Source organism: Gymnoscopelus braueri (assembly GCF_963280865.1).
Source record: "Gymnoscopelus braueri genome assembly, chromosome: 10".
NCBI classification, from domain to species: Eukaryota; Metazoa; Chordata; class Actinopteri; order Myctophiformes; family Myctophidae; genus Gymnoscopelus; species Gymnoscopelus braueri.
Genome location: NC_137611.1, coordinates 651456 through 715000, shown reverse-complemented (window position 1 = coordinate 715000; position 63545 = coordinate 651456). Strand labels below are relative to the sequence as shown.

The window sequence follows — 63545 nt, the reverse complement described above, 5'->3', positions numbered from 1 at the left end:
AACAGTCACACTCTATCTGTAGCTGGGGGTCCATAATAACAGTCACACTCTATCTGTAGCTGGGGGTCCATAATAACAGTCACACTCTATCTGTAGCTGGGGGTCCATAATAACAGTCACACTCTATCTGTAGCTGGGGGTCCATAATAACAGTCACACTCTATCTGTAGCTGGGGGTCCATAATAACAGTCACACTCTATCTGTAGCTGGGGGTCCATAATAACAGTCACACTCTATCTGTAGCTGGGGGTCCATAATAACAGTCACACTCTATCTGTAGCTGGGGGTCCGTAATAACAGTCACACTCTATCTGTAGCTGGGGGTCCGTAATAACAGTCACACACTATCTGTAGCTGGGGGTCCGTAATAACAGTCACACTCTATCTGTAGCTGGGGGTCCGTAATAACAGTCACACTCTATCTGTAGCTGGGGGTCCATAATAACAGTCACACACTATCTGTAGCTGGGGGTCCGTAATAACAGTCACACTCTATCTGTAGCTGGGGGTCCATAATAACAGTCACACTCTATCTGTAGCTGGGGGTCCATAATAACAGTCACACTCTATCTGTAGCTGGGGGTCCATAATAACAGTCACACTCTATCTGTAGCTGGGGGTCCATAATAACAGTCACACTCTATCTGTAGCTGGGGGTCCGTATTAACAGTCACACTCTATCTGTAGATGGGGGTCCATAATAACAGTCACACTCTATCTGTAGCTGGGGGTCCATAATAACAGTCACACTCTATCTGTAGCTGGGGGTCCATAATAACAGTCACACTCTATCTGTAGCTGGGGGTCCATAATAACAGTCACACTCTATCTGTAGCTGGGGGTCCGTATTAACAGTCCATGGAACTGTGAAGTAGGACATAAAATAAACTCTGAGGAGCGGGTCACCGGATGTGGAGTTAGTGGCAGACCTTACTGGAGAGTGAGTCCTACAGTGTTAATTATAATTACACTAATGGGACATGAACCCACACAACCACACTACCTCGGTTTGTCTGATTGGCTTGAAATTTCACCCAGAACAGTATTTTATTATGTTGACCAAAGCTGGTGTAATGTTAGACACCACATTACTCAAAACATGAATGTTTATTGTTCATTCCTAGTGAGCAATACTGTTTTCTATCCCTTATAAACACTCAGGAAATACTGCAGTTATTTTAGGTTACAGTAAACATCTTTATTCCTCCATAGGCCCTCCAGAAAAACCCTCAGTATCAGTGAATCCACCAGGAGAAGTTGTTGAGGGCAGCAAAGTGACTCTGACCTGCAGCAGTGATGCCAACCCACCAGTAGACATCTACACCTGGTACAGAGACATCAGATCTATCTCCACTGGTCCTCAGCTGGTGAAGGACAATGTGTCTCCTGCAGACTCTGGACAGTACGTCTGTCAGGTGACAAACACACATGGATCACAGAGATCATCACCATACCATCTAGATGTTCAGTGTAAGTGAACTAAACTTTCTTTTTCTCATTTATTTTTACAGACAGCAAAACAACAGCATCATTTGTTGAAGCGTGTTTAGTTTTTGTTGGGAGGGATTTGTGAACACATTATTGATTGTTTGTAAAATAAAATTAAAAAAGTTTGTTAGGGAAATAAGCAGAGACGGTATTTCAATCCCGAAGTGTATTATTTATTTACCATTTACTTTATCAATTATTCAGCTGCTGAATATAAAGTCATTCAGCTGAAAACGTATCCTTTAGTTAACTTTTCCCCTTGCAAAGTTAAAGGGTGATTGTTACAACACTCCCAGTAGGCGAAGGAAGAACTACCACTCCAAATGTTCACAATCAGCCTCATGGTGGCGCTATAGCAGGTCACTTCACGCTTTGGCCTATAATTCTTGAACCGTGTGTCGGACCATCAAAATGTTGTCCTTTTTTCCCCTCTGGATTGCATGGGACATGGTGCAACTCCCCAAATACATCTGTGCCTGATTAGATGTTTTCAGTATTATGTATCAGTAAGATTTTTCGTATTCCATTCCGATTGGCTTGTGATTGGTTCTACTGAGTGAAGACCCACCCCTCGCTCCCCTTCACACTGGGTGTGGTTTCACTCATAGATATAGAAACCTATTTCCCTCATTGGCCTCTGCAGTTCGTTGGAGCGACTGGTATCGCGGTCGCCATTTTAGAGTAGGCAAGCTACCATTCAAAGTGACTACTGGCCAATCACAGCGCGTTCACTACTGGCCAATCACAGCGCGTAGACTACTGGCCAAACTGACTTTTGCTGTGCGGCTGCCTCTTACGAAAAGACCCGCCCCCACCTACCTCTGATTGGCCTACCGAACGCCCCCTTCTGTGACACACGTGGAAGCTTGCCTACTCTAAAATGGCGCCGAGATACCAATGCCTCAGAGCCGAAGGAGGATATACCTGTCTATGGTTTCACTCACTGAACTAGAGGCTTCAATACGTGTCTGTAGAAACCAATGGCTGACACCACGGCTCTTAGTCCATGTTGTTTACAGTCTATGAGCTGCTCCCTTGTTGGTGAAGGTTACCGTGTCAAATCACCATGGCAACCGTGTATGTTTGCTGCTGTACAGGTTCCATGTACTGATTACACTCATATTCATTAATTCGATATTTTTCTCTTCAGCTCTCCAGGTTCAACCAACAGTCCACACAGCAGGTAAACAAACATGAACAAACAACGAAATCTCAGGTTTTTCCTCTAATCAAAGTAATATTGCCTTGTACTGTTTATTCTATTGTCTCTGTATAGAGTCTGGTGATGTCAGGTTGATGGGAGGAACCAGTAAATGTTCTGGTATACTGGAGGTGAAACATCAGGAAGAATGGAGACCAGCGGCTGATTCTACGTCAGACTGGAACATGGAGTCGTCAACTGTAGTGTGTAAACAGTTAGACTGTGGCTCTGCTGTTTCAAGAGATTGGACTGGTTCTAAACGTGAACCCGTATGGGTTATTACATCTTCCTGTGTTGGGTCTGAATCTTCACTGAGGGAGTGTGTAACAATGCAGTCTGGTAGATCTAGGGACAGACTGGAGGTGATCTGTTCAGGTAACAAACAATGACTTACGCATTGACACAATTCTATACTGTCTCTTATTTTGTCTGTCTGTCTGTCGTGTGATGCGAGAGTACGTACTAGCCAACACCTACTTGGGACACATCTATCCATCTATATGTCCTTTTGATTGATTGATTGAGTTATTGACAATAAATAAATAAACATTGGTTTATGTTTACCAGTTCTGGTGACTGATATTGGCCTTCTAATGTGTGAGGAGACACATTTCAGTTATTTTTGTATAATTTTTTGGGAAAAAGAAAACAAAAACAAAAAATAATGATACATGAAAAAGGTCATCTGAATCTAACATGGTTAAAATGGAGTTTGATGTTACAATGGGTTTGTATTGGAAGGGGTCGTGTATCATAAAATGAATATCGAATATCTAAATACTGAATCAAGCAACTTAAAAACTGTCTGATGTGCTCACAAAAGCCTGATTAGACATTAAAATGACACTAAACATGTTTGAAAGTGAAATATCCCTGTAAAGGTTTATTTACACATACTCATTAAATACACGCACATGCACACACACACACGCACACACACACACACACACACACATACACACACACAGACTGTTCTCTCTAGCTCATGTTATGTCTCCATCTTGTCCAGCCCTGTTCTCCCAGTGTGGCAGACCTGAGTCTGGTGATACGACCAGGATCGTCGGAGGCAGCGGGTCTCTTCCTGGACATCATCCATGGCAGGTGTCTCTGCAGCGCAGAACCACTGGCTCATCAGAACCGTTCACCCATGTATGTGGAGGCGTCCTCATTGCATCCTGTTGGGTCCTCACTGCTGCTCACTGCATGTAAGCTGCACTGAATTACTATTTTATGGTATATTACATTACATTGCATTACATTACAGTCAATTTAGCAGACGCTTTTATCCAAAGCAACTTACAATAAGTGCATTCAACATAGGTAGGGAAGGAAACTACTAATCACCAGAAGTCTTAAGTGCATTCTCTTCTAAAACAAGCAGCTAAGAGTATACATAGCGCTAAAGTAAAAGTGCAATATATAAGCTACCTACTTTCTTAAACAAAATCCAATGAATCAATAAAACAAGAGCTTGTAAAACTAGTTAACAAGTAGGTAAGGCGAAGAGGAAGGGTAGTGTTTTTTTCAGCCTGCGGTGAAAGATGGGCAGTGACTCTGCTGTCCTGACATCAGTGACTCTGTTGTCCTGACATCAGTGGGGAGTTCATTCCACCACTGTGGGGCCAGAACAGAAAAAAGCTGTGACCGTGTAGATTGGACAGAAGGACCACTGAGCGACGAAGCAACCAGTCGCCCTGAGGCAGCAGACCCAAGTGGTCGGGCAGGGGTGTAAGCCTCGACCATAGCCCGGAGGTAAGAAGGAGCTGTTCCTTTCACTGCCCTATAGGCTAGCACCAGGGTTTTAAACTGGATGCGGGGGGGAATGACAGGATCAGCTGGGTGTCATCGGCATAGCAGTGGTAGGAAAAGCCATGGGAGTGGATGACAGCACCAAGAGATGTACCGAGCCTTGGGGAACCCCAGTAGTGAGCCTGTTCTGACACAGACCCTCTCAGCATCACCTGGTAGGAGCGACCCGTCAGGTACGATGCAAACAGGGAGAGTGCAGAGCCTGAGACACCCATCCCCTCGAGGGTGGAGAGGAGGATCTGATGGTTCACCGTGTCAAACACTGCGGACAGGTCCAGGAGTATCAGGACGGAGGAGAGAGAGAGAGAGAGAGTTCGCTCTAGCGGCATGGAGCGACTCCGTCACTGCCAGGAGAGCAGTCTCGGTCGAGTGACCCACATTGAACCCAGACTCGTTGGAGTCCAGGAGGTTGTTCTGGTGGAGGTACGAGGACAGTTGTTTGAAGACAGCACGTTCAAGAGTTTTGGATAGGAAGGATAGAAGGGAAACCCGTCTATAGTTCTTGATCTCAGAGGGGTCAAGTGTCGGTTTCTTCAGGAGGGGGGTGACTCTGGCAGTCTTGAAAGTAGAGGGAAAGTAGCCAGATGTCAGAGAGGTGTTAATAAGGTGGGTCAGGAAGGGAAGGAGTTCAGGTACAGTGGATTGCAGCAGACTGGATGGGACCGGGTCCAGGGAGCATGAGGTGGGGCGACTAGAGGTAACAAGGAGAAGGAAAGGGGAGAAAAGTGGGATGGAGAGGGGGGGGGGGGAGTAGATGAAGGTAGAGAGGGAGGGGTGGAAGGCAGACAGACGGGTGTGGGTACTGTGCAGGGCACCAGCCGGGGGGAGAGAAGATGGATTGGATATTGTTCACCTTCTTGTCAAAGAAGTTGGCAAAATCGTCAGGGAGGAGGGACGAGGAGAGAGGAGAAATTTTCAAAGGGTTTTTTTAGGGTTGGTGCAGAAGAAAGCAGTTTTAGCAGCAGATAGAGAGGAGGAAAAAGTAGAAAGGAGAGATTGGAAGGTAAGAAGATCCTCCGGCAGGTTGCCATTTCTCCATTTGCGCTCAGCCGCTCTCAGCTCCGTCTCTCAGTCCGCACTGAGTCCGACAACCAGGGGGCAGGTGGAGTTTGGCGTGCAGGCCTGGTGGTGAGGGAACAGATGGTCCAGAGAAGAGGATAGAGTAGAGAAAAGAAGATTTGTGGCGGTATCAGGGGATAGAAGAGCGAAGGATTCGGGGGCAGGCAAAACTAACCATACAGCACTGATACTTTTAAGCAAAGTACAGCTACCTGGTAATACAAGAAAATATACTCAGGCTGGCTAGATGAGTCAGGCAGTTTACAGAGTTCCTCCAGAAGTTGGATAACACACGCGGTAATATGCAATGACAGAAAACACCCTGCCTCTGGATTCTTTTAGACAAATATGTCCTGAAGCCATAATGACTTTGAGTTCATTCAGCATTTATCAACCAGTGGGATCTGGACGGAACAGTAGGTTGTCATTGAGCTGCAAACGATAATAACAAAGAAATGAGGAATGTCCAAGAGTAAAAGGTGTATTCCATATCCATTAGTTCCACGCTTTTTTATGCTCAAACATAAAATAAAGAGACTTTAATGTAACTCAGAATAGAAGCAGCAACAACAAAAAACAGACCTGGTCCTCTGTTGGCCAGGTTCTTATCCTCTCCTCTCCTCCAGTAGAGGGTGACAAAGCACAAGTACATTGGACATGATGACACGTATATAAAGGCCACTACAGGCTTATTAAGATGCACTGCAATTAACTTAATGGTACCAGCTTCTATGAAGCCTATAATGCATTGTGGACATATCATGGTCTCCGCCAGGCCTAAGGCGTGGCCGAGACTATGTTTTTGCCCCTGTCTGTGTGTCCATGCGTCCGTCCATGTCTGTGAACAGCTAATCTTTGACACCGTTGGCCCGATCGACGTGAAACTGTGCACACACTCCCTGGAGGCCAGAGGAGGTCCTTGTACTCATTTGTCCAACTAGCACATCCGACCAACAGCCCTGCAGTATATTCTGTGATCCATGCCAGCATGTCGTGGTCCTCCTGCAGCACTGCAAGCTTCTCCACAAGCAGGACGGTGTTGAAGGCACACACAGGGCCTTCAACACTACCGCTGGGTGGACAATAAACCATCACCAGGACAACGCACAAGAACTCACAGGATGACACCAATAGCTCTATGTCTGAGTTACACTGTAGCCCATATCCATTTATTACTCCATATCCTGAAGACCAGTCTTTGTTAATGTAGACTGCTATGCCCCCCCTCTCTTCTTCAGCCCATCACTCTTCTCTGTCTGTCTGTCTGCCCTTCGTCTTCTTCTTTCGTGTATCGTCGTCATATGTCCAGCTCGGTGTCACAAAGCCACGCGCTCGTCTCTGGTCCCACTTGGAAGAGGTCAGCCTCAGAAGGAGGTCTGTACAGAGGACAGGTGGTGATTATATGTTCGGCAGTCTGCTCAGGCTCGCCACACTCCCATAATGCGCTGTCTGCCAGGCCCCACTCCTTCATGGACGATTTGAAGCGACCAACCCCAGTACGGAGGCGGTTCAGCAGGGTCCAATGCCGGCGTGGTAGATGTTCTCCTTCAACTCCATCTCCCGGGTCTTGGATGTGATGGTGCCAGACGTGTGGGCTCAGCCGACTCCCATTCCTGCTTCCAGGAAGTTGCTAGCCATGCCCTTGTAGATGTAGACAGGTCCTCAGGGATGGAACCAAGCATCTCTGGTGCTGTCCTGTTGTAGGGGTGACCGGACTTGTGTCTGCTTGGGGACGCTGCCTTACGGTGCGTTTTAACAGCGGGCGATCAGCGGGCGATCAGGATAGTATTTTCCGGAAGTGCATTATATGTCTATGAGAGCCGGCGACTACTGGCGAAGTGGGCGGGGGGGGCGATGAAAGATGGATTTTCTTTATCTTTTGGACGATGTCGCCCGGGATCGCCCGAGAGTCGCCCGCTGTTAAAACGTACTGTTAGTTGTTGCTTCGTGCAGGATATGTCTGTCTTGTTCTTAGGCTTTCCTTGCAAGTGCGAGGGTAGCGGCCTCTCGTCGGACACCGGCCGGGGCAATTCCCGCTAGGACTGGCAGGTAGGACACGGGGTGGGCTTCAAGCAGCCAGTTATGATCCGAAGGGCATTGTTGATGATAGGATCAACCTTCTTCACATGTGGGCTTCTACTCCAGACTGGGGCGCAGTATTCGGCAGCAGAGAACACCAGGGCGGCAGATAAGCGAGACCCTTGCTGTAGAAAACTAGACTAAAACTAAAACTTTTCAGATGACTAAAATATGACTAAAACTAAATCAAAATGTATTTATTTTTCAAAAGACTATAACTAAACTAAATAAAAAATGTTAACACTGATTACGACCAACGAATGGTCACGAAGATAAATGTTTTCCCTCTGTTCTCGCTTCTCCCTCACGTGATTTAACTTCTACCACTCCTTTCAACCATCAGTTCAAGAATAACATCCTTGGGTGACACAGAATGTTGTCCCTTGAAAGAGAGAAGCTCTTCTCTTGTGTCCTGGACGCTCCCCGCGCATCACGTACCAATCCAGACAGTGTCCCCACGGCGCGTCCATCCGCTTCTACCAGAATCTCCTTTCCTGGAAAACCACTGAAAACCACTGAATACCACTGATGGTTCTCCCCACGTCCTGTGTCCCGTGACCAAATACAGGGGTTTGTTTTTCTCGCACAGTGCTGTGCATCCCAAGGTCGTGTCTCCAATGTTTACATCGGCCGACACCATCGTCCTATTGTTTTAACGACCCCCCGGCAGTTAGATCAGAAAAGGATACAAGAAACCCGAGCAAAAACAATCGGCTAAAACAGGCAATTACCGACCTAACGTAACCTCTGCTATCTATATATCTATCTGGTTTGAAAGAAGATTGACTTTTATTTAACAATGTTTGTTCAGTAGTCACAACAGGTCCAAGGACATGCAGGTGGTCTTGGGGGGAGTTTACATTACGAGAAATGAAGACTCTGACCAGGTCATCCCTGTGGGGAGAGCCATCGTTCACCGGGATTACAGGCAATCAAGGTTCTCTGATGGTCATCTTTACGCTTCTCATAGTGACATTGGTAAGGCCATGAATTGACATACGTGTGTGCGTGCGTGCGTGCGTGCGTGCGTGCGCGCGCGCCCGTCCGTCCGTCCGTCCGTCCGTCCGTCCGTCCATCCCTGCTTGATCGCAGCTAAACTGTGCACACACACACCCTGGATACCAATTCAGAACCTCTGCCCCAAATTGTTCTCAGCAGCCTTCTGGTGGGCCTGTGTGTGCGCGTGCCTGCCTTCTGGTCGCTTTTTTGCAGAACACATTTTTTGACAGTACTCCTACAGATGTTGTCTAAACGTCATACAAATCGGTACACAGTATCTCTATAGTCATTAATCGAAACGAGTCTTTCAGATTTTTCATATTCCATCTTGATTGGCTAAGAATGGCTTCCAAAGTTTGCAGGAGTGCTCTGTTTTGAACAAAATGCCATAGCGCGCAATTTCCGTACAAAATTGCACGTATATTCCCACTAGGCCAAGGAAGAAATGCCACTAGATTTGTTTTCGAATCAGCCTCATGGTGGCGCTATAACAGGCCAAGTTGTGTTTTTACCTATAACTGCACCGATCTGTGTAAAACTTTGTAAGTGCACTCCCTAGATGTCAAGGAAAAACCTTTCACAGTCAGAACATCTGAACTAGTTCACAGAGAGCCTGTTTAAAGGACTCATACGCCCCATGCTTCCCCCCCCCCTTGACCCCCTGCAATTTGCGTATCGAGCCAACAGGAGCACAGAAGATGCCATCGCCCATGTCCTCCTCACGGCCCAATTCTTATGGGGGCTCTATTTTATGACGTCACGGCACGTGCACGCGCGCGGGCACGTGCACATAGCCACTCAGCTCAGTGCTAGTTGAAATACTGTATTCAACATGTGATAATTAATGTAATTATATTTCTTATTATTTTGTTGCATTGTTAATTTGTTTTATTTTTGTTTAAATTAATTAATTATTTTATTTTCCTTTTAGTTTTATATAAAAGCCCTTTACATAGACTCACCCACACATAAGTAGTTAAAATAGTCAGACAACTTGTCTTTGTCTTGTCTCAGAGAACTGGGTCCTCTGCTAAGCGATCCCCTTCACACTCTGCAGTGCAGAGACTGTTGTCTCTCATTGTGAGAGGAATGTAACACATTCAATTCAAGTCCATGGCTTTTCTCGATTAGCCTAATGTTATGCAAAGCAGCCAGGTAGAGGCTATTGAGAACGGCTCGCCGCTGACGGCGCGAACCTTGAGAGGCTATTGTTTAAACTTTAAGGTGTTAAAGACCGCCGCTGACGGTGCGTGCATGTGGAGCATGCGTGAGCCCCCAGCCCTGTCAGAACTAAGGGGTCGCCGACCCCCTAGAGCTCACCCCTGACTGTATGACTGGATCCTGGACTTCCTGACGGACCGCCCCCAGTTCTAGCAGTTCAAATACCTGGGGATGAATATTGAGAAGGACCTGACTTGGGACTGCCATGTCACTGCAGTCGTCAAAAAGTCTGGAGAACCTCTACACCCAGAGCTGTATAGTCTGGAGGAACTCTTCACCCAGAGCTGCCTCAACAAATCCCTGAGGATCATTAAAGCCCCCCATAGAAGACTCTTCTCTCCTCTAAAGACCAAAAGAGTGTAGGGATACAAGATCCCCCCATAATAGCGCACACTAGCAGGTTGAGGAACTTTTTTTTTCCACACAGGCCATCAGACTGTTACATAACGGTGAAAAGTGACTGTGCAATAACCCTCTTTTGCACTATGCACTTTCATTGATTGATATTCTTGCCCTGTTTTTATTGTGCAAGTGTTTTAGGTTGTTTTATTGGAGCTTCCGAGCGTGCGTTCTTCACTTGTATGTACCTAACCAGTCTAAGTGACAATAAAGTGAATCTGAATCTGGTCATTGGTTTATCTATGATCCTAGATTATTGAGGCACTACTCTGTCTCTATGTATTTGATGTATTACCTTGTGTTTACCTTGCTTACTGTAAATCACTAATGGATTAAGAGTGTCTGCTAAATGCTTAAATTGTAAATTGTTGTCAGATATGCTAATGAACCATTCTGTGTGTCAGCTTTACTTCAGCTGAATGTCACCCAAAGTCCTCTCTGTGCCGTGGAAACCCGCCATGTTAAAACTGCCTGTCTGCCAAACCAGCTCTTCCCTGATGGCAAGGAGTGTGTGGTCTCTGGATGGGGTCTCACTGGTATGTATCTATCTACACATTACACTGATCTGATTCACTGGTATGTATCTATCTACACATTACACTGATCTGAATCACTGGTATGTATCTATCTACACATTACACTGATCTGAATCACTGGTATGTATCTATCTACACATTACCACTGATCTGAATCACTGGTATGTATCTATCTACACATTACCACTGATCTGAATCACTGGTATGTATCTATCTACACATTACCACTGATCTGAATCACTGGTATGTATCTATCTACACATTACACTGATCTGAATCACTGGTATGTATCTATCTACACATTACACTGATCTGAATCACTGGTATGTATCTATCTACTAGCAAAGACCACACTATCAAACAGAGAATCGATTGTGTTGTATTTATTGAATTGAATTGTTGGTTGGAATGGAGACAGGGGAATGCATTGATTGTGTGTGGTGCCACTGTGGGAGGAAGATGGGGTTAGGGGGTTGTTGGGTTGAGGAGAAGGGGCGCCTTAGTGTGAAAGGCGTGGTCGGGGGCCTGATGGGGATGAGGGGTTGTAGGGGGTCCCGTTGTTGGGAGTGTGTGAGGAAGGTGGGCGTGAAGGGGGGAAAGGGAAGAGGGGTGGAGGATGGGTGGAGGATGTAGTGAGATGGGTGGAGGATGTAGTGAGATGAAGGTGGTAGGATGGAGGCGGGATGATGTGGTTGGGCGGCGACTAAGTGAGTGGGTGAAGGGGAGGAGGGAGGGATGAGTGGTGGGATGAGGGGCCTGATGGAGGTGATGGGGAGGGGGATGAAAGGGGAAGAGGGGAGGTAGGGAGGAGGGATGGAGAGGAGTGGGCGGGGGGCTGGGCGGTCTGGGGCATGGACCCTGGGTACTTTGGCTTTGGGGCCCGTGGTCTGTCGGCGACCTGGTCGCGCCGAGACCCCAAAAAATGGTGCAGTATTTCAACGGATGAGTGCGATGTGGGCTTGGAGGAGGTCGTGGGAGTTGGAGCGTATGTAAGTGTGGTGCTTGTGATGACCACCTACCCAGGATTTGTATGATGTGTTCGGGGACGCCTTTCCGGGAGGCTGTGGAGGCTGCGCCTATGCGGAATGAGTGGCCCGAGAAGTGGTCGGCGGCGTAGCCGGCTTTGGTGAGAACGGAGAGGAGGTGGTGGTGGAACCAGGTGCGAGTGACTACGGAACCGGATTCTGAGATAAACAGAGGGTCGGATGGTGAGGCGTTTTGTGACTGTCGGATGGAGAGGTGGCGGACGAGTGGTTCGTATGGGCTGAGGGGTGAGTCTAGTTTGAATAGGTGAATGGGGGTGGATGTTCCGAACTGGTCAGTCTTACTGTGCTTGAGGGTGTAGATGAGGGTGGATGGGCTGAGTATGGATAGGTCGGACAGACAGGGGTGGCGAGCTGGGTCGAACCTAGTGTTGGTGGATGTGAATTCGGAGCAGCAGAGGAATCCGTAGAACGCCAGGAGGAATAGGGACTCGAGTGTGGAGTTGGTGAGTGGGTCTGAGTGACCGGAACGGAGGACGGTGATGCAGTTGTCGAGGATGTTGTCTGTGAGGGGTTGACGGCTAGGAGGGTGGTGAGGCTTGTGGCGTTTGATGCCTTTAAGCAGCAGTGTGACGTGCGGGTGCACGTGAAAGGGGTGAGCGGCGCCGGTGAGGTGTTTGACAATGAAATTGATGCCGGACATGTAAACTCGGATGGTGGATGAGTGCATGGACCGGGAGTAGTGGCAGTGGCTGATGTATGATGTGAGAGTGCCCAGGTCTAGTGACGGGAAGTGCAGGGCGAAGGTGGCATGGAACAGCTGGAAGTTCTTCCAGGCAGGATGGCTTGTTGTGCGTGGAGGATGAGATAGCCGAGCGAGTGATTCAGGGGAAGGTCATGTGCGAATATGGAGGTACCGGAGTGGGATGGGAGTCTGCTTCTGGAGCCAAGTGCCCGAATTTCTGCAAGAGAGAACGAGAAAGTGAGTCAGCGATAGTGTTGAGGTGACCGGGGACGTGGGCGGCGCGGATGATAAAATTGTGAGTGACGGTGATCCAGGTAAGTCGACGGAGGAGTGCCATGATGGGGAGTGAGGAGGAGCGACCTTTGTTTATGATGTTGACGGTGGCTTGGTTGTCAGTGTGTATTAGGACGGAGCGGCTGGTCCACAAAGGGAAGCCGCTACCACAATTGGGTAGAGCTCAAACATAGCGGAGGAATGGCCGGAGTCGCACTGGGGATCTAACATCTCCTCCGGCCATTCCTCCGCGAACCATCTGCCTTGGTAATACCCTCCGTAGCCTACGGAGGGGGCGGCGTCTGTGAATAGTTGTAGGTCCTCTGGTGAGGAGTGGAAATCGTCGTAAAAGAAACTAATGCCGTTCCAATTCTGTAATAAATTGTGCCAGAGGCAGAGCTCCATTTTACATTCCGGGGAAGATGGTGACTTGATTATGGAGGGCTGGAACGGAGGAGGCTAGTGAGAGGAGGTGAGAGATGAATGAGCGGCCTTGGGGGATGATGCTGGTGGCGAAATTGAGGTGACCTAGGAGTGAGAGGAGTTGCTGCTTGGTGCTCGAGGGGGTGTCTGCGAAGTTGCCAATGATTAGGGTGATCCTGTGTAATCTTTCCAGGGGGAGTGAGGCTTGGAAGGTGATGGTGTCTAGGTTAATGCCGAGGAATTCGAGGCTAGTGGCGGGGCCCTCTGTTTTGTCCTCGGCGAGGGGAACGCCGAGAGCTGTAAAGGCCGTTTTGATTGAAAGCAGAGTACGTGCGGGGGGGGGGATGATGGAAAGTTGACGGATAGAAAGTCGTCTAGGAGGTGGACGAGGAATGGGATTTTATAATTATTCAGGAGAATCCGGCAGAGCAGCTCTGAGAGGTTGTCGAACAGCTTAGGGCTGCTTTTGCAGCCAAAGGTGAGTCTGACAGCGAAGTAGTACTTCCCCCTCCAGCAGACTCCGAACAGGTGCCAGGAGTCTGGGTGGAGGGGGAGCACTTTGAAAGCCGACGTAATGTCGGCTTTGGCAAGCCAGGCCCTGCGGCCGGCTAGACGGATGAGGGAGATGGCGTGAGCGACGGTGGAATATTGGAGGGAGAAATCTGAACTGGGGATGAGGCTGTTAATGCTGGCGACTGAGGAACCGTGGGGGGATGAGAGGTCTACGATTAACCTTTTCTTACCTATTTCCGAGTGGCTATGCCAACGGGGCTGATTCTGTAGGTGGGGAATGGGGGGGAAGTGAAGGGGCCTATCATAAAGCCCTGGTCGACTTCCTTGGTGATTAAGGTGTCGACGGTGTCCGGGTCGGTTATGGCAGATTGTAGGTTGTTGCAGGTGTGGGATGTGTCTGGGTGTGTGATGAGGCCGGGGGAGAAAACGTGGTTGAGGCCGTCTATGAAAAACCGGGTGGGAGGCTAATTCTAAGGCTATGGTGGGGATGTTAATGGGAGTGACGAGGTGCTCCGTTAGTCAGCTGGCTGAGGGCTTGGTGGGATTGTGGGGACAGGTGGGGCGGGAGTGTGCTCCACTGCAGAATGTGCAGACGTGCAACATCTTATCTGAATCACTGGTATGTATCTATCTACACATTACACTGATCTGAATCACTGGTATGTATCTATCTACACATTACACTGATCTGAATCACTGGTATGTATCTATCTACACATTACACTGATCTGAATCACTGGTATGTATCTATCTACACATTACACTGATCTGAATCACTGGTATGTATCCATCTACACATTACACTGATCTGAATCACTGGTATGTATCTATCTACACATTACACTGATCTGAATCACTGGTATGTATCCATCTACACATTACACTGATCTGAATCACTGGTATGTATCTATCTACACATTACACTGATCTGAATCACTGGTATGTATCTATCTACACATTACACTGATCTGAATCACTGGTATGTATCTATCTACACATTACACTGATCTGAATCACTGGTATGTATCCATCTACACATTACACTGATCTGAATCACTGGTATGTATCTATCTACACATTACACTGATCTGATTCACTGGTATGTATCTATCTACACATTATCACTGATCTGAATCAACCTCATACCATATGTCATGAACTGACTCAAATCATGACAAAAGTGGGAGACAACACACAGGATTTAACTTTAAAGTTATTTTATTATAACTAAAACCAACAAACTTTACAAAAATGTACAACTTGGTGTGAGTAGTCAGTGGTATCAGTAGTGTAGTGCATGTATGGATGTGTGAAAGTGTAGTGTATGTGCAAGTGAAAAAGCAACCAAACAAAACTGTTGCCTGGTAGGAGAGAGAGGGAATGATTTTGGCCTGCTTAAATACTCCAGGGATGAGTGGAGTCAGGTGTGTCTCATCCCATAGACACACCCCTGGCAGGCTGGCCCTCTCCTCCTACACAGGACAGAAAAGAACCACTCATTAGGACCAAATGCAAACCAAACACAGAACAAAACCTATGACCACAAATGTAGTGAAGGGGTCATCACACCGAATGACAAAGTCAGACGGATAATAAACCTGAGTTGGAGTTCGGAGGTTTGACCAACAGTTTGATGATCCAATGGAGTTAGGAGGTTTAGTCAGAAGAGCTTTGTTCAAAATGTGTAAAACACACACACAGACTTAAAGGGTGTTCTAAAAGCACTGATTTATTAAAGAAAATAAAAACAGTTGAATAACAGAGATTCGGCCCGGCAGCAAGTATTTGGATGTACAAATATGTGCAGGCAACGCTGAGTCTCAAACCTCACGTCACCAGGCTGTTATACACGTAGGAGAAAGGTTGAGTCTGACAAATTCTATTGTATGACAGTGACATCACTGATGAATCATTGGAATCTGTCTGGCTGTACTGAACAGCTGTACTGAACAGCTGTGCTGAACAGAACAGCTGTACTGAACAGCTGTGCTGAACAGCTGTGCTGAACAGCTGTGCTGAACAGCTGTAATGAACAGCTGTGCTGAACAGCTGTGCTGAACAGCTGTGCTGAACAGCTTTGCTGAACAGCTGTATTGAACAGCTGTAATGAACAGCTCTACTGAACAGCTGTACTGAACAGCTGTATTGAACAGCTGTAATGAACAGCTCTGCTGTATCTCTCTCACCAACACAACTTCTGTGTGACAGTGAATCATGTCTGAGATAAAACTATTTCCTCCTCATAAAGGTTCCTGTCTCATCTATTCCCCTCTATTCTTTAATCAATCTATTTCTTTACCAATGGAAACATAAGTTTACATTTATTTTGTAAGTAACATTTTGCAGCATGTGTCAAGTTTGTCTCTCTTTGTCTCTTTTTCCTCTCTGTGTTCTTGAAACTCAGGGAATAACAAACGTTCAAACAGACTGTTGGGAGGCAAGGCTCCGTTGATCTCTAAGCAGAGCTGCATGGATCCACGTGTCTATGGAAGCCGACTGGATGACGGCATGATCTGTGCAGGATACATGAAGGGAGGAGTTGACGCCTGCCAAGTGAGTGTGTGTGTGTGTGTGTGTGTGTGTGTGTGTGGCAGTGAGGAGCAGAGTCACATGACTGACGGAGGCGACCTGTATCGTGGCCGCCAAATTACAGGGGGCACGCTGCCACTCAAAGTGACCAATCACAGCGTGTTGACTACTGGCCAATCACAGCACGTCTTTTCCGGGACTTGTCAGAATCTAGTTGTCCCGCCCCCACCTGCCACTGATTGGCCTACCGAACGTTCCCTTCTGTGACGCACGCGGAAGCCCCCCCCCCCCCCCTCCAATATGGCGCCTGAGATACAGACGCCTCAGAGCCAGAGCAGGCGTCTGTCTACCTTATATATGTCTATGAGCAGAGAGAAAGGCCAGAGTAGAGGAGCTCAGATGAGAGCAGAGAGATGGAGAAATCAAATCAGACCAGAGTAGAGGAGCTCAGATGAAAGCAGAGTGATGGAGAAATCAAATCAGACCAGAGTAGAGGAGCTCAGATGAAAGCAGAGAGATGGAGAAATCAGACCAGAGTAGAGGAGCTCAGATGAAAGCAGAGTGATGGAGAAATCAGACCAGAGTAGAGGAGCTCAGATGAAAGCAGAGTGATGGAGAAATCAGACCAGAGTAGAGGAGCTCAGATGAAAGCAGAGTGATGGAGAAATCAGACCAGAGTAGAGGAGCTCAGATGAAAGCAGAGTGATGGAGAAATCAGACCAGATTTACAGAATCAGAAACTTCAGAACCGACATGTCTGGGCTGTTAGAACTACACACTTCACAACTCTATATGCTGAATAATCAAATGATGTAAATAATTAGATATATTTATTTATCTACCTCTACCTACCTACCTACCTACTCACCTACCCACTTATTGACCAAAGCAAATGTACAACAACACAAAAGTGCACAGTCGTAGTCAAAAGGATAACACAAAAAAAAGCCCTAGGTCTTATTTCCATTGTGGTTCCATTGATTCTCACAAGATAAATAAAAGTATGATCTGGACAAACTGCCATTCCGCAGCCTTTTTCGAGAGGACTTAAAGCTAACCACTTGATGTCTGCAGGAAAACCATTCAACATGACTGCTGCAGAATACAAAACTTGTCATTTCCCATACAAGATTTAAACATGCATGCATGGCACACAATTAGTGGAGCTACCTCTGGTGGGATAGTTATGAACATCCCTGACCCTGGAAAAGTAGTTGCATAAATATTTGGGAGCAGCGTTATTTACAATACTGTGAACCATATACAGTTTTATAAGAGAGACCTTCTCCTCCACTCTAAGCTACAGGCTGGCAAAGGGACAGGGAGGAGATGAGTTCTTGAATGGAGATATCGTTCCTGATATGAATTGTTCTATGGATTTAGAAACTGAACACAGAACAGATACAGGGCGATACTTGATTGATGAAGGATGTGTTAGATATCAATCCATGTTGTGTATCCCAGTGTGTGCATCTTATAGGCCAAGAGGAAGCCACTCAGTGAGTGTTGGCATTTAGGCTTTAATAATGTCCTTTGTAGTTACATCAATAAACTGCCAATTAAGTATTCTATCTATCTATTCTGGTTAAAGTATTTATAATGACTCTGTATTAAACTGGTTGTCTTTACAGGGTGATTCAGGTGGTCCTCTGATGTGTGAACAGGGTGGGATTCACTACGTCACTGGTTTGGTGAGCTGGGGTCCTCGATGTGATGTGAGCAACAGGCCTGGTGTCTACGCCAACGTCTACAGATATGTGGACTGGATTAATGAGAAAAGGTCTAATGACCATATTGATACATCTTATGATTACTCTTATGATGAGGACCATACCTCCATTGAGTGATAAATGATAAGCAAGCATGTTGTAAGAGAGGTTAAAGTTCACCTTCATGCAGAAATGACACAATAAATGATGTTGTAATTAGCAAGTAACTGAGTATGCTGCTAATGTTACTAGAGATATTAAGTTGGTAGTAATGCATAATACTGGGTGAATGTGTGAATGTAATGAGCAATCTATGTAAAGCGCTTTGGATAAAAGCGCTTTATAAATGCACAATATACCATATATATTAAGTTGATAATAATGCATAATACAATGTTACTAGAGATATTAAGTTGATAATAATGCATAATGCAATGTTACTAGAGATATTAAGTTGATAATAATGCATAATACAATGTTACTAGAGATATTAAGTTGATAATAATGCATAATACAATGTTACTAGAGATATTAAGTTGATATTAACGGTGCTTGCTCGTGGGGTAATTAATGGGTGAATGGTTTATCGGTGTTGACCTGCTGTTAAGTTCCATTAGAAAGAAGATCCATAAAATTGACTTGATTGAGTAATTGTAATACTTCCTTAAAGCACAATGGAACATTTTGATAATTTTGTTTAGAGTAACTATGAATAAAAGTTGATTCTAAAACGGCTAGTCCCATTCATTGATTCTTATTGATTGGTTTCTGTTTAGTAGATGTGATAAAACAGACTATATTCTGATAGCTCTGAGAATCTCTAATAAAAACAGCAACTGTCTGTAGACAAACATAAATTAATTAAGCCAAATTATGATAGAAAAAGGTTTATTCCATGAGAAAGTCTCTTAGCAAGTGTCGAGATAAATTTGAGTTCGGAGATTTCTGACCGTGAAAGTCGATAGCAGAATCCTTGACCTTGACCAATCATGGAGCCCAAAACCAGAGCGGCGTTCTTCTCTGTGGCTGAACAGCAGCACTGCAGCCGCTCATGGAATCATATGAGGAAGTAAAATGTATAATAAGCAAGAAAGGAAACAAGGCCGCAATAAATATAGATCCAGGGAGAAAGCGTGGCAAAGTATTGCCGACAAATTATTAAGTCGTCCAAAAATATATAGAATTTATATACACCCCCCCCCCCCCCCCGTAGTAACTCGACCCCCCAGGCCCTGGACCCCCTGTTGAAGACCTCTGGTGAAGACCTCTGGTGAAGTGGGGGAAACATAAACAGCTTAAAGTTTGAACTGAAGTAAAGTTTAGTTTTTAAAGATTCATTCTCAGCTTTCAGCTCCATGTAGCTGTTATGCTGACATCTAGTGGGTGATGTGGAGAACTACACATGTCTTCTATACATTGATTCAGTGGTTCTCAAACCTTTTCATGTCAAGGACCCCCAGAGGACCCCCAAAGGACCCTCAAAGGACCCCCAGAGGACCCCCAAAGGACCCTCTAAGCCAAGGCCAAAGGACCCCCAAAGGACCGCCAAAGGACCCTCTAAGCCAAGGCCAAAGGACTCCCAAAGGACCCCCAAAAGACCCTCTAAGCCAAGGCCAAAGGACTCCCAAAGGACCCCCAAAAGACCCTCTAAGCCAAGGCCAAAGGACCCTCTAAGCCAAGGCCAAAGGACCCCCAAAGGACCCCCAAAGGACCGCCAAAGGACCCTCTAAGCCAAGGCCACAGGACCCCCAAAGGACCCCCAAATTGACACTTATTAGCCCGCAGACCCCCGTTTGAAAAGACTGAGAGTGTACACATGTTCCATGTGTACACTCTCAGAGTCACAGGTCCATTTGGTTCCTAACTATCTACTTTTTTATCTGGGGACCCCTGGAACTCCCTCAAGGACCCCTGGGGGTCCTCGAGGACCACCGTGTGTGTGTGTGTGTGTGTGTGGATGGGGGTCTGATACATATATTTTTATTTTATTTTAAAGGCTATACGTATTTATGTTGAATAAGTTTCCTACATTTTATTTTATTTGTATTTATAATAGTTTTTCATTAATAGTTGCTTACTTTTTGGGGGCTGGTTTTCATAGACCCTGGATGCTTGTATCTCTCGCCAAAACCTGGCAACACAGAGTCTTCTGACGTCTGACGTCGAGCTGTGTGATTGGTCAGATTCACTTTACCATCTGCATATCCGGTCTGAGAGCGGATACGGAAACAGACAGCGTGTCTTAATGTAATGAGAACGGAAAAACACACCGGATACACGAGGCGGGCTTTAAGCCGGATGTAAGCACTGAGCAGCAAATAGACACCAGGGCAGAGGCTGAGCTGTGATTGGTGCAAACCAGAGGGGGCGGGGTCTTCATTCAAGGAAGTGGTTGTTGATCAAACGGTCACGTTGTTCTGGTTAAGTAACAAACACTGATGTGTGTGTGTCTCTAACAACACACTGATACAACATAGATCTATAGATCCTGTTTGATCAGAATGTCTGCGAGGAATCCTGGAATGAGCCTGGGTAAGATCTAATACTCACATGTTTTACTCGAGTAAAAGTATCAATACTGCAATGTAGAAATACTCTGTTAATACTAAGTTAAAAAGTCCGAATTCTATACTTGAGTAAAAGTAAGAAAGTATTGGTATCAAAATGTACTTAAAGTACCAAGAGTAAAAGTACTCATTATGCAGAATGTCCCATTTCACACGTTTTCAAATGTATGAAATATATTAAAAATACTCGTTGTGAGCTTGTAGATCTGCTATTTTCAAATGTATAAAATAGGGCTGAAGTGGTTCATGTATGTTTTGTAATGTAATCATTTATATCTGCAAAGTAACTAAAGTTTTCATATAATTGTAATGGAGTAAAAGTATAATATTTGCCTCTGAGATGTAGTGGAGTAGAAGTAAAAGTACTGAACATTGGAAATACTCCAGGTAAGTAAACAACCCCTCAAATTGTACTTAAGTACTTAAGTAAATGTAAAGATAGTTATTAATATATATATATATATATATATATATATATATATATATATATATATATATATATATATATATATATATACTGTATGTATGTGTGTATATATAATATATTAATAAACACCTAGTTGATACAATATGTATGAAACATTAACACAGTTTATGGTCTTATTGTCTTATTTCATTATTTAACACAAATCTATTCGCCAACATTTGCAGATCTACAAGTTTAAGCTATGAGTTCACAAAGCGTTGCAACGCAGTGCTTAGTGAACTTGTAGATCTGCTACTTTTGGCGAACGTTCTGCCCTAGAATATGGATGCTGAGGGTTCAAGTGTTTTAACAAAAGGTTCATTTTAAAGGGATATTTCACTTTCAAAAAACATTTTGTCATTTTATCATCTACTCAGGCCTTTGTGAGCCCCGCCCCCAGACAGTTTTTAAGTTGCTTGATTCATTATTTAGATATTTGATATTCATTTTATCAGACACGCCCCCTTCCTATACAAACCCATTGTAACTTCAAACTCCATTTTAACCATGTTAGATTCATCAAAAACACCCGTCCTTGGTTCTGGTGACTCATCCTGCCCTCCTAATACGTGAGGGGAACGTGTTTTTTCAGATTACTTTTTTCATTTATTTTATTTAATTTTTTTATTGTATTTAATTTTTTTAATTTTCCAAAAAAAAAATATTAAAAATAAATGAAAAAAGTAATTGAAAAAACACGGCCCCCTCACGCATTAGGAGGGCAGGATGAGTCACCAGAACCAAGGACGGGTGTTTTTGAAAGTTTGAAGTGTTTTTGAAAGTGAAATACCCCTTTAAGTGTTAAACTATATTTAGATTATTATCATAATATATTTATTGCAGAACTTTTTACCTCAATAATCGTGACATGAAATATTTATATCGTCCTGTGATCCATTACACACATGAACCACTTCAGCCTGTATACATGACGGCCATTTGAAAATAGCAGATCTACAAGCTGACGATGCAATGTATTGTGTGAGCTTGTAAATCTGCTATTTTCAAAAGATGTTGATACATTTTAAAACTTGTGAAATGTGACATTCTGCAGAATGAGTACTTTCTACTTTTGGTAAACAGACTTAAATGCTTTAAGTGCATTTTGATACCAATACTTTTGTACTTTTACTCAAGAAAAATTAGAATTCTGGACTTTTACTTGTAACAGAGTATTTCTATAAATCAGTATTAATACTTTAAGTAAAACATTGTAGTATTTTTTCCACCACTACTGGTGTACATGTTGTTATAAATACAGTTTTTTTTTTTATCTCTGAAGTGAAATGAAGTTAAAGCAGTTTGGGTTAATCTATAACTTGACCTCATGCTCTCTCTCTCTCTCTCTATGTCTCTCTCTCAGACATGCAGTGGGTGTCCAGGTCAAAGGTCAACACTCAGGCTGTGTTGAAACGAGCTCAACAGATTGAAGGACAGAAACTGAACAAGAACCAGTGGCAGGTGATTGACAGCTGTCTGTTTGATCTGATGATAATATTTAACCATCAGAGCCCGTCCTCATCAATCAATCACAGGCCAGCATTCAGGTCTACAAAGAGAGCTTGTAGATCTGTAGATGGAAAACATGAGGGGGGGAGGGGGGGGGGGTCATGATAGAATATGTAAAGTGTTTAAAGGGGTATTTCACTTTATTACAACATTTCTGGGTCATTTTAACGTCTACTCAGGCTTTAGTGTTTCACCATTTAGACACTTTTTCCTCATAGTTTTAGTCAATGACTGGCTGTACTCTAACTCCTCACAACCTAGTATACTATACTGTAGTTTAAGTTGTGTGTTATCTCTCCACTAGGCTGTAGTTAAGTTGTAGTTTAAAGGAGTAGTTCACCCAAAAAATTACTTATTTTCTATCAATTGCACACCCCATGAAGCCTTGAATCCATGGATTTATTTTTGTTTTTGTGGCATTCCTACGCCAATAATTATATTCCCGTCTCCTACCGGCTAATGTATCCGGTAGGAGACACAAAGTAGATTATTTGTGTCTCCTACCGGATACACACCCGGTCATCAAATTATTGGCTTAGGAATGCCACAAAAACAAAAATAAATCAATTCATGGGGTGTGCAATTGATAGAAAATAAGATTTTTTTGGGGTGAACTCCTCCTTTAAGGTGCAGTGTGTTATCTCTCCACTAGGCTGTAGTTTAAGTTGTAGTCTAAGTTGTAGTTTACGGTGCAGTATGTTTTCTCTCCACTAGGCTGTAGTTAAGTTGTAGTTTAACCCATTAAGACCTGAGGCCGCTTCTACATTTTTTTAAAATCCTAACAGTTTTTCGGAAAAAAATGTAAAAAAAATATTTTCACGATTTTTCAAAAATAGCAGATCTACAAGCTCATAGCGCGGCACTCGGTGCCGCGCTATGAGCTTGTATATCTGCTATTTTTGAATAGCCTAAAGAAATCTAAAAGTGACACAGATGCGTCCCAGGTATTAATGGGTTAAGGTGCAGTGTGTTTTCTCTCCACTAGGCTGTAGTCTAAGTTGTAGTTTAAGGTGCAGTATGTTTTCTCTCCACTAGGCTGTAGTTAAGTTGTAGTTTAAGGTGCAGTGTGTTATCTCTCCACTAGGCTGTAGTTAAGTTGTAGTTTAAGGTGCAGTGTGTTTTCTCTCCACTAGGCTGTAGTTAAGTTGTAGTTTAAGGTGCAGTATGTTTTCTCTCCACTAGGCTGTAGTTAAGTTGTAGTTTAAGGTGCAGTGTGTTTTCTCTCCACTAGGCTGTAGTTAAGTTGTAGTTTAAGGTGCAGTGTGTTATCTCTCCACTAGGCTGTAGTTAAGTTGTAGTTTAAGGTGCAGTGTGTTTTCTCTCCACTAGGCTGTAGTTAAGTTGTAGTTTAAGGTGCAGTGTGTTTTCTCTCCACTAGGCTGTAGTTAAGTTGTAGTTTAAGGTGCAGTGTGTTATCTCTCCACTAGGCTGTAGTTAAGTTGTAGTTTAAGGTGCAGTGTGTTATCTCTCCACTAGGCTGTAGTTAAGTTGTAGTTTAAGGTGCAGTGTGTTATCTCTCCACTAGGCTGTAGTTTAAGTTGTAGTCTAAGTTGTCGTTTACAGTGCAGTATGTTTTCTCTCCACTAGGCTGTAGTTAAGTTGTAGTTTAAGGTGCAGTGTGTTATCTCTCCACTAGGCTGTAGTTAAGTTGTAGTTTAAGGTGCAGTGTGTTATCTCTCCACTAGGCTGTAGTTAAGTTGTAGTTTAAGGTGCAGTGTGTTATCTCTCCACTAGGCTGTAGTTTAAGTTGTAGTCTAAGTTGTCGTTTACAGTGCAGTATGTTTTCTCTCCACTAGGCTGTAGTTAAGTTGTAGTTTAAGGTGCAGTGTGTTATCTCTCCACTAGGCTGTAGTTAAGTTGTAGTTTAAGGTGCAGTGTGTTTTCTCTCCACTAGGCTGTAGTTAAGTTGTAGTTTAAGGTGCAGTGTGTTATCTCTCCACTAGGCTGTAGTTAAGTTGTAGTTTAAGGTGCAGTGTGTTTTCTCTCCACTAGGCTGTAGTTAAGTTGTAGTTTAAGGTGCAGTGTGTTATCTCTCCACTAGGCTGTAGTTAAGTTGTAGTTTAAGGCGCAGTGTGTTATCTCTCCACTAGGCTGTAGTTAAGTTGTAGTTAACTAGTTGTACGAACGCTTGTTTTCTATTGCTGTATTGTTTATTGGATTGTTTATTGGATCTTGTTTAGTCGATACACTTATTTGTTGTTGTTTAAGGTGCAGTGTGTTATCTCTCCACTAGGCTGTAGTTACTTGTTGTTAACTAGTTGTACGAACGCTTGTTTTCTATTGCTGTATTGTTTATTGGATTGTTTATTGGATCTTGTTTAGTCGATACACTTATTTGTTTTAGCTCATGCTCATTTGATTTAGCTATTTTGTCTCATCTGTTTAAGGAAATAGGTAGCTGATATATTGCACTTTTACCTTAGCGCTAGGTATACTCTTGGTTGCTTGTTTTTGCAGAAAATGCACTAAAGACTTCTGGTGATTAGTAGTTTTCGTTCCCTACCTATGTTGAATACACTTATTGTAAGTCGCTTTGGATAAAAGCGTCTGCTAAATGACTGTAATGTAATGTAATGTTTAAGGTGCAGTGTGTTATCTCTCCACTAGGCTGTAGTTTAAGTTGTAGTTTAAGGTGCAGTGTGTTATCTCTCCACTAGGCTGTAGTTAAGTTGTAGTTTAAGGTGCAGTGTGTTATCTCTCCACTAGGCTGTAGTTAAGTTGTAGTTTAAGGTGCAGTGTGTTATCTCTCCACTAGGCTGTAGTTTAAGTTGTAGTTTAAGGTGCAGTGTGTTATCTCTCCACTAGGCTGTAGTTAAGTTGTAGTTTAAGGTGCAGTGTGTTATCTCTCCATTAGGCTGTAGTTAAGTTGTAGTTTAAGGTGCAGTGTGTTATCTCTCCACTAGGCTGTAGTTAAGTTGTAGTTTAAGGTGCAGTATGTTATCTCTCCACTAGGCTGTAGTTAAGTTGTAGTTTAAGGTGCAGTGTGTTATCTCTCCACTAGGCTGTAGTTAAGTTGTAGTTTAAGGTGCAGTGTGTTATCTCTCCACTAGGCTGTAGTTAAGTTGTAGTTTAAGGTGCAGTGTGTTATCTCTCCACTAGGCTGTATTTAAGTTGTAGTTTAAGGTGCAGTATGTTTTCTCTCCACTAGGCTGTAGTTAAGTTGTAGTTTAAGGTGCAGTATGTTTTCTCTCCACTAGGCTGTAGTATAAGTTGTAGTTTAAGGTGCAGTGTGTTATCTCTCCACTAGGCTGTAGTTTAAGCTGTAGTTTAAGGTGCAGTGTGTTTTCTCTCCACCAGGCGGCCTGGCTCCTCAGGGCAGTGACCTGCATTGACCTCACCACCCTGGCGGGAGACGACACTCCGTCTAACGTCCATCGTCTTTGTCTCAAAGCAACGCAGCCCGTCCGTCCTGACCTCCTGCAGAGCATGAACATGCTGGACAAAGGTACACCTCCTCCTCTACTCCCTCTAACACAGGGGTCGGCAATCACTGCTACGCTATGGATTCTAAAGAGAAAAAAATAAAGATGGAGAAAACAGAGGATTTAACAGTTCGTGGACAGAGGCATTTGCTTTCATTGCCACTTCAGATTGATTTCCTGAATGTTTGCTCTGCAATGAAAAGTTATCAAAGTCCTGTGGTGCGCGCTGATCCTGCTCAGTGTTGCCATGTCTGATTACTATAAGCGACTTTGGGCTTGTTTTCCTGTAAAGTCGCTTGTAAATATTCAGTTGCTGGTTGCTTTTCTTTTGGCTTATTTCTGAAATGTAGCTCTAACACCTCCTCCTCCTCTACTCCCTCTAACACCTCCTCCTCTACTCCCTCTAACACCTCCTCCTCCTCCTCCTCTACTCCCTCTAACACCTCCTCCTCCTCTCCCTCTAACACCTCCTCCTCTACTCCCTCTAACACCTCCTCCTCTACTCCCTCTAACACCTCCTCCTCCTCCTCTACTCCCTCTAACACCACCTCCTCCTCCTCTACTCCCTCTAACACCTCCTCCTCCACTCCCTCTAACACCTCCTCCTCCTCCTCTACTCCCTCTAACACCACCTCCTCCTCCTCTACTCCCTCTAACACCTCCTCCTCCTCTACTCCCTCTAACACCTCCTCCTCCTCCTCTCCCTCTAACACCTCCTCCTATACTCCCTCTAACACCTCCTCCTCCTCCTCCTCCTCCTCTACTCCCTCTAACACCTCCTCCTCCTCTACTCCCTCTAACACCTCCTCCTCCTCTACTCCCTCTAACACCTCCTCCTCCTCCTCTACTCCCTCGAACACCTCCTCCTCCTCTACTCCATCTAACACCTCCTCCTCCTCCTCTCCCTCTAACACCTCCTCCTCCTCTGCTCCCTCGAACACCTCCTCCTCCTCCTCCTCTACTCCCTCTAACACCTCCTCCTCCTCCTCCTCTACTCCCTCTAACACCTCCTCCTCCTCCTCTACTCCCTCTAACACCTCCTCCTCCTCCTCCTCTACTCCCTCTAACACCTCCTCCTCCTCCTCCTCTACTCCCTCTAACACCTCCTCCTCCTCCTCCTCTACTCCCTCTAACACCTCCTCCTCCTCCTCTACTCCCTCTAACACCTCCTCCTCCTCCTCCTCTACTCCCTCTAACACCTCCTCCTCCTCTACTCCCTCTAACACCTCCTCCTCCTCCTCCTCTACTCCCTCTAACACCTCCTCCTTTACTCCCTCTAACACCTCCTCCTCTCCCTCTAACACCTCCTCCTCCTCTACTCCCTCTAACACCTCCTCCTCCTCTACTCCCTCTAACACCTCCTCCTCTACTCCCTCTAACACCTCCTCCTCTACTCCCTCTAACACCTCCTCCTCCTCTACTCCCTCTAACACCTCCTCCTCCTCTACTCCCTCTAACACCTCCTCCTCCTCCTCCTCCTCCTCTACTCCCTCTAACACCTCTCCTCCTCCTCCTCCTCCTCCTCCTCTACTCCCTCTAACACCTCCTCCTCCTCCTCTACTCCCTCTAACACCTCCTCCTCCTCCTCCTCTCCCTCTAACACCTCCTCCTCTACTCCCTCTAGCACCTCCTCCTCCTCTACTCCCTCTAACACCTCCTCCTCCTCCTCCTCTCCCTCTAACACCTCCTCCTCCTCCTCTACTCCCTCTGACACCTCCTCCTCCTCCTCTACTCCCTCTAACACCTCCTCCTCCTCCTCTACTCCCTCTAACACCTCCTCCTCCTCTCCCTCTAACACCTCCTCCTCCTCTCCCTCTAACACCTCCTCCTCCTCCTCCTCTACTCCCTCTAACAGAATCAGAATCAGAATCAGTTTTATTGTCACATCACAGGTTTACAAGGTAAAAAAGTGGGTGAAATTCTTTTTTTGTACATCGTTCCCATCGCAACGTTAGTTTCCATAGAAAGAAGAGGGGGGGGGGAAGAAGAGGGTGGGGGGTAAGTGGGAAGGAGATCAAAACAAGAGAGCAACAGAAGGCCAGACAAGTTATCTACATATTTACAAATTACCTGAGATAATAAAAACTAAAAAAAAACTAAACTAAGGTGCCTGAGCATAGCAGCAATGTATTGTATACTGTGCATGTTATACTTATACTGTGCATGATAGACAATGGACGTTAAGGTGCTTAGAGGAAAAGGAGCACAATAAAAAAGACCAAAAAAGTCAGTGCGTTATACAAGGGATTAAGGTGCATTAAGGTAACACCTCCTCCTCCTCTACTCCCTCTAAACACCTCCTCCTCCTCCTCTACTCCCTCTAACACCTCCTCCTCCTCTACTCCCTCTAACACCTCCTCCTCCTCCTCTACTCCCTCTAACACCTCCTCCTCCTCCTCTACTCCCTCTAACACCTCCTCCTCCTCCTCTACTCCCTCTAACACCTCCTCCTCCTCCTCCTCTACTCCCTCTAACACCTCCTCCTCTACTCCCTCTAACACCTCCTCCTCCCCTACTCCCTCTAACACCTCCTCCTCCTCTACTCCCTCTAACACCTCCTCCTCCTCCTCCTCTACTCCCTCTAACACCTCCTCCTCCTCCTCTACTCCCTCTAACACCTCCTCCTCCTCCTCTACTCCCTCTAACACCTCCTCCTCCTCCTCTACTCCCTCTAACACCTCCTCCTCCTCCTCCTCTACTCCCTCTAACACCTCCTCCTCCTCCTCTACTCCCTCTAACACCTCCTCCTCCTCCACTCCCTCTAACACCTCCTCCTCCTCCTCTACTCCCTCTAACACCTCCTCCTCCTCCTCTACTCCCTCTAACACCTCCTCCTCCTCCTCCTCTACTCCCTCTAACACCTCCTCCTCCTCTACTCCCTCTAACACCTCCTCCTTCTCTACTCCCTCTAACACCTCCTCCTCCTCCTCCTCTACTCCCTCTAACACCTCCTCCTCCTCTACTCCCTCTAACACCTCCTCCTTCTCTACTCCCTCTAACACCTCCTCCTCCTCTACTCCCTCTAACACCTCCTCCTCCTCTACTCCCTCTAACACCTCCTCCTCCTCTACTCCCTCTAACACCTCCTCCTCCTCCTCTACTCCCTCTAACACCTCCTCCTCCTCCTCTACTCCCTCTAACACCTCCTCCTCCTCTCCCTCTAACACCTCCTCCTCCTCTACTCCCTCTAACACCTCCTCCTCCTCTACTCCCTCTAACACCTCCTCCTCCTCTCCCTCTAACACCTCCTCCTCCTCCTCCTCTACTCCCTCTAACACCTCCTCCTCCTCTACTCCCTCTAACACCTCCTCCTCCTCTACTCCCTCTAACACCTCCTCCTCCTCTACTCCCTCTAACACCTCCTCCTCCTCTACTCCCTCTAACACCTCCTCCTCCTCCTCTACTCCCTCTAACTCCTCCTCCTCCTCCTCTACTCCCTCTAACACCTCCTCCTCCTCCTCTACTCCCTCTAACACCTCCTCCTCTACTCCCTCTAACACCTCCTCCTTTACTCCCTCTAACACCTCCTCCTCCTCCTCTACTCCTTCTAACACCTCCTCCTCTACTCCCTCTAACACCACCTCCTCCTCTACTCCCTCTAACACCTCCTCCTCCTCTACTCCCTCTAACACCTCCTCCTCCTCCTCCTCTACTCCCTCTAACACCTCCTCCTCCTCTACTCCCTCTAACACCTCCTCCTCCTCTACTCCCTCTAACACCTCCTCCTCCTCTACTCCCTCTAACACCTCCTCCTCCTCTACTCCCTCTAACACCTCCTCCTCCTCCTCTACTCCCTCTAACTCCTCCTCCTCCTCCTCCTCTACTCCCTCTAACACCTCCTCCTCCTCTACTCCCTCTAACACCTCCTCCTCCTCTACTCCCTCTAACACCTCCTCCTCCTCTACTCCCTCTAACACCTCCTCCTCCTCCTCTACTCCCTCTAACACCTCCTCCTCCTCCTCTACTCCCTCTAACTCCTCCTCCTCCTCCTCCTCTACTCCCTCTAACACCTCCTCCTCCTCTACTCCCTCTAACACCTCCTCCTCCTCTACTCCCTCTAACACCTCCTCCTCCTCCTCTACTCCCTCTAACTCCTCCTCCTCCTCCTCCTCTACTCCCTCTAACACCTCCTCCTCCTCTCCCTCTAACACCTCCTCCTCCTCCTCTACTCCTTCTAACACCTCCTCCTCTACTCCCTCTAACACCACCTCCTCCTCTACTCCCTCTAACACCTCCTCCTCCTCTACTCCCTCTAACACCTCCTCCTCCTCTCCCTCTAACACCTCCTCCTCCTCCTCTACTCCCTCGAACACCTCCTCCTCCTCCTCTCCCTCTAACACCTCCTCCTCCTCCTCTACTCCCTCTAACACCTCCTCCTCCTCTACTCCCTCTAACACCTCCTCCTCCTCCTCTACTCCCTCTAACACCTCCTCCTCCTCTACTCCCTCTAACACCTCCTCCTCCTCTACTCCCTCTAACACCTCCTCCTCCTCCTCTACTCCCTCTAACTCCTCCTCTACTCCCTCTAACACCTCCTCCTCCTCCTCTACTCCCTCTAACACCTCCTCCTCCTCTACTCCCTCTAACACCTCCTCCTCCTCCTCTACTCCCTCTAACTCCTCCTCTACTCCCTCTAACACCTCCTCCTCCTCCTCTACTCCCTCTAACACCTCCTCCTTCTCTACTCCCTCTAACACCTCCTCCTCCTCTACTCCCTCTAACACCTCCTCCTCCTCTACTCCCTCTAACACCTCCTCCTCCTCTACTCCCTCTAACACCTCCTCCTCCTCTACTCCCTCTAACACCTCCTCCTTCTCTACTCCCTCTAACACCTCCTCCTCCTCTACTCCCTCTAACACCTCCTCCTCTACTCCCTCTAACACCTCCTCCTTCTCTACTCCCTCTAACACCTCCTCCTCCTCTACTCCCTCTAACACCTCCTCCTCCTCTACTCCCTCTAACACCTCCTCCTCCTCTACTCCCTCTAACACCTCCTCCTCCTCTACTCCCTCTAACACCTCCTCCTCCTCTCCCTCTAACACCTCCTCCTCTACTCCCTCTAACACCTCCTCCTCCTCCTCTACTCCCTCTAACACCTCCTCCTCCTCTCCCTCTAACACCTCCTCCTCTACTCCCTCTAACACCTCCTCCTCCTCCTCCTCTCCCTCTAGCACCTCCTCCTCTACTCCCTCTAACACCTCCTCCTCCTCTCCCCTCTAACACCTCCTCCTCCTCCTCTCCCTCTAACACCTCCTCCTCTACTCCCTCTAACACCTCCTCCTCCTCCTCTCCCTCTAACACCTCCTCCTCTACTCCCTCTAACACCTCCTCCTCCTCTCCCTCTAACACCTCCTCCTCTACTCCCTCTAACACCTCCTCCTCCTCTCCCTCTAACACCTCCTCCTCTACTCCCTCTAACACCTCCTCCTCTCCCTCTAGCACCTCCTCCTCTACTCCCTCTAACACCTCCTCCTCCTCTCCCTCTAACACCTCCTCCTCTACTCCGTCTAACACCTCCTCCTCTCCCTCTAACACCTCCTCTACTCCCTCTAACACCTCCTCCTCCTCCTCCTCTCCCTCTAGCACCTCCTCCTCTACTCCCTCTAACACCTCCTCCTCCTCCTCCTCCTCTCCCTCTAACACCTCCTCCTCCTCTCCCTCTAGCACCTCCTCCTCTACTCCCTCTAACACCTCCTCCTCCTCTCCCTCTAACACCTCCTCCTCCTCTTCCTCCTCTCCCTCTAACACCTCCTCCTCTACTCCCTCTAACACCTCCTCCTCCTCCTCCTCTCCCTCTAACACCTCCTCCTCCTCCTCCTCTACTCCCTCTAACACCTCCTCCTCTCCCTCTAACACCTCCTCCTCTACTCCCTCTAACACCTCCTCCTCCTCCTCCTCTACTCCCTCTAACACCACCTCCTCCTCCTCTACTCCCTCTAACACCTCCTCCTCCTCTACTCCCTCTAACACCTCCTCCTCCTCTACTCCCTCTAACACATCCTCCTCCTCTACTCCCTCTAACACCTCCTCCTTCTCTACTCCCTCTAACACCTCCTCCTCCTCTACTCCCTCTAACACCTCCTCCTCCTCTACTCCCTCTAACACCTCCTCCTCCTCTACTCCCTCTAACACCTCCTCCTCCTCTACTCCCTCTAACACCTCCTCCTTCTCTACTCCCTCTAACACCTCCTCCTCCTCTACTCCCTCTAACACCTCCTCCTCCTCTACTCCCTCTAACACCTCCTCCTTCTCTACTCCCTCTAACACCTCCTCCTCCTCTACTCCCTCTAACACCTCCTCCTCCTCTACTCCCTCTAACACCTCCTCCTCCTCTACTCCCTCTAACACCTCCTCCTCCTCTACTCCCTCTAACACCTCCTCCTCCTCTCCCTCTAACACCTCCTCCTCCTCCTCTACTCCCTCTAACACCTCCTCCTCCTCCTCCTCTCCCTCTAACACCTCCTCCTCTACTCCCTCTAACACCTCCTCCTCCTCCTCCTCTCCCTCTAGCACCTCCTCCTCTACTCCCTCTAACACCTCCTCCTCCTCTCCCCTCTAACACCTCCTCCTCCTCTCCCTCTAACACCTCCTCCTCTACTCCCTCTAACACCTCCTCCTCCTCTCCCTCTAACACCTCCTCCTCTACTCCCTCTAACACCTCCTCCTCCTCTCCCTCTAACACCTCCTCCTCTACTCCCTCTAACACCTCCTCCTCTCCCTCTAGCACCTCCTCCTCTACTCCCTCTAACACCTCCTCCTCCTCTCCCTCTAACACCTCCTCCTCTACTCCGTCTAACACCTCCTCCTCTCCCTCTAACACCTCCTCTACTCCCTCTAACACCTCCTCCTCCTCCTCTCCCTCTAACACCTCCTCCTCTACTCCCTCTAACACCTCCTCCTCCTCCTCCTCTCCCTCTAGCACCTCCTCCTCTACTCCCTCTAACACCTCCTCCTCCTCCTCCTCCTCTCCCTCTAACACCTCCTCCTCCTCTCCCTCTAGCACCTCCTCCTCTACTCCCTCTAACACCTCCTCCTCCTCTCCCTCTAACACCTCCTCCTCCTCTTCCTCCTCTCCCTCTAACACCTCCTCCTCTACTCCCTCTAACACCTCCTCCTCCTCCTCCTCTCCCTCTAACACCTCCTCCTCCTCCTCTACTCCCTCTAACACCTCCTCCTCTCCCTCTAACACCTCCTCCTCTACTCCCTCTAACACCTCCTCCTCCTCCTCCTCTACTCCCTCTAACACCACCTCCTCCTCCTCTACTCCCTCTAACACCTCCTCCTCCTCCTCTCCCTCTAACACCTCCTCCTCTACTCCCTCTAACACCTCCTCCTCCTCCTCTCCCTCTAGCACCTCCTCCTCTACTCCCTCTAACACCTCCTCCTCCTCTCCCTCTAACACCTCCTCCTCCTCTTCCTCCTCTCCCTCTAACACCTCCTCCTCTACTCCCTCTAACACCTCCTCCTCCTCCTCCTCTCCCTCTAACACCTCCTCCTCCTCCTCTACTCCCTCTAACACCTCCTCCTCCTCCTCTCCCTCTAACACCTCCTCCTCTACTCCCTCTAACACCTCCTCCTCCTCCTCCTCTCCCTCTAGCACCTCCTCCTCTACTCCCTCTAACACCTCCTCCTCCTCCTCCTCTACTCCCTCTAACACCTCTTCCTCCTCCTCTCCCTCTAGCACCTCCTCCTCTACTCCCTCTAACACCTCCTACTCCTCTCCCTCTAACACCTCCTCCTCCTCTTCCTCCTCTCCCTCTAACACCTCCTCCTCTACTCCCTCTAACACCTCCTCCTCCTCCTCCTCTCCCTCTAACACCTCCTCCTCCTCCTCTACTCCCTCTAACACCTCCTCCTCCTCCTCTCCCTCTAACACCTCCTCCTCTACTCCCTCTAACACCTCCTCCTCCTCCTCCTCTCCCTCTAGCACCTCCTCCTCTACTCCCTCTAACACCTCCTCCTCCTCCTCCTCTACTCCCTCTAACACCTCTTCCTCCTCCTCTCCCTCTAGCACCTCCTCCTCTACTCCCTCTAACACCTCCTACTCCTCTCCCTCTAACACCTCCTCCTCCTCTTCCTCCTCTCCCTCTAACACCTCCTCCTCTACTCCCTCTAACACCTCCTCCTCCTCCTCTCCCTCTAACACCTCCTCCTCCTCCTCTACTCCCTCTAACACCTCCTCCTCCTCCTCTCCCTCTAACACCTCCTCCTCTACTCCCTCTAACACCACCTCCTCCTCCTCTACTCCCTCTAACACCTCCTCCTCCTCCTCCTCTCCCTCTAACACCTCCTCCTCCTCCTCTCCCTCTAACACCTCCTCCTCCTCCTCTCCCTCTAACACCTCCTCCTCCTCTCCCTCTAACACCTCCTCCTCCTCTCCCTCTAGCACCTCCTCCTGCTCCCCCCTGCAATGGTTTAAACAACAACGATGTGTAAATAGTGATCTAAGATCATTTATGTTCATACTTAAAGGGATAGTTCACCCCCCAAAAAACATCCTATGGATCAGTCACCCCATGGAGACTTTGATTCATGGATATTTTTTACATCATAAGACAATAATGTGATGACTGGCAGAGGTTCCGGTAGGAGACACAAAGAGTCTCCTTTGTGTCTCCTACCTCTGCCTACCGGTCCGCTGGTCATCACATTATTGTCTTATTATTACACTATTATTACATCCTTAGGACTCTAGGATGTAAATAATATCCATGAATTAAAGTCTCCATGGAGTGAGTAATCCATAGAAAAAAGTCCAAAAAAAAGTTTGGGGTGAACTACCCCTTTAATCCTGTGTGTGTAATGATTTCGTTTGATTATTATATACCTGTGTGTGTGTGTGTGTGTGTGTGTGTGTGTGTGTAGGCATCACAACAGCAGCAGTGTGTGTTTATCCGTCTCGAGTGTCAGACGCCGTCAAATCACTGAAAGCTGCAAACTCCAGTCTGCCTGTCGCCTCAGGTAATAGATTACAATCTGTTCAGGTAATAGATTACAATCTGTTCAGGTAATAGATTAAGATCTGTTCAGGTAATAGATTACAATCTGTTCAGGTAATAGATTACAATCTGTTCAGTGTTGATTGATTGAATACTTTTATTAACAGTCAGAGGTTTTGTTAACTCATTAAAACCGGGATAAACATTCTGTGTCATTTTATACTTTTGCTTTTCTGAAAGCAGATCTACAAGCTCACAGCTCATTTAATATTTAATATTTTGAAATTAGAAAAAACTTTTTCCAGTCCTGGAAAAGGTTTGGAATGTATCAGGATCCTGAGAAAAATATTTGGCTATGCATTGATTTTGGCTTTGATTTTGTTAATAAAAACATTTTCTAAAACATGTATAACATAAAACATGTAGAACATAAAACATGTATAACATAAAACATGTAGAACATAAAACATGTAGAACATAAAACATGTCGAACATAAAACATGTCGAACATAAAACATGTCGAACATAAAACATGTCGAACATTACACGTAATATATAACTTAAGTCGTTTTTCGTCGAACGGGCTGCGTGATTTTAGCCTAATGTATACCGGACGTGACAAAAAGAACAGATCTACAAGCTCACAACGTGCTGCTGCGTGATGCGTAGTTAGTCACGACATTTGGAATGGAATTATACCATTCTATATTCTATGGTTTATTTTAGCTACACTGCCTGTTTTTAGACATTACACATAGACTCATTATTACATGAGTAGCCAGGTGTAGCCAGGAGTAGCCAGGTGTAGCCAGGAGTAGCCAGGTGTAGCCAGGAGTAGCCAGGTGTAGCCAGGAGTAGCCAGGAGTAGCCAGGTGTAGCCAGGAGTAGCCAGGAGTAGCCAGGTGTAGCCAGGTGTAGCCAGGAGTAGCCAGGTGTAGCCAGGAGTAGCCAGGTGTAGCCAGGTGTAGCCAGGAGTAGCCAGGTGTAGCCAGGAGTAGGCAGGAGTAGCCAGGTGTAGCCAGGTGTAGCCAGGAGGAGCAGCCAGGAGGAGTAGCCAGGTGTTGCCAGGCGTAGCCAGGCGTAGCCAGGAGCAGCCAGGAGGAGTCGCCAGGAGTAGCCAGGCGTACCCAGGAGGAGTAGCCAGGAGGAGTAGCCAGGCGTAGCCAGGAGCAGCCAGGAGGAGCAGCCAGGTGTAGCCAGGCGTACCCAGGAGGAGTAGCCAGGAGGAGTAGCCAGGAGGAGCAGCCAGGAGGAGTAGCCAGGTGTTGCCAGGAGGAGTCGTCAGGAGTAGCCAGGTGTAGCCAGGCGTACCCAGGAGGAGTAGCCAGGAGGAGTAGCCAGGAGTAGCCAGGAGTAGCCAGGAGTAGCCAGGCGTACCCAGGAGGAGTAGCCAGGAGGAGTAGCCAGGAGTAGCCAGGCGTACCCAGGAGGAGTAGCCAGGAGGAGTAGCCAGGAGTAGCCAGGCGTACCCAGGAGGAGTAGCCAGGAGGAGTAGCCAGGAGTAGCCAGGCGTACCCAGGAGGAGTAGCCAGGAGGAGTAGCCAGGAGTAGCCAGGCGTACCCAGGAGGAGTAGCCAGGAGGAGTAGCCAGGAGTAGCCAGGCGTACCCAGGAGGAGTAGCCAGGAGGAGTAGCCAGGTGTAGCCAGGAGTAGCCAGGCGTACCCAGGAGGAGTAGCCAGGTGTAGCCAGGTGTAGCCAGGAGTAGCCAGGTGTAGCCAGGAGTAGCCAGGTGTAGCCAGGTGTAGCCAGGTGTAGCCAGGTGTAGCCAGGAGTAGCCAGGAGTAGGCAGGAGTAGCCAGGAGTAGGCAGGAGTAAAATGCTGTGGACAAAACAAAAACTATTTACATTTTTTATTTTTCAGTGGCCACTGGGTTCCCTTGCGGTCAGACTCCTCTGTGTAGAATATAAACATAATATATGATGTATTAATAATATAATATTGTGTTCCAGTGGCCACTGGGTTCCCAGCAGGTCAGACTCCTCTGAAGACTCGTCTAGACGAGGTTCGTTCTGCAGTGGAGGACGGAGCCTCTGAGATAGACATCGTTATCAATAGAACCCTGGCTCTGACCGGACAGTGGACAGGTACATATAATAATAATAATAATAATATTAATCATAATACTGGACAGGTAGGTAACGCTGCACACACACAAGATTATTTTCTAATCACTTCAATCAATCTTTATTTCAGACTCTATTCGGTCCATTAGAGTCTCTTGATATATTTGACACATTTAGGCTTATAAAGACGTGGACAAATGAAAAATATGTTTTTCCACACGTTTAGAATATATCCTCATATATTCATAATGTATACACAGTACCTACAAATGTATTCCTTTTTTAATAAAAACATTTTATGTTATTTATTTTGTGTATTCTTATACCAAAAGTCCCTAAAAGGCCATGATCCCTGTATGATGACATAGGCAAACCCTTATGAATAAACATGACTCTTGATTTCATTCACTGTGTTCCTCCAAACAGCTGATTTTATTTATAGAGCTACTCCCTCATTCAAGACGTATTACTTGTTTTAAAGGGATATTTCACTTATTTCAAACATGTGACTTCCTGTGTGTGGTGTCATGTGACTTCCTGTGTGCAGCCATGTACGACGAGCTGCGTCAGTTCAGAGAGGCGTGTGGCCACGCCCACATGAAGAGCATCCTGGCCATCGGTGAACTGGGAACGTTTACTAATGTCTACAAAGCCAGTCTGGTGGCCATGATGGCTGGTGAGTTATCTGTTATCTATTAACCCATAGATATATACATAAAGGCTAGATGGCTCAAGGGGGCGTTGCAAGCGTAGCTCAACCGCGGCCATCTTGTGACGGTCATTCATAACATTATGTCTATGGTGCATGTACTTTGAAATAACCATAGCGTGCTCAATTTTCATCCGATTTTCAAACGGTTTGGTGTTTTGTAAACACCAAAGATGTAGTTTTGATACTGCATACTTAATAATAAAAAAAAAAAAAAAAAACATGATTATAATTATAAGTATGCAGTGTCATAACTACATCTTTGGTGTTTACAAAACACCAAACCGTTTGAAAATTGGATGAAAATTGAGCACGCTATGGTTATTTCAAAGTATATGCCCCATAGACATAATGTTATGAATGACCGTCACAAGATGGCCGCCATGTGGCAACATTGTACTCCATTGGCCAGCAGCGCGGGTGAGTCATCTAGCCTATATATATCTATGTATTAACCATCCTGTTATCTATCTGTTATCTATTAACCATCCTGTTATCTGTTATCTAAACTCCTCACCAAAAGTCTCATTTATATCAAAGATTGTTAATATAGAAAGATACACATTCTTCATTGGAGCCACTAGAGGCGAAGTTGTACACAAATCCTACAAATGGTCTCCTAAGTAGGCGTGGTTGTCTTCTCCCCCGACCATCCCACCACCCTCCCCCTCCCCTCTCCCTGGCTGACAACGTCATATGGATGTGCATTTGTGTATTTTATTCATTAAAGAAAATAAATGCTTTACGTTTTGCTTTATGTTTGAAAGTGCACTGTTATTGGCAAAGATGATTTTAAAGAAACAAAAAATCCCACCACAAACTCACGTATTATTCAGTCTTATCTTCTGCTAGATATGCTCCTGTTTCTGCTCAACATTGTAACAGGTCCTTTTATTTATAAGGTATATATTTTACCACTATAGACTATAATGTGTTTAGCATGAATGTTTAGCAAAATGTCATGATTCCCAAATCATACCCATCAACCAAGACAGTTAATAATGGAAAATGATATTATTGAGCATTGGAACACACATTTTATTTAATTTTTGAAATGTCCATAATGATTTCACGTAGGCCTACCACATTCACATATAGAATCTCAGTGTACTCGTTTTTAGAACATCTTATGGGGACAGAGCAAGAGTTCAAATCTAATATAATAATACAATATAATATAAGGGACAGACAGAGCCCTTGTCTCGTCCGTCAGACTGCAGATGGACTCTTCAGATATCTTCCCAGATCTCGCGAGAGTGTGTTGCTATAGGATAGAGAAAGGTGGATAATAAAGTAGATTTTCTCCTAATTTGTGTCACTAAAAAAAAAAGCCATTTTAGTATGAAAATCGTGCATATGTGTGACAATTGGGTCCAATATTTAGTTCAGTGACCATGGAGCTAAAGAATGGTTCAGAAGCTGTGTTAATAGACTCATAATAATAATAATAATAATAATAATAATAATAATGGTTCAGAAGCTGTGTTCACGTTCACTCTCTCATTGGAATCAATAGACTCCAACTTGCTTCCTGTCTCCTAAAAAGGTGTCCACCTACGTCACGCAGAAACGGGAAGTAAACAGGAGAATGCGACTCTTGCTATTTTCCTCTTGGTTTATATCCAAGACGGAAATAGCAAGACATACCATCTCTGTTTTACTTCCAGTATCAGTGTGAAGTAGGCGGGGCAGTATCAGTGTGAAGTGGGCGGGGCAGTATCAGTGTGAAGTAGGCGGGGCAGTATCAGTGTGAAGTGGGCGGGGCAGTATCAGTGTGAAGTAGGCGGACACCTTTTTAGGAGACAGGAAGCAGGTTGGAGTCTATTGATTCCAATGAGAGAGTGAAGACAGATTCTGAACCATTCTTTATCTCCATGGTCACTGAACTAAATATTAGACCCAAATTAATCGTCACAAGCGACACAATATGTACAAGATTTTCATACTAAAATGGCTTTTTTTAGAGAAACAAATCAGGAGAAAATCTACTTTGTTATCGACCTTTCTCTATCCCAACAACACACTCTCGCGAGATTTGGGAAGATATCTGAAGAGTCTGCAGTCTGACGGACGAGACATAGAGGGCTCTGTCCTTATTTTAACTCTATGCTCTGTCCCATAAGATGTTCTAAAAACTGATTAACTGAGATTATATATGTGAATATAGTACGTGAAATCATTATGGACATATTAAAAATTAAATAAAATGTGTGTTCCAATGCTCAATAATATCATTTTCCATTATTAACTGTCTTGGTTGATGGGGTATGATTTGGGAATCATGACATTTTACAACATTCATGCTGAACACACTATAGTGGTAACATATATACCTTATAAATAAAAGGCCCTGTTACAATGTTGAGCAGAAACAGAAGCACATCTAGCATAAGACTGAATAATACGTGTGTTTGTGGAGGGAATTGTATGGGTTTCTTAAAAAGCATCTTTGCCAATAACAGTGCACTTTCAAACATGTAAAGCATTTATTTTCTTTAATGAAGAAAATACACAAATGCACATTATCCACATGATGTTGTCAGCCAGTGAGAGGGGAGGGGGAGGAGCAAACCACGCCTACTTAGGAGATATTTGTAGGATTTGTTTATACCTCTAGTGGCTCCAGTGGGCCCTTCGCTAAACCCCACCCCAAAAGCATTTGTCCAATGCCAGTTTAGCAACCGTTGCTAAGCTGGCATGGTCTGGCAAGCTTTCGTCACCTGTCATAGCAGTCAATGTTATTTCGCCCGCACACACACACACACACAATCATTTGCAACATAATAGCAAGAATAGCAATACCACGATAACGCAATGGTGACTAGGAACCAGCAACAGATTCCACAAAATTCAGAATCACAGCGCTGCCTGTTTCGGATTCTGCACGTTAAAGTATGTTAATTCATTTGTTCGTCTATTTATTAACACATTGAGTGCCATAAACGGTCCGGACCGTTTTTGGCCCTTTTTTTTATTCATACGTGGGGCCCACGTGGGGGCGCTCTAACGAAACTTTGGGATCATCCAAGGAGTCTCTGAGAAGGAGAGGCCGGATGTGGATCCATGTCAAAAATCCTTCCGGTCGGCCGCTCCAATGTTAACTCCTTGACTAAAAGCTTAATATCTCCATTTCTTTTTAACGTGGTGGAAATGAGCCGTTTTCGATCGCCGATCACTCTGAAATGGAGGATCGCGTTAGAAATATTATTGTTCCAGGCGTTAGTCGGGACCCTCCGCCGTCTCGCACGCACGCTTTGTTTACATGCACTTCCGCGTCGGGGCTTCTACAGCACGAAACATATCAACGTAAGTGGATGGAAGATATGCAAGCACTGAACGTACCCTATTTTAATAAACCTCTGGCACACAATGTGTTAACTTCTGCTACTGTAGTCTTACCCTGCGGTACATGAAAACTCCTGTTACAGTCATGAATTGACTTCAACCTGGTGTTTGCACTTTCTCCTTTTACAGTCCGTACATCTATATAAACGTTCATATTTCAAATATAAAGTACTTACCCCATGGCCACGGATGTTACAATTATGCACGGGCCTCTCAGAAGTGCCCGTATATTTTCCGTATTGTTCAATGAAAAGCATTTTAATCCGATCGGTGGCCATTTTCTCATAGAGTTATAATGTATCAGAGTGCAATACACCTCCCAACCGATAGGGTTGCGTAGTTGAAAGCATATGAAGAAAATACGGAGAAAATGGCCACCGATCGTATTAAAATGCTTTTTATTGAACAATAAATATGATACGGGTACTTCTGAGAGCCCGTACATAAATGTAACATCCATGGCCATGGGGTAAGCGCTTTATGTTTGAAATATGAACGTTTCTGTAGATGTACATAGTGTAAATAGAGAAAGTGCAAACACCAGGTTGAAGTTCATCCACGACGGTCGTGACAGTCGACCGTCGTGTATCCATGGCTATTAACATTTCCTGTGTTTTTAGTTTATTGAAATAATGTCATGCACATTTGTCCAGTGCATAGCCTACTGCAGGCCTTGTTGACTAGATTTAGAAGAGATTTTGAAGCTCTTGATCCTGAAATGATTGATTATTTATAAGGGGAAAAGCCGTCATTTAACATGCAAGTCAATGGGTGAGAAGCAGAGCTTGCCAGGCCTCGGTGTGACTAACTCTGCACCACCAGTCACAGATTGGAGTGGGCGGGGCTTAGCGAAGGGTCCATTGAGATTGTGTATCTATTATATTAACAATCTTTGGCAGAACCACTTCTGTTCACAGCTGTTTGTTTACACCGATGTAACAGCATATCCGACGTGAGTCATGATGGTGTCACACGTTTAGCCGTTTCCCCCGTATTGCATGTTTCCATGGAGACGCCAGGCGGAGCGTTTCCATGGAGACGCCAGGCGGAGCGTTTCCATGGAGACGCCAGGCGGAGCGTTTCCATGGAGACGCCAGGCGGAGCGTTTCCATGGAGACGCCAGGCGGAGCGTCTCCATGGAGACGCCAGGCGGAGCGTCTCCATGGAGACGCCAGGCGGAGCGTTTCCATGGAGACGCCAGGCGGAGCGTTTCCATGGAGACGCCAGGCGGAGCGTTTCCATGGAGACGCCAGGCGGAGCGTTTCCATGGAGACGCCAGGCGGAGCGTTTCCATGGAGACGCCAGGCGGAGCGTTTCCATGGAGACGCCAGGCGGAGCGTCTCCATGGAGACGCCAGGCGGAGCGTCTCCATGGAGACGCCAGGCGGAGCGTTTCCATGGAGACGCCAGGCGGAGCGTTTCCATGGAGACGCCAGGCGGAGCGTTTCCATGGAGACGCCAGGCGGAGCGTTTCCATGGAGACGCCAGGCGGAGCGTTTCCATGGAGACGCCAGGCGGAGAGTTTCCATGGAGACGCCAGGCGGAGCGTCTCCATGGAGACGCCAGGCGGAGCGTCTCCATGGAGACGCCAGGCGGAGCGTTTCCATGGAGACGCCAGGCGGAGCGTTTCCATGGAGACGCCAGGCGGAGCGTTTCCATGGAGACGCCAGGCGGAGCGTTTCCATGGAGACGCTAGGCGGAGCGTTTCCATGGAGACGCCAGGCGGAGCGTATCCATGGTTTCCACTCTGGAAGGAGGTTTCACTTTGTTGCGTTTTCAACCCCCGAAAACGCTGTTGCCGTCTAAACGGCACATCTGATATTTTACTCTAGAGAACGTTGTGGTCTAAACGGGCCTTAGAAGACGTTTAAAAAGATGGGCCTCAGGTCTAAATGGGTTAACTAAAGAAAATCACTTACTGCATCTTTAATGAAGTCAATAGCAAACAGCAGAATAAGATGTTTGGTCCTAGAAGATATTATTAGTGGATTATTGTTTTAAATGATAGATCATGTTTTTAATCATGTATTTATTGATGAATTAAACAGGTTATTAGTGGATTATTGTTTTAAATGATAGATCATGTTTTTAATCATGTATTTATTGATGAATTAAACAGGTTCAGACTTCATCAAGACGTCTACAGGGAAGGAGGCGGTCAACGCTACATACCCCGTTGCCATAGTGATGGTGAGAGCCATCCGAGACTACTTCCTGCACACCGGACACAAGGTACTGTCTGTCTGTCTGTCTGTCTGTCTGTCTGTCTGTCTGTCTGTCTGTCTGTCTGTCTGTGTTGACACATGTTGGGCTCATAGGCCTAAATCATTTATTTGAGGTTTGTCAACTATTATATGAATTTATTTAGCATGAAGAACGAGGCATTCTAATAACATATACTAAAGGTTTAAGGCAGGGGTCTTCAACAGGGGGTCCTCAGAGATACTGAGATACTGATACTTGTGTGATGAACCATATCACACAAGTATCCAAAAAGCGTTCGACACTGTAAACCATTCAATTTTACTTGATAAGCTGAGGGTGATTGGTTTTGACTGCACATCACTAAACTGGATGAGATCTTACCTGAAGGGAAGAGAACAAGTGGTTGACATCAACGGAACCATGTCCTCATCCCTCCCGGTGAGCTGTGGGGTTCCTCAGGGCAGTATTCTAGGGCCGTTACTGTTCCTTCTATACATTAACGACATGAATGCTGCCTGTAACTGCAAATTGTTCCTGTTCGCTGATGACTCGGCACTCCTGATCTTGGGAGAGGACAAGTTGCAAGTTAAGGAGAAGCTCAGCTCCGAACTCTCAAAAATCTGTACTTGGCTTACCGATAACAAACTGTCACTACACCTTGGGAAAACTGAATCCATTCTCTTTGGGACCAAACATTCCCTCAGACAGATGGATGTAAATGATTTCAAGGTCAAAGTCCATGAAACAGTTATCTCTAGCAAAGAAGAGATTACCTATTTGGGTTGTATTCTTGACAAATACCTGACAGGTGAAAGCATGGCGACAAAGGTGGTCAAAGGAGTAAACCAGATAACCAAATTTATGGGCAGAGTTTCCTCTTTTGTCAACCCTCAGGCCCTCAGGACCCTCTCAGGGGCCCTGATTCAGCCCCTTTTTGACTATGCTTGCACCTCCTGGTACTCCAACACCTCAGTGTCACTGAAGACTAAGCTTCAAACCTCCCAAAACAAACTGATTCGGCTACTCCTCGGATTGGGGCCCATGACCCACCTTTCTCCCACCCATTTTGCCAGACTAGGCTGGCTCAGGGTGGAAGACAGGGTTAAACAACCAAAAATGGGACTGGCCTTCAAAATTGTAAATGCAAATTTGCCCGATATGCCCCCTATTCCCGCATATCTGAATAAATACCTCCAAAAGGTTAGCGACACCCACAGTCACAATACCAGAGGGAGCGTTAACAACAATTTGGTACCACCCACCCATAAAACAAACATGGGCAAATTCTCCTTCTACAGCACTGCCACCCAGGATTGGAATAGTCTAACCCCATCCCTCAAAAAATGCAGTTCGCTGGGCTCATTTAAAAGAGCCTTAAAAAATCACCTTTCAGGAGCCCCCCCCCCCTATTCTTGTACATATCTTTCCCCCCCTTTTTTTTTCTTTTTTTCTGTTGTACATAGTGTTATTTTTTTTGCTGTTTTTTTTGGTAATGATATTCAAACTGTGGTGCCACTATATATGTCTATGAATTGAATACCAAGGCCCTCATTGGAAACAAGTCCGCAAGGACTTTCATGAACGGACCTGTTAGACAAAGTATTTTAAATGTAACTGTGCTGTTTTACATTTTTTGCCAAATAAAATATTCAATCAATCAAAAACGTCACAGCAGCGCGACACAACATGGTGAGCTTGTAGATCTGCAATAGTTTTCAGCTGGAAAGTGATGGATTTTGCACAAATTCAGACATAAAAATGGTTTAAAATGTCCGTCCTAACATGTTGATGTTTAATATTATTATTATTATTATCATGATGTCCTGCTGGTGGGCTTTAAGCCAGCAGGGGGCATCGGTACGATGTATTATTATTATGAATAATAATATTATTATTCTGTCCTGCAGGTGGGCTTTAAGCCAGCAGGGGGCATCGGTACGATGTATTATTATTATGAATAATAATATTATTATTCTGTCCTGCAGGTGGGCTTTAAGCCAGCAGGGGGCATCCGTACGGCCAAGGAGTCGCTGGTCTGGCTCACCCTGATGAAGGAGGAGCTTGGAGACGAGTGGCTCCGCCCACACCTCTTCCGCCTGGGCGCCAGCAGCCTATTGGCTGACATCGAGAGGCAGGTGGGTGTACAGGGTCCCCACGGTCATGAAATTCCTGGAAATATTTTGAAATAATTTTTTTTTAAATCCAGTACTGGAAAAGGTTTGGAATTTATCAAGGGTCCTGGAAAAATATTTGGCTATGCATTGTTTTTGGTTGATTGATTTTTTTTAATACAAAACATTTTCATAAACATGTATAACATTACACAAAATATGTAACACAAGTAGTTTTTCGCCGAACGGGCTGTGTAACACCCCATCCGCACTGCCAGCGATGCGATGTGACGCGAAGCGAGCGGGCGATGAAATCTCATTAAAATACATGTTTTTGAATGAGACCGTCCTGACCTACCGCGAGCGACAACGAACCGTGCAACGACGTCGTCCACCCCTCCTATTTTCGCTCGCAGGGTCACTATGCCCTAATTTTGCACGAAATGTTGAATGAAATTGTACTATTTTATATTCTATGCTTTATTTTTGCTACACTGCCTATCTTTGGGCATTGTACATAGGAGTAAGAGACACATTATTGCGCTGAATGATTGTTTTATAGGCCTGGAAATTGGGCTAAATATTCTGGAAAAGTTTTGGAAATTCATTGCTAAAAATGTGTGGGGACCCTGGGTGTAGTGCCCAGGATTACATAGAAAATGGGGTGATACAAATAAAAAAATAGTAGCAAGAATAGCAGATCTACAAACTCATGGTGAGCTTGTAGTTCGGCCTATTTCTGCTACTCTTGTGTGACACAATAGTATGACTGAAGTAGCCCAGTGTGTTCATGATCTTATGTCCCCCCCCCGTCCGTCCGTCCGTCCACAGATCTACCATCATGTTACTGGACAGTATGCAGCCTTCCATGAACTCCCCATGGCTTGAAGATCTGCACTTTGCCCAGTTGAAGAATGGCCGACCAGTATTGATGTCAGGGCTGGAGATATAATACATTATATCTATACTATAAAAAATAAGGCAGTAAATCTATATTATAAAAAATAAGGCAGTGAATCTATATTATAAAAATAAGGCCTCACCATTATTAAATAATTAAGTGAATTAATGTTTACTTGAAGATTAATTGTCGCTCAAATAATTGTGATTAACAATTAGGGTTTCTTTAACAAAAGCTGCAACAGGGCAGATATGACAAATACTTTCTATCATTTAATAACTTTATACTTAATATGAATAGTGGAAATAGAGATCTACGAGCTTGTAGATCTGCTATTTCCACTATTTTTGAAAATGTTTGAAAACAACATCTTCAACATGGTGACATGATGGCAAACATCTTTAATCACTTAATCACAAAAATAAATCTGAAATGGTAAAAAATAACCAAAGAAAGCAGATCTACAAGTTCACAACGGGTCGCAATGTGACGTGAGCTTATATATCTGCTATTTTTTAAGTTTTAAAGGACAGGTCCGGACTAAATAACATATAGGCTCATGTTCCTACTCATATTGATCCTAAATGACTAGCCATGAGGTCCATAAGTATATCGTTACTTAAACTATTTGTTGCGTTCAAAAGTTCTTTCATGAATGTGTTAACTCTTTGCCTGCCTCGTCAGATTCTGCCAAGGCACAGCCTGCCACTGACGAGATTGACGAGATTTGTGTTTTCAGTGGTTTTCCACTAGATGGCGCTGTTTGCTACCATATAAATGATGCTTTCACTGCCAGATGACGACAATACTTCCTGTTTATTTCCTGTGGGAAAATGGCTTTATTTCTGTTCCTGTTGTTTTTTGGCAAAACAAGTCACATTGAACAGGCCACAGCTATGCAACGGATTACCGCGACTGGATCATTCTTTTTTCCGAGACTCCCGAGACCCTTGTGCGTGTAATGAGGCGATCGCCGTGAGGACAGTGATCACGTGAGGACAGTGATCACGAAAAATATTCCATGATTTTTCAAAGGTTGGTAAAATCGTTTTGGCTGGCAGTGGCGTATCACTATTACTCTGGCAGTTAAAGAGTTAATAGCTGTCGTTACACACACATCCATGCCTTGGTTGTCCCACACAGGCCACCGTAGTCTGCTAAACAGACGTCATGCTGTTATGCGTTTTGCCAAGTCTTGGAAAAGACGCACTGTGATTTGTTGTGCCAAACGCTCACCCCGAAACATGATTTACGAGACTACGGTGGCCTGTGTGGGACAACCAAGGCATGGATGTGTGTTTAATGACAACTAATAACAGATTCAGGAAAACAAATCACTTTTGACCTCAACAAATAGCATAAGTAACGATATGTAACTATAGAGCTCTGCTCTATAGAGTTACATATATATATATATATATATATATATATATATACATACATACATACATACATATATATATATATATAGAGCTCTGCTCTATATATATATATATATATATATATATAGATAGAGCTCTGCTCTATGCTATGAGGGCTGCTGGACAAACTGACATATTTTGTTTTGCAATTGCAAGTCAATATGAACCATTATGAGTCAATATGAACCATTATGAGTCAATAAGAACCATTATGAGTCAATATGAACCATTATGAGTCAATAAGAACCATTATGAGTCAATAAGAACCATTATGAGTCAATATGAACCATTATGAGTCAATATGAACCATTATGAGTCAATATGAACCATTATGAGTCAATAAGAACCATTATGAGTCAATAAGAACCATTATGAGTCAATAAGAACCATTATGAGTCAATATGAACCATTATGAGTCAATAAGAACATTATGAGTCAATATGAACCATTATGAGTCAATAAGAACCATTGAGTCAATATGAACCATTATGAGTCAATATGAACCATTATGAGTCAATATGAACCATTATGAGTCAATAAGAACCATTATGAGTAGTAAAAAAAGGCTATATGTTATTAGTTTAACTAATATATACTTTGGCTAATCGTGGTGTTTAACGGTAATTGTTCTAATAAAGATGCATTAGTATTTCTGCATATACAGTATATACTAGAGTCCAAATGATGCTATTCATACAATACTTATTAAATCATTGTTGTAATATTCCTAATAAATGATCTAACATTCCTGGTGACTTGACATGTTGATTAACCCATTAAAACCCGGCAAAGTATCTGTCATTTTAGATTTTAGCGTTGGCTATTCAAAAATAGCAGATCTTCAAGCTCACAGCGCGTCGTGAGCTTGTAGATCTGCTATTTTTTTTTACCATTTTTGAAAAAATCTTGAAAGTTGAATAATAAATCATTTAAAAACATTTTAATAATTAAGCTTTTTTTTAACACAAATCTTAATCTCAGATGGGGACGTAGGGGGGGGGGGGGGTCCTTGGCACAAAGTTTTAGATTTAGAAGACATTTGTAGAATCGGCCTCATATCTCATTAAAACCGGGAAAGCATTGTTGTCTTTTTAGATTTTAGAGTTGGCTATTCAAAAATAGCAGATCTACAAGCTCACAGCGTGCTGCAAGCTTGTACATCTGCTATTTTGAACATTTGTGAAAATTGTTGTAAGTCTAAGAACTAGTGATTTAGAAGACCTTTATGTGTAGAATCTTAATGAAGTGACTTTATTCCTCATACAGGAGAGACACCTGACCAGATCTTTCTCTGTAAAGTCATCTTTTACCTCCTTGTGCCTGATTTGCCTCTTTGTCTCCATTGAATTGCCACCCGGGTGTGAAATGACACAATTTCACACCTGGCCAATGCTAGTCATTCCAAAGCCTATAGCGCTTGTGCTATAACCACGCCCCCTCCTGTTATAACCACGCCCCCTCCTGTGACGCACACGGTCCTGCCCATAGACATATAAAGGTAGACACGCCTCCTCTGGCTCTGAAGCGTCTGTATGGCTCTGACGCGCTTCCGCTTCTGGGGGGGCAGCTGGAAGGTGTGCGTCACAGAAGGGGCCGTTCAGTAGGCCAATCAGAGGCAGGTGGGGGCGGGACAACTAGATTCTGGCCAGTAGTCAACACGCTGTGATTGGCCAGTGCCCGTTCCCCCCGGAAATATGGCGGCCACCATACCAAACAGGTCGCTCCAACGAACTGCAGAGGCCAATGAGGTATCTAGGTTTCTATATCTATGGTCCTGCCTCTCGCCTAGCAACACTGGAGCGGAGTCACATTGTAATTCCACATTACATTGTAGTCTAATCGGGATGCAGTACCGGTACCTGCCATTGGAGGGGGCTCCTCTGGGTAGAATGGGTAAACATGGCACAGGCTGACAGACTAAATAAACCATTTAAATGATTTTTTCAACCCCGTCAGTTAAAGGAGAATTCTGGACTAGCCTTTTTCTTACCTTTATCTGATGTTATTATATCCTAGAAGGAGAGGTACAGTACATAGAGGTACAGTACAGTAGAACATAGAGGTACAGTACAGAGAGGTACAGTACAGTAGAACATAGAGGTACAGTACAGAGAGGTACAGTACAGTAGAACATAGAGGTACAGTACAGAGAGGTACAGTACAGTAGAACATAGAGGTACAGTACAGAGAGGTACAGTACAGTAGAACATAGAGGTACAGTACATAGAGGTACAGTACAGTAGAACATAGAGTTTTCTGTCAATATGAACGATTTAGTGGAAGGACCATCTTTCATGTTTTTATCTGAGGTGGACTCAGGATGGAGTTATGAAAATATTCTACTGTACCACTCGTTCTGTGATATAATAACATCAGATAAAGGTAAGAAAAAGGCTTGTCCGGAATTCTCCGGCGAAATGTCAAACATCTGTATGGTCTGGGACTACCTTTACTTTAATGTTAAACATCTGTAGGGTCTGGGACTACCTTTACTTTAATGTCAAACATCTGTAGGGTCTGGGACTACCTTTACTTTAATGTCAAACATCTGTAGGGTCTGGGACTACCTTTACTTTAATGTTAAACATCTGTAGGGTCTGGGACTACCTTTACTTTAATGTTAAACATCTGTAGGGTCTGGGACTACCTTTACTTTAATGTCAAACATCTGTAGGGTCTGGGACTGCCTTTTACTTTTTGGATACGATGTTAGGAATAAACTGATCTTCACTGCGTTTGGATGGACTCTACCTCTGCTGGACCCGAGGCAGAGAGACCTCATCCTCTCAGAGCTATGGTGGAGAGCCAGGTCCCAAACGGGGGGCTTAGTGTCTTCTGCAAACCGGTCTGCCCCCCCCCCCCCCCCGGTCTGGTGGTCTGCCCCCCCCCAGTTGGAAGAGCCAATCATCAGTGTCTGTAACCCACTGGGCCCGGTCTGCAGAACACATGAAATGAAGTTTGGACCCAAATAACGGACGGGCCCCAAACCATTGTTTGGGAAATGCTGCAGTGTGGCTCACATTACTGTGTAGTGTTACAAGGTATCCTGTGACCACACACACGCACACGCACACGCACACGCACACACGCACACACACACGCACACACGCACACACGCACACGCACACAGAGCCATCGTCCCGGGCAACAGAGCCTGTCCATCCCTGGTCCTCGTGCACACAGGTGTCAGGTGACCGTCTGTCTGTCTGTCCGTCTCAGTGGATCAGTGTTCCTGTTCAGAGGACAGACGTCAGACATCAGGAAGAAACACAGGATACTGAATCTACATTCTAACTGACATTTCTTTGTCATCTTTGATTGGTGGAATTCTCTGCCCCCCTTCTTCTCCTCAGGTGAGCACTTTCTTTACGTTATAACCAGTGGTGGTAATAGTACTCACTTGTTTTACTTAAGTAGAAGTATCAATACTGTGATGTAGAAATACTCTGTTAGGGCACGGTCACACCGCACTTTTATTTTTCCTCTGAGACGGAACCTGTCAAATGCTTTGTCAATGCAAATGCTTTGTCAATGCAAATGAGTGATTCATGGTCTTCCGCATCGTTTCCGCTTGTCGCTCACATCTTGCGTTTCAAATGTCTGAAAACACAGGCTGAAGTGGTTAATGTATGTTTTGTAATAATAATCAAAATCTACAAAGTAACTAGTAGCCTAACTAAAGTTTTCAAATAATTGTAGTGGTGTAGAAGTAAAATATTTGCCTGTAATGGAGTAGAGGTAAAAGTATTGAAAATTTGAAATACTCCAGTAAAGAATAACTCAAAATTGTACTTAAGTACAGTACTTGAGTAAATGTACTTAGTTACTTTACACCACTGCTGAAGGGAATGTTTTCCTTTGGCTGTGACTCATACATACATCTGTCACCATGGCAACATTTAAGTTGACCATTAACTCATTATTGCAATTAACGATTTAATTGTGTTTTTGACATTGACCTTTGGAACATATGAATACATATTTAATTTCTGTTTGCCTTTTAGGCTTTGCAATAACACATAAACAGCCTTTTAGGCTTTGTAATAACACATATAAACAGCCTTTTAGGCTTTGTAATAAAACATAAACAGCCTTTTAGGCTTTGTAATAAAACAAACAGCCTTTTAGGCTTTGTAATAACACATATAAACAGCCTTTTAGGCTTTGTAATAACACATATAAACAGCCTTTTAGGCTTTGTAATAACACATATAAACAGCCTTTTAGGCTTTGTAATAACACATATAAACAGCCTTTTAGGCTTTGTAATAACACATATAAACAGCCTTTTAGGCTTTGTAATAACACATATAAACAGCCTTTTAGGCTTTGTAATAACACATTGCACAGACCAGATATGACAAATAACTGAAATATACAATTATTGACATTATTTCATTTTATTATTATTATTATTATTTAATATTTCATTTTATTATTATTATTGTTATTATTTAATTATTATATATAAGAAATATCTTTAAATGAGCAGATCTACAAGCTCACAACGCCCGCTTGTAGATCTGCTATTTTCACAATATTTATCTGTGGAACCGAGTCAAACTAAATGTAACGCCTCAACTCCTACAATCAAGTGCTTGTCAGGGTGGGGGGTCCTCAGTTCAAATATGATTATTTTAGGGGGTCCCCAGTTCAAATATGATTATTTTAGGGGGTCCCCAGTTAAAATATGATTATTTTAGGGGGTCCCCAGTTCAAATATGATTTTATTTTTTTAGGGGGGTCCCCAGTTAAAATATGATTCTTTTAGGAGGTGCAACCTGAAAGGTTTGTGAACCCTTACTCTAGTCTCGTTTATTGTTGCTGTATGTTACACACCTATCAGGCTATTTACATTTCCAGCACTTTAACACTCGTACACTTAACACACTTTACACTTTATTACTTATTTAGGGAACAACAGGTAAGATGACCCCGTGTGTAAGTTGACCCCTGACCCCCCCCCCCCCCCACTGTGAAGTAGAGAAGAACATGAAGAAAGTAGAAAACATTCTAAATGACTGTTTACTAATAACAGTGTTTCTACTGGTCAAAGTACAATGTCTACATGTCATATATATATATATATATATATATATATATATATATATATATATATATATATATATATATATATATATATATATATATATATATATATGACTGTTATATCAAAGACAATTTACCCAGGTCTACAAATGGATGGATGGATGGATGGATAGATGCCATTATTGATCTCTGTGGGGGAAATATCAGTCACCCAGAGGCAGCACAGCAGTTACAGAGTTACAGATACAGAGTAAATAAAGTTCTGTCAGATACATTAATACAAAGGTAAGAAATAACAATAAGTATCACCATAACGATGGTGCTGCTACTTACATCATCATAAGTAGAACAACAGTAAACAACAGTATATAATAGTCTAATAATCTATGCAACTATCCTGCACTATGCAGAACAACACCACCACCAGATAGTGTCCTCACTGTCCACTGTATCCTGACCCAATACAACCAGACAGTGTCCTCACTGTCCACTGTATCCTGACCCAAAACAACCAGACAGTGTCCTCACTGTCCACTGTATCCTGACCCAATACAACCAGACAGTGTCCTCACTGTCCACTGTATCCTGACCCAATATAAATAGATTGTCGGTGACATCTAAACATCAAAACAGACTTTTTTCTATCAGCCTTAAACGCTTTGTTTGGAACTGCATGGAACCATAGAGTTATATCTAGAGCAGTGGTTCTCATGGAACCACTGCTCTCATGGAACCACCTCTACCTCTATAATGAAAATAAAACCATTACTGCGTCAAAAGTAATCATGTTATATTGATTATTTAAAAAAAAAAAGTCAAACATTAAAATACTTTTAAATTAATTTTCAGATTTTCCTTTGCTTTTACGTCAAACAAAATAATAATTATTAATAATAAAACCTGTTGAATTTACTTTGTCTCCAGCTGAGCCATCATGGCTGAGACTCACCTCAACAGCGCCCCCACCAGGAGAGGACCCAGCAGTGCAGGGGGAGGAGCCGTTCCACAGGATCTCTCTCTCAAGGTGAACAGTTTTTATATTATATGTATAACTATATTATAATATATGTTATATATATATATATATATATATATATATATATATATATATATATATATATATATATATATATATATATATATAAACATACCTTGTTTACTGTAAGTTATATTATATCGTATTATATTATTATTATTATTATTATTCTATATATTCTATGTATGTGTTTACCTTGTTTACTGTAAGTTATATTATATTGTATTATATTATTATTCTATATATTCTATATATGTGTTTACCTTGTTTACTGTAAGTTATATTATATTGTATTATATTATTATTATTATTCTATATATTCTATGTATGTGTTTACCTTGTTTACTGTAAGTTATATTATATTGTATTATATTATTATTATTATTCTATATATTCTATGTATGTGTTTACCTTGTTTACTGTAAGTTATATTATATTGTATTATATTATTATTATTATTATTATTATTATTATTATTATTATTATTATATATATGTGTTTACCTTGTTTACTGTAAGTCATATTATATTGTATTATATTATTATTATTCTATATATTCTATATATGTGTTTACCTTGTTTACTGTAAGTTATATTATATTGTATTATATTATTATTATTATTCTATATATTCTATATATGTGTTTACCTTGTTTACTGTAAGTTATATTATATTGTATTATATTATTATTATTATTCTATATATTCTATGTATGTGTTTACCTTGTTTACTGTAAGTTATATTATATTGTATTATATTATTATTATTATTATTATTATTATATATATGTGTTTATCTTGTTTACTGTAAGTCATATTATATTGTATTATATTATTATTATTATATATATTCTATGTATGTGTTTACCTTGTTTACTGTAAGTTATATTATATTGTATTATATTATTATTATTCTATATATTCTATGTATGTGTTTACCTTGTTTACTGTAAGTCACTCTGGATAAAGAGTGTCTGATAAAATGACCACATCATAAACTATAAATAAAACCTTTATTTCCCGAGGCCGGGGTGGCTCTAGTGGACGAGCGGGTGGACTTCCTACGAGAGCAGGCCTTCTGCGTGCTGCGGGTCAAGACCGACAAGTGGAACCGCTTCATCGGCGCCGAGGAGAACCAGAAGGTTCTGTTTGACTTCCTGGATCACATCTGGTCCGACAGACTGCTGCTGTTCACCGGGCCTGGAGGAACCCTGCATGCTGGAGACTCCCAGGTGACACACCTTAACACTTCTACCTTAACACTTCTACCTTAACACATCTACCTTAACACATCAACCTTAACACTTCTACCTTAACACATCTACCTTAACACTTCTACCTTAACACTTCTACCTTAACACATCTACATTAACACATCTACATTAACACACCTACCTTAACACATCTACCTTAACACATCTACCTTAACACATCTACATTAACACATCTACCTTAACACTTCTACCTTAACACATCTACCTTAACACATCTACCTTAACACTTCTACCTTAACACATCTACATTAACACATCTACCTTAACACATCTACCTTAACACATCTACATTAACACACCTACCTTAACACATCTACCTTAACACATCTACCTTAACACATCTACATTAACACACCTACCTTAACACATCTACCTTAACACATCTACCTTAACACATCTACCTTAACACTTCTACCTTAACACATCTACATTAACACACCTACCTTAACACATCTACCTTAACACATCTACCTTAACACATCTACATTAACACACCTACCTTAACACATCTACCTTAACACATCTACCTTAACACATCTACCTTAACACTTCTACCTTAACACATCTACATTAACACACCTACCTTAACACATCTACCTTAACACACCTACCTTAACACATCTACATTAACACACCTACCTTAACACATCTACCTTAACACATCTACCTTAACACATCTACCTTAACACTTCTACCTTAACACATCTACATTAACACACCTACCTTAACACACCTACCTTAACACATCTACCTTAACACATCAACATTAACACATCTACCTTAACACTTCTACCTTAACACACCTACAGTAACACATCTACCTTAACACATCAACATTAACACATCTACCTTAACACTTCTACCTTAACACTTCTACCTTAACACATCTACATTAACACATCTACCTTAACACATCTACCTTAACACATCTACCTTAACACATCAACCTTAACACATCTACCTTAACACATCTACCTTAACACATCTACCTTAACACATCTACATTAACACATCTACCTTAACACATCTACCTTAACACATCAACATTAATACCTCTACCTTAACACATCAACCTTAACACCTCTACCTTAACACATCAACCTTAACACCTCTACCTTAACACCTCTACCTTAACACCTCTACCTTAACACATCAACCTTAACACCTCTACCTTAACACTTCTACCTTAACAACTCTTTCAGTGCCAGACTTATTTCTAGCTGTGTTGTCCCAGTGCCAGAGCCAAAAATTCATTGTAAAAAAAAGGTGCTCAGGAGCCGACATATATATGTCTGATGATACAGCCTTTTCCAGTAATAAGTTAAACAAGAAGTGAATGGAAGCAAATCTTCAAATCATGATATCTTTGGTTCTGAACATTTTTCTCTTCTATCTACCTGATATCTGAGGGGGAGGGGAGGGGGAGGGTCTCTTCTATCTACCTGATATCTGGGGGGGAGTCCATGGACCCTTACGGGTGTGTAACTCTCAGAGTTCTGGGGGTCCTTTAAATGAAAAGGTTTGAGGACCACCGTGCTACACTAAATGGAACAGAGTCGGATGATGGAAAAAAATTAGCTTTTCCTACATTATTAGATAAACGGGGTATAGCAGGGGTCTTCAACAGGGGGTCAGGGACCCCTAGGGGTCCGCCAAATCTTTGTGCTCTGGGGACTTTATTATTTTAATTTTTACATTAACCACTTGAACCCTCTCTCCCGAAAATAACAGATCTACAAGCTCACCACGCGCAGGCGCGTGGTGAGCTTGTTGTAGATCGGCTATATTCAGCAAAGAGGTTACACAGGGGGAAAAAAGAGCAGACCAAGTACCGAGCAAGCTAAAGGGTCGTTGGCCTGGAAAACGTTGAAGACCCCTGGGGGGGGGCAGAGCGTCTTTGACCTGACTGTCTGTAACGTGGAGACACACAGCCATCTAACGTGACCTTTGACCTGACTGTCTGTAACGTGGAGACACACAACCATCTAACGTGACCTTTGACCTGACTGTCTGTAACGTGGAGACACACAACCATCTAACGTGACCTTTGACCTGACTGTCTGTAACGTGGAGACACACAGCCATCTAACGTGACCTTTGACCTGACTGTCTGTAACGTGGAGACACACAACCATCTAACGTGACCTTTGACCTGACTGTCTGTAACGTGGAGACACACAACCATCTAACGTGACCTTTGACCTGACTGTCTGTAACGTGGAGACACACAACCATCTAACGTGACCTTTGACCTGACTGTCTGTAACGTGGAGACACACAACCATCTAACGTGACCTTTGACCTGACTGTCTGTAACGTGGAGACACACAACCATCTAACGTGACCTTTGACCTGACTGTCTGTAACGTGGAGACACACAGCCATCTAACGTGACCTTTGACCTGACTGTCTGTAACGTGGAGACACACAACCATCTAACGTGACCTTTGACCTGACTGTCTGTAACAGGGAGACACACAACCATCTAACGTGACCTTTGACCTGACTGTCTGTAACGTGGAGACACACAACCATCTAACGTGACCTTTGACCTGACTGTCTGTAACAGGGAGACACACAACCATCTAACGTGACCTTTGACCTGACTGTCTGTAACGTGGAGACACACAACCATCTAACGTGACCTTTGACCTGACTGTCTGTAACAGGGAGACACACAACCATCTAACGTGACCTTTGACCTGACTGTCTGTAACGTGGAGACACACAACCATCTAACGTGACCTTTGACCTGACTGTCTGTAACGTGGAGACACACAACCATCTAACGTGACCTTTGACCTGACTGTCTGTAACGTGGAGACACACAGCCATCTAACGTGACCTTTGACCTGACTGTCTGTAACGTGGAGACACACAACCATCTAACGTGACCTTTGACCTGACTGTCTGTAACGTGGAGACACACAACCATCTAACGTGACCTTTGACCTGACTGTCTGTAACGTGGAGACACACAACCATCTAACGTGACCTTTGACCTGACTGTCTGTAACGTGGAGACACACAACCATCTAACGTGACCTTTGACCTGACTGTCTGTAACGTGGAGACACACAACCATCTAACGTGACCTTTGACCTGACTGTAACGTGGAGACACACAACCATCTAACGTGACCTTTGACCTGACTGTCTGTAACAGGGAGACACACAACCATCTAACGTGACCTTTGACCTGACTGTCTGTAACGTGGAGACACACAACCATCTAACGTGACCTTTGACCTGACTGTCTGTAACGTGGAGACACACAGCCATCTAACGTGACCTTTGACCTGACTGTCTGTAACGTGGAGACACACAGCCATCTAACGTGACCTTTGACCTGACTGTCTGTAACGTGGAGACACACAGCCATCTAACGTGACCTTTGACCTGACTGTCTGTAACGTGGAGACACACAACCATCTAACGTGACCTTTGACCTGACTGTCTGTAACGTGGAGACACACAACCATCTAACGTGACCTTTGACCTGACTGTCTGTAACGTGGAGACACACAACCATCTAACGTGACCTTTGACCTGACTGTCTAACGGGGAGACACACAACCATCTAACGTGACCTTTGACCTGACTGTCTGTAACGTGGAGACACACAGCCATCTAACGTGACCTTTGACCTGACTGTCTGTAACGTGGAGACACACAACCATCTAACGTGACCTTTGACCTGACTGTCTGTAACGTGGAGACACACAACCATCTAACGTGACCTTTGACCTGACTGTCTAACGGGGAGACACACAACCATCTAACGTGACCTTTGACCTGACTGTCTGTAACGTGGAGACACACAACCATCTAACGTGACCTTTGACCTGACTGTCTGTAACGTGGAGACACACAGCCATCTAACGTGACCTTTGACCTGACTGTCTGTAACAGGGAGACACACAACCATCTAACGTGACCTTTGACCTGACTGTCTGTAACAGGGAGACACACAACCATCTAACGTGACCTTTGACCTGACTGTCTGTAACGTGGAGACACACAACCATCTAACGTGACCTTTGACCTGACTGTCTGTAACGTGGAGACACACAACCATCTAACGTGACCTTTGACCTGACTGTCTGTAACGTGGAGACACACAACCATCTAACGTGACCTTTGACCTGACTGTCTGTAACGTGGAGACACACAACCATCTAACGTGACCTTTGACCTGACTGTCTGTAACGTGGAGACACACAACCATCTAACGTGACCTTTGACCTGACTGTCTGTAACAGGGAGACACACAACCATCTAACGTGACCTTTGACCTGACTGTCTGTAACGTGGAGACACACAACCATCTAACGTGACCTTTGACCTGACTGTCTGTAACGTGGAGACACACAACCATCTAACGTGACCTTTGACCTGACTGTCTGTAACGTGGAGACACACAACCATCTAACGTGACCTTTGACCTGACTGTCTGTAACGTGGAGACACACAGCCATCTAACGTGACCTTTGACCTGACTGTCTGTAACGTGGAGACACACAACCATCTAACGTGACCTTTGACCTGACTGTCTGTAACAGGGAGACACACAACCATCTAACGTGACCTTTGACCTGACTGTCTGTAACGTGGAGACACACAACCATCTAACGTGACCTTTGACCTGACTGTCTGTAACGTGGAGACACACAACCATCTAACGTGACCTTTGACCTGACTGTCTGTAACGTGGAGACACACAACCATCTAACGGGACTGTGTGTAAATAAGCTGAGACTTATTTGTAGTGCTTTCCATGCGGTTGAAAGCATTGCCGGTGTCGTCCCTGTGTGTGAGGAGACCTCCCCCCCATGGAGGACCAAGCTGCTCTGCCTGCTGAAGAGACGAGTGAAGAGGGTCAGCCCGGACCCCCAGGCCTTCAGACAGCAGCTCAGGCTGGGAGAGATGTCTGCCTTCCCTATGGAGCACCTACCTGTCCTCATCTCTGAGGTATTCTGTGTGTGTGTGTGTGTGTGTGTGTGTGTGTGTGTGTGTGTGTGTGTGTGTGTGTGTAGAAGGAAATAGGCAGGTGTTGTATTTATGAATAACACATTAGTACAATGACTCATATGTATAGATGGTGATGTATTTCATAATTATCTAACATTATGTCACCTGTGTTTTGTCATAACTAGGTTTACCCTGTTTCTTAGGCAGGAGGATGGTATATAGACTATAATACATATAATACATATTGTATATTTATCATTTGTCTAATAATGTATATATCTGTCATTTGTAGACCTGTCATCGTATAGTGTGTATAGTTTCAAAGTACAGATTATTGATGTTTTTTCTACTGTTTAGACGCTGATAGGCTCTTCCTATAGATGACTATTTATATGCATTAGATGTTCTCCTTGTTTACTGTAAATCGCTCTGGATTAAAGGATCATTCCGGACTACGTTTTGCTTACCTTTTTATATGTTATTATATGGTAGGACGAGTGGTACAGTAGAAAAATATCATAACTCCATCCTGAGTCACCGCAGCTACAAACCAGAGCCAACGCTCCATGCTGTAGATCCCCTATTTATATCACAATTTTATTTATTTGTTCATATCTGACTTTCATAATGACAGAAACCTGGCCACAGTGTTTTTGTCCCAAATGGGCCACCGTAGTGTTTACAAGCTGATCACAGGAGAGGGGCTCATCTCTCACACACTGTGGAGGGAGGGGCTCCTCTCACACACTGTGGAGGGAGGGGCTCCTCTCACACACTGTGGAGGGAGGGGCTCCTCTCACACACTGTGGAGGGAGGGGCTCCTCTCACACACTGTGGAGGGAGGGGCTCCTCTCACACACTGTGGAGGGAGGGGCTCCTCTCACACACTGTGGAGGGAGGGGCTCCTCTCACACACTGTGGAGGGAGGGGCTCCTCTCACACACACACTGTGGAGGGAGGGGCTCCTCTCACACACTGTGGAGGGAGGGGCTCCTCTCTCACACACACTGTGGAGGGAGGGGCTCCTCTCACACACTGTGGAGGGAGGGGCTCCTCTCACACACTGTGGAGGGAGGGGCTCCTCTCACACACTGTGAGGGAGGGGCTCCTCTCTCACACACTGTGGAGGGAGGGGCTCCTCTCTCACACACACTGTGGAGGGAGGGGCTCCTCTCACACACTGTGGAGGGAGGGGCTCCTCTCACACACTGTGGAGGGAGGGGCTCCTCTCACACACTGTGGAGGGAGGGGCTCCTCTCACACACTGTGAGGGAGGGGCTCCTCTCACACACACTGTGGAGGGAGGGGCTCCTCTCACACACTGTGAGGGAGGGGCTCCTCTCACACACACTGTGGAGGGAGGGGCTCCTCTCACACACTGTGGAGGGAGGGGCTCCTCTCACACACACTGTGGAGGGAGGGGCTCCTCTCACACACACTGTGGAGGGAGGGGCTCCTCTCACACACTGTGGAGGGAGGGGCTCCTCTCACACACACTGTGGAGGGAGGGGCTCCTCTCACACACACTGTGGAGGGAGGGGCTCCTCTCACACACTGTGAGGGAGGGGCTCCTCTCACACACACTGTGGAGGGAGGGGCTCCTCTCTCACACACTGTGAGGGAGGGGCTCCTCTCACACACTGTGAGGGAGGGGCTCCTCTCTCACACACTGTGGAGGGAGGGGCTCCTCTCACACACACTGTGAGGGAGGGGCTCCTCTCACACACTGTGGAGGGAGGGGCTCCTCTCTCACACACACTGTGAGGGAGGGGCTCCTCTCTCACACACTGTGAGGGAGGGGCTCCTCTCTCACACACTGTGAGGGAGGGGCTCCTCTCTCACACACACTGTGAGGGAGGGGCTCCTCTCTCACACACTGTGAGGGAGGGGCTCCTCTCTCACACACACTGTGAGGGAGGGGCTCCTCTCTCACACACTGTGAGGGAGGGGCTCCTCTCTCTCACACACTGTGAGGGAGGGGCTCCTCTCTCACACACACTGTGAGGGAGGGGCTCCTCTCTCACACACTGTGAGGGAGGGGCTCCTCTCTCTCACACACTGTGAGGGAGGGGCTCCTCTCTCACACACACTGTGAGGGAGGGGCTCCTCTCTCACACACTGTGAGGGAGGGGCTCCTCTCACACACTGTGAGGGAGGGGCTCCTCTCTCACACACTGTGAGGGAGGGGCTCCTCTCACACACTGTGAGGGAGGGGCTCCTCTCTCTCACACACTGTGAGGGAGGGGCTCCTCTCTCACACACACTGTGAGGGAGGGGCTCCTCTCACACACTGTGAGGGAGGGGCTCCTCTCTCACACACTGTGAGGGAGGGGCTCCTCTCTCACACACTGTGAGGGAGGGGCTCCTCTCTCTCACACACTGTGAGGGAGGGGCTCCTCTCTCACACACACTGTGAGGGAGGGGCTCCTCTCTCACACACTGTGAGGGAGGGGCTCCTCTCACACACTGTGAGGGAGGGGCTCCTCTCTCACACACTGTGAGGGAGGGGCTCCTCTCACACACTGTGAGGGAGGGGCTCCTCTCACACACACTGTGGAGGGAGGGGCTCCTCTCACACACACTGTGAGGGAGGGGCTCCTCTCACACACTGTGGAGGGAGGGGCTCCTCTCTCACACACACTGTGAGGGAGGGGCTCCTCTCACACACTGTGAGGGAGGGGCTCCTCTCTCACACACACTGTGAGGGAGGGGCTCCTCTCACACACTGTGGAGGGAGGGGCTCCTCTCTCACACACACTGTGAGGGAGGGGCTCCTCTCACACACTGTGAGGGAGGGGCTCCTCTCACACACTGTGAGGGAGGGGCTCCTCTCACACACACTGTGGAGGGAGGGGCTCCTCTCACACACACTGTGAGGGAGGGGCTCCTCTCACACACTGTGGAGGGAGGGGCTCCTCTCTCACACACACTGTGAGGGAGGGGCTCCTCTCTCACACACACTGTGAGGGAGGGGCTCCTCTCACACACACTGTGGAGGGAGGGGCTCCTCTCACACACACTGTGGACAGGTTTATTATGAAAGTCAGATATGAACAAAGAAATGTAATCGCGATAAAAAAGATGCGATCTAGAGCATGGACCTCATCTTCATCATGGAGCGTCCACTCTGTGGTGACTCAGGACTCAGGATGGAGTTATGAACATGTTCTACTGTAACACTCGTTCTAGGATATAATAATATCATATAAAAGGTAAGAGAAACAAATGCCAAATGCCTGCATTGTAAATTGTCTGTCGTTGTCTCCGCCAAGCCTGCAGCATGGAGGAGAGTATGTTTTCACTTTGTGTGTGTGTGTGTGTCCGTCTGTCACCAGTTGTGATTGGCTAGCGAGACACATGATGACATGATGACATCACTCATATCATACCTACCTGACCTGGTGGAGACCTGTGCTCTGAGGAGCACTTTTTCTCCTTCGTACTGTACTCACTGTGTGTGTGTGTGTGTGTGTGTGTGTGTGTGTGTGTGTGTGTGTGTGTGTGTGTGTGTGTGTGTGTGTGTGTGTGTGTGTGTGTGTGTGTGTTACAGGTGTTGGTGTGTGTGCTGTCCTGCGGTCTGAACCATGAGGA

General features: G+C 45.2%; 3 protein-coding genes across 3 annotated transcripts in view; all 3 read left to right on the top strand.

Annotated features, from left to right (window-relative positions):
• The first annotated feature begins 2945 nt into the window (after positions 1-2945).
• LOC308092931 (hyaluronan-binding protein 2-like) lies at positions 2946-18173 on the top strand. The gene is made up of 6 exons (XM_080439086.1): positions 2946-3065; positions 3700-3895; positions 8449-8615; positions 10661-10792; positions 16134-16282; positions 17890-18173. The coding sequence occupies exons 1-6, from the start codon at positions 3020-3022 to the stop codon at positions 18103-18105; spliced, it is 906 nt and encodes a 301-aa protein (XP_080295212.1). The 5' UTR covers positions 2946-3019; the 3' UTR covers positions 18106-18173.
• A 2191-nt stretch (positions 18174-20364) lies between these two features.
• Positions 20365-47444, top strand: dera (deoxyribose-phosphate aldolase (putative)). Its single transcript, XM_080439085.1, has 9 exons — positions 20365-20499; positions 22364-22461; positions 25807-25954; positions 34797-34892; positions 36822-36956; positions 37483-37611; positions 43108-43220; positions 45179-45328; positions 46136-47444. Exons 1-9 carry the CDS (start codon positions 20469-20471, stop codon positions 46190-46192), a joined length of 957 nt encoding a protein of 318 aa, XP_080295211.1. The 5' UTR covers positions 20365-20468; the 3' UTR covers positions 46193-47444.
• A 12480-nt stretch (positions 47445-59924) lies between these two features.
• dnah9l (dynein, axonemal, heavy polypeptide 9 like) overlaps positions 59925-63545 on the top strand; it is a gene marked incomplete at both ends in the record, with an annotated part of 232995 nt that continues 229374 nt past the window's right edge. The window contains 2 exons of the mRNA XM_080438924.1: positions 59925-59954; positions 63505-63545. The exon at positions 63505-63545 is cut by the window's right edge and continues 150 nt beyond it. Of these exons, the coding sequence (XP_080295050.1) occupies positions 59925-59954; positions 63505-63545 (71 nt within the window). The remainder of the gene's footprint in view (positions 59955-63504) is intronic.

Bases quoted from the DNA above. Each gene is read 5' to 3' on its own strand.
- LOC308092931 (XM_080439086.1), top strand. From the start codon at position 3,020: ATGCAGTCTGGTAGATCTAGGGACAGACTGGAGGTGATCTGTTCAG. The intron at 8,616-10,660 runs GTAAGGCCATGA...TCTGTGTGTCAG, and splicing joins CGCTTCTCATAGTGACATTG to CTTTACTTCAGCTGAATGTC. The intron at 16,283-17,889 runs GTGAGTGTGTGT...TTGTCTTTACAG, and splicing joins GAGGAGTTGACGCCTGCCAA to GGTGATTCAGGTGGTCCTCT.
- dera (XM_080439085.1), top strand. From the start codon at position 20,469: ATGTCTGCGAGGAATCCTGGAATGAGCCTGG. The intron at 20,500-22,363 runs GTAAGATCTAAT...TCTCTCTCTCAG, and splicing joins GAATCCTGGAATGAGCCTGG to ACATGCAGTGGGTGTCCAGG. The intron at 36,957-37,482 runs GTACATATAATA...TCCTGTGTGCAG, and splicing joins TCTGACCGGACAGTGGACAG to CCATGTACGACGAGCTGCGT.